General features: G+C 54.2%; 1 protein-coding gene across 1 annotated transcript; it reads left to right on the top strand.

Moving 5' to 3' along the window:
* Positions 1–24,801: 24,801 nt before the first annotated feature.
* On the top strand, positions 24,802–61,661 carry LOC140732638 (T-box-containing protein TBX6L-like). The gene is made up of 9 exons (XM_073055335.1): positions 24,802–24,820; positions 31,776–31,927; positions 36,935–36,995; positions 41,393–41,534; positions 42,039–42,141; positions 45,012–45,176; positions 46,026–46,172; positions 61,010–61,080; positions 61,487–61,661. The coding sequence occupies exons 1-9, from the start codon at positions 24,802–24,804 to the stop codon at positions 61,659–61,661; spliced, it is 1,035 nt and encodes a 344-aa protein (XP_072911436.1).
* The last annotated feature ends 9,885 nt before the right edge of the window (positions 61,662–71,546 follow it).

The raw sequence follows: 71,546 nt of genomic DNA, 5'->3' as shown, positions 1-71,546 counted from the left end.
GCACCTGTGCAATCACCACCAGCACCTGTGCAATCACCAGCACCGGCACCCGTGCAATCACCACTGGCACCTGTGCAATCACCACCGGCACCTGTGCAACCACCACCACCGGCACCTGTGCAATCACCACCACTGGCACCTGTGCAATCACCACCGGCACCTGTGCAATCACCACCACTGGCACCTGTGCAATCACCACCGGCACCTGTGCAATCACCACCAGCACCTGTGCAATCACCACCACCGGCACCTGTGCAATCACCACCACCGGCACCTGTGCAATCACCACCGGCACCTGTGCAACCACCAACACCGGCACCTGTGCAATCACCACCACTGGCACCTGTGCAATCACCACCGGCACCTGTGCAATCACCACCAGCACCTGTGCAATCACCAGCACCGGCACCTGTGCAATCACCAGCACCGGCACCTGTGCAATCACCACCACCGGCACCTGTGCAATCACCAGCACCGGCACCTGTGCAATCACCACCACCGCACCTGTGCAATCACCACCAGCACCTGTGCAATCACCACCGGCACCTGTGCAATTACCAGCACCGGCACCTGTGCAATCACCACCGGCACCTGTGTAATCACCACCACCGGCACCTGTGCAATCACCACCACCGGCACCTGTGCAATCACCAGCACCGGCACCTGTGCAATCACCAGCACCGGCACCTGTGCAATCACCACCTCCGGCACCTGTGCAATCACCACCACCGGCACCTGTGCAATCACCACCACCGGCACCTGTGCAATCACCAGCACCGGCACCTGTGCAATCACCACCACTGGCACCTGTGCAACCACCACCACCGGCACCTGTGCAATCACCAGCACCGGCACCTGTGCAATCACCAGCACCGGCACCTGTGCAATCACCACCGGCACCTGTGCAATCACCACCGGCACCTGTGCAATCACCACCACCGGCACCTGTGCAATCACCACCACTGGCACCTGTGCAATCACCAGCACCGGCACCTGTGCAATCACCAGCACCGGCACCTGTGCAATCACCACCACCGGCACCCGTGCAATCACCACTGGCACCTGTGCAATCACCACCGGCACCTGTGCAACCACCAACACCGGCACCTGTGCAATCACCAGCACCGGCACCTGTGCAATCACCACCACCGGCACCTGTGCAATCACCACCACTGGCACCTGTGCAATCACCACCGGCACCTGTGCAATCACCACCAGCACCTGTGCAATCACCAGCACCGGCACCTGTGCAATCACCACTGGCACCTGTGCAATCACCACCGGCACCTGTGCAACCACCACCACCGGCACCTGTGCAATCACCACCACTGGCACCTGTGCAATCACCACCGGCACCTGTGCAATCACCACCACTGGCACCTGTGCAATCACCACCGGCACCTGTGCAATCACCACCAGCACCTGTGCAATCACCACCACCGGCACCTGTGCAATCACCACCACCGGCACCTGTGCAATCACCACCGGCACCTGTGCAACCACCACCACTGGCACCTGTGCAATCACCAGCACCGGCACCTGTGCAATCACCACCAGCACCTGTGCAATCACCACCACCGGCACCTGTGCAATCACCAGCACCGGCACCTGTGCAATCACCAGCACCGGCACCTGTGCAATCACCACCACCGGCACCTGTGCAATCACCACCGGCACCTGTGCAACCACCACCACTGGCACCTGTGCAATCACCAGCACCGGCACCTGTGCAATCACCACCAGCACCTGTGCAATCACCACCACCGGCACCTGTGCAATCACCAGCACCGGCACCTGTGCAATCACCAGCACCGGCACCTGTGCAACCACCAACACCGGCACCTGTGCAATCACCAGCACCGGCACCTGTGCAATCACCACCACCGGCACCTGTGCAATCACCACCACTGGCACCTGTGCAATCACCACCGGCACCTGTGCAATCACCACCGGCACCTGTGCAACCACCACCACTGGCACCTGTGCAATCACCAGCACCGGCACCTGTGCAATCACCACCAGCACCTGTGCAATCACCACCACCGGCACCTGTGCAATTACCAGCACCGGCACCTGTGCAATCACCAGCACCGGCACCTGTGCAATCACCAGCACCGGCACCTGTGCAATCACCACCACCGGCACCTGTGCAATCACCACCACTGGCACCTGTGCAATCACCACCGGCACCTGTGCAATCACCACCAGCACCTGTGCAATCACCAGCACCGGCACCCGTGCAATCACCACTGGCACCTGTGCAATCACCACCGGCACCTGTGAAACCACCACCACCGGCACCTGTGCAATCACCACCACTGGCACCTGTGCAATCACCACCGGCACCTTTGCAATCACCACCACCGGCACCTGTGCAATCACCACCACTGGCACCTGTGCAATCACCAGCACCGGCACCTGTGCAATCACCAGCACCGGCACCTGTGCAATCACCAGCACCGGCACCTGTGCAATCACCACCACCGGCACCCGTGCAATCACCACTGGCACCTGTGCAATCACCACCGGCACCTGTGCAACCACCAACACCGGCACCTGTGCAATCACCAGCACCGGCACCTGTGCAATCACCACCACCGGCACCTGTGCAATCACCACCACTGGCACCTGTGCAATCACCACCGGCACCTGTGCAATCACCACCAGCACCTGTGCAATCACCAGCACCGGCACCTGTGCAATCACCACTGGCACCTGTGCAATCACCACCGGCACCTGTGCAACCACCACCACCGGCACCTGTGCAATCACCACCACTGGCACCTGTGCAATCACCACCGGCACCTGTGCAATCACCACCACTGGCACCTGTGCAATCACCACCGGCACCTGTGCAATCACCACCAGCACCTGTGCAATCACCACCACCGGCACCTGTGCAATCACCACCACCGGCACCTGTGCAATCACCACCGGCACCTGTGCAACCACCAACACCGGCACCTGTGCAATCACCACCACTGGCACCTGTGCAATCACCACCGGCACCTGTGCAATCACCACCGGCACCTGTGCAATCACCACCACTGGCACCTGTGCAATCACCACCGGCACCTGTGCAATCACCACCACTGGCACCTGTGCAATCACCACCGGCACCTGTGCAATCACCACCACTGGCACCTGTGCAATCACCACCGGCACCTGTGCAATCACCACCAGCACCTGTGCAATCACCAGCACCGGCACCCGTGCAATCACCACTGGCACCTGTGCAATCACCACCGGCACCTGTGCAACCACCACCACCGGCACCTGTGCAATCACCACCACCGGCACCTGTGCAATCACCACCAGCACCTGTGCAATCACCAGCACCGGCACCTGTGCAATCACCACTGGCACCTGTGCAATCACCACCGGCACCTGTGCAACCACCACCACTGGCACCTGTGCAATCACCACCACTGGCACCTGTGCAATCACCACCACTGGCACCTGTGCAATCACCACCGGCACCTGTGCAATCACCACCAGCACCTGTGCAATCACCACCACCGGCACCTGTGCAATCACCACTGGCACCTGTGCAATCACCACCACTGGCAGCTGTGCAATCACCACCGGCACCTGTGCAATCACCACCAGCACCTGTGCAATCACCACCACCGGCACCTGTGCAATCACCACCAGCACCTGTGCAATCACCAGCACTGGCACCTGTGCAATCACCACCGGCACCTGTGCAATCACCACCAGCACCTGTGCAATCACCACCACCGGCACCTGTGCAATCACCACCACTGGCACCTGTGCAATCACCACTGGCACCTGTGCAATCACCACCACTGGCACCTGTGCAATCACCACCGGCACCTGTGCAATCACCACCAGCACCTGTGCAATCACCACCACTGGCACCTGTGCAATCACCACCAGCACCTGTGCAATCACCAGCACCGGCACCTGTGCAATCACCACCACCGGCACCTGTGCAATCACCACCACCAGCACCTGTGCAATCACCACCACTGGCACCTGTGCAATCACCACCGGCACCTGTGCAATCACCACCATCGGCACCTGTGCAATCACCAGCACCGGCACCTGTGCAATCACCACCACTGGCACCTGTGCAATCACCACCACCGGCACCTGTGCAATCACCACCACCAGCACCTGTGCAATCACCACCACTGGCACCTGTGCAACCACCACCACCGGCACCTGTGCAATCACCACCACCGGCACCTGTGCAATCACCACCAGCACCTGTGCAATCACCACCACTGGCACCTGTGCAATCACCAGCACCGGCACCTGTGCAATCACCACCAGCACCTGTGCAATCACCACCACCGGCACCTGTGCAATCACCAGCACCGGCACCTGTGCAATCACCAGCACCGGCACCTGTGCAATCACCACCGGCACCTGTGCAATCACCACCGGCACCTGTGCAATCACCACCACCGGCACCTGTGCAATCACCACCAGCACCTGTGCAATCACCACCACCGGCACCTGTGCAATCACCACCACCGGCACCTGTGCAATCACCACCGGCACCTGTGCAACCACCAACACCGGCACCTGTGCAATCACCACCACTGGCACCTGTGCAATCACCACCGGCACCTGTGCAATCACCACCAGCACCTGTGCAATCACCAGCACCGGCACCTGTGCAATCACCAGCACCGGCACCTGTGCAATCACCACCACCGGCACCTGTGCAATCACCAGCACCGGCACCTGTGCAATCACCACCACCGCACCTGTGCAATCACCACCAGCACCTGTGCAATCACCACCGGCACCTGTGCAATTACCAGCACCGGCACCTGTGCAATCACCACCGGCACCTGTGTAATCACCACCACCGGCACCTGTGCAATCACCACCACCGGCACCTGTGCAATCACCAGCACCGGCACCTGTGCAATCACCAGCACCGGCACCTGTGCAATCACCACCTCCGGCACCTGTGCAATCACCACCACCGGCACCTGTGCAATCACCACCACCGGCACCTGTGCAATCACCAGCACCGGCACCTGTGCAATCACCACCACTGGCACCTGTGCAACCACCACCACCGGCACCTGTGCAATCACCAGCACCGGCACCTGTGCAATCACCACCGGCACCTGTGCAATCACCAGCACCGGCACCTGTGCAATCACCACCACTGGCACCTGTGCAACCACCACCACCGGCACCTGTGCAATCACCACCACTGGCACCTGTGCAATCACCACCGGCACCTGTGCAATCACCACCACTGGCACCTGTGCAATCACCACCGGCACCTGTGCAATCACCACCAGCACCTGTGCAATCACCAGCACCGGCACCTGTGCAATCACCACTGGCACCTGTGCAATCACCACCGGCACCTGTGCAACCACCACCACCGGCACCTGTGCAATCACCACCACTGGCACCTGTGCAATCACCACCGGCACCTGTGCAATCACCACCACTGGCACCTGTGCAATCACCACCGGCACCTGTGCAATCACCACCAGCACCTGTGCAATCACCACCACCGGCACCTGTGCAATCACCACCACCGGCACCTGTGCAATCACCACCGGCACCTGTGCAACCACCAACACCGGCACCTGTGCAATCACCACCACTGGCACCTGGGCAATCACCACCGGCACCTGTGCAATCACCACCACTGGCACCTGTGCAATCACCACCGGCACCTGTGCAATCACCACCAGCACCTGTGCAATCACCAGCACCGGCACCTGTGCAATTACCAGCACCGGCACCTGTGCAATCACCACCACCGGCACCTGTGCAATCACCAGCACCGGCACCTGTGCAATCACCACCACCGGCACCTGTGCAATCACCACCAGCACCTGTGCAATCACCACCGGCACCTGTGCAATCACCAGCACCGGCACCTGTGCAATCACCACCGGCACCTGTGCAATCACCACCACCGGCACCTGTGCAATCACCAGCACCGGCACCTGTGCAATCACCACCACCGGCACCTGTGCAATCACCACCACCGGCACCTGTGCAATCACCAGCACCGGCACCTGTGCAATCACCAGCACCGGCACCTGTGCAATCACCACCGGCACCTGTGCAATCACCACCGGCACCTGTGCAATCACCACCACCGGCACCTGTGCAATCACCAGCACCGGCACCTGTGCAATCACCACCGGCACCTGTGCAATCACCAGCACCGGCACCTGTGCAATCACCACCACCAGCACCTGTGCAATCACCACCGGCACCTATGCAATCACCACCACCGGCACCTGTGCAATCACCACCAGCACCTGTGCAATCACCACCACCGGCACCTGTGCAATCACCACCACCGGCACCTGTGCAATCACCACCGGCACCTGTGCAATCACCAGCACCGGCACCTGTGCAATCACCAGCACCGGCACCTGTGCAACCACCACCACCGGCACCTGTGCAATCACCACCACTGGCACCTGTGCAATCACCACCGGCACCTGTGCAATCACCACCACTGGCACCTGTGCAATCACCACCGGCACCTGTGCAATCACCACCAGCACCCGTGCAATCACCACCGGCACCTGTGCAATCACCACCGGCACCTGTGCAACCACCACCACCGGCACCTGTGCAATCACCACCACTGGCACCTGTGCAATCACCACCGGCACCTGTGCAATCACCACCACTGGCACCTGTGCAATCACCACCGGCACCTGTGCAATCACCACCAGCACCTGTGCAATCACCAGCACCGGCACCTGTGCAATCACCAGCACCGGCACCTGTGCAATCACCACCACCGGCACCTGTGCAATCAGCAGCACCGGCACCTGTGCAATCACCACCACCGGCACCTGTGCAATCACCACCACCGGCACCTGTGCAATCACCAGCACCGGCACCTGTGCAATCACCACCACCGGCACCTGTGCAATCAGCAGCACCGGCACCTGTGCAATCACCACCACCGGCACCTGTGCAATCACCAGCACCGGCACCTGTGCAATCACCACCGGCACCTGTGCAATCACCACCACTGGCACCTGTGCAATCACCACCGGCACCTGTGCAATCACCACCAGCACCTGTGCAATCACCACCACCGGCACCTGTGCAATCACCACCACCGGCACCTGTGCAATCACCACCGGCACCTGTGCAACCACCAACACCGGCACCTGTGCAATCACCACCACTGGCACCTGGGCAATCACCACCACCGGCACCTGTGCAATCACCACCACCGGCACCTGTGCAATCACCACCGGCACCTGTGCAATCACCACCAGCACCTGTGCAATCACCAGCACCGGCACCTGTGCAATCACCAGCACCGGCACCTGTGCAATCACCACCACCGGCACCTGTGCAATCACCAGCACCGGCACCTGTGCAATCACCACCGGCACCTGTGCAATCACCACCACCGGCACCTGTGCAATCACCAGCACCGGCACCTGTGCAATCACCACCACCGGCACCTGTGCAATCACCACCACCAGCACCTGTGCAATCACCACCGGCACCTGTGCAATCACCAGCACCGGCACCTGTGCAATCACCACCACCGGCACCTGTGCAATCACCACCACCGGCACCTGTGCAATCACCAGCACCGGCACCTGTGCAATCACCACCACCGGCACCTGTGCAATCACCACCACCGGCACCTGTGCAATCACCACCGGCACCTGTGCAACCACCACCACCGGCACCTGTGCAATCACCACCACTGGCACCTGTGCAATCACCACCGGCACCTGTGCAATCACCACCAGCACCTGTGCAATCACCACCGGCACCTGTGCAATCACCACCACCGGCACCTGTGCAATCACCACCACCGGCACCTGTGCAATCACCACCGGCACCTGTGCAATCACCACCACCGGCACCTGTGCAATCACCACCACCGGCACCTGTGCAATCACCACCGGCACCTGTGCAATCACCACCACCGGCACCTGTGCAATCACCAGCACCGGCACCTGTGCAATCACCACCGGCACCTGTGCAATCACCACCACCGGCACCTGTGCAATCACAGCCGGTGCTACGTAGATCGCAGCGACAGACTCGACTGCCTGATAGACTTAACCTGTAAATATACCTGTAAGAAACTTCGCCCCATGGGGACTCTCTTTTAAAACAAGGGGGGGGGGTGGTTAATGTGGTGAACTACATATACCTGTCTGGACACGCCCCCCCCCCCTCTGCTGACTGCTCCTGTGGCTCCTCCCACAGACCCCGGTATAAAGGCGATTGGAGGCACTGCTCCTCCCTCAGTCTCCAAGATGTCGTGGTCCCTTTTGTTGCTAATAAAAGCCTATCATTCACCTCCTGTCTCCGAGAGTTATTGATGGCACATCACCCACAGAAGAGTCATATTCTGCATGGAGATCGGAGACCAGTGGTGTGTATCAGGGATCTGTTCTGGCACCCCTACTCTTCGTGATTTTTATGTGACCTAAATGAGGAAGTGGAGGGATGGGTTAGTAAATTTGCTGATGACACAAAGGTTGGGGGTTGTAGATAGTATGGAGGGCTGTCAGAAGTTACACTGGGACATTGATAGGATGTGAAAGTGGGCAGAGAAGTGGCAGATGGAGTTCAACCCAGATAAGTGTGAAGTGGTTCATTTTGGTAGGTCAAATATGATGGCAGAATAATGGTAAGACTCTTGGCAGTGTGGAGGATCAGAGGGATCTTGGGGTCCATATTCTCAAAGCTGCTGTGCACATTGACTGTCTGGTTAAGAAGGCATACAGTGCATTGGCCTTCATTAACCGTGGGATTGAGTTTAGGAGCCGAGAGGCAATGTTACAGCTGTATAGAACCCTGGTCAGACCCCACTTGGAGTACTGTGCTCAGTTCTGGTCACCTCACTGCAGGAAGGATGTGGAAGCCATAGAAATGGTGCAGAGGAGATTTACAAGGATGTTGCCTGGATTGGGGAGCATGCCTTATGAGAATAGGTTGAGTGAACTCAGCCTTTTCTCCTTGGAGCGATGAATGATGAGAGGTGACCTGATACAGGTGTATAAGATGATGAGAAGCATTGATCATGTGGATAGTCAGAGGCTTTTTCCCAGAACTGAAATGGCTAACATGAGAGGACACAGTTTTAAGGTGCTGGGGAGTAGGTACAGAGGAGATGTCAGGGGTAAGTTTTTTTATGCAGAGAGTGGTGAGTGGATGGAATGGGCTGCCATTTAAGAGACTCCTGGATAGGTACATGGAGCTTTAAAAATAGAGGGCTATGGGTCACCCTAGGTAATTTCTAAAGTAAGTACATGTTTGGCACAGCATTGTGGGCCGAAGGGCCTGTGTTGCGCTGTAGGTTTTTCATGTTTCTATGTTTATTGAACTGTCTGAGGTGAAAGAGAGGCTGTTGTGCTTTTTTCACCACACAGCCATTACGTACAGGCCATATGAGATCCTCAGTGATGTGCAAGCCAAGGAGTTTAAAGCTTTTCACTCTCTCAACTCCAGATCCATTGATGTCAATGGGGTGAGCCTATCTCCATTCTTCCTGTAATCCACAACCATCTCCTTTGTATTTGCAACATTGAGGGAGGGATAGTTCCTTGACACCACTGTGTCAGGGTGATGACGTCTCTGTAGGCTGAGGAAGTAGATGGGTGGGTTAGTAAGTTTGCTGATGATACAGAAGTTGGGGCTGTTGTGGATAGTCTGGGGGGGTTGTCAGAGGTCACAGCAGGATCCAGAACTGGGCTGAGAAGTGAGAAAGTGGAGGAGGTATTTGGGAAATAATAATCTCACCGGGGCTCCAGGGAGTAAATTGTTAGAGCTGACAGGTCTGTGTGTCCTGATGGACTTAGTCCCCGGCTCTTTAGAAGAGCTAATGAGGCAGTGAATTTTAATTTTCCAAGTTTTCCTAGATTTGTGGAAGCTTTCATGAGATTGGAAAATGATAAATGTGACCCACTTATTCAAAAAGGGTGATAAGAGGCAGGAATACACAGACCATTGTTACTGGGAAATAGTAGAAGGTTATTAATTGCTTTATGACAGGGCACTTGGAGAAAATTAGAATAATCAAATTGACTCAACATTTCTGACCAAAAGGGAAATCTCGTTTGGCTGATTTATTGGAGTTCTTTGAAGATGTAACAGGGCTGTGGATCAAGGGGAACTGTGGATGCACTGTGCTTCGATTTCCAGAAGCCATTTGCTAACGTGGCACATCAAAGGATATTGTTCGAGGTAACATCTTGGTGTGGAGGGAAGTTCATCTGGCTGACAAGAAGCACAGAGACTGGCCATTTTCTGGCTGTCAAACTGTCATGTGTGGTGTGCCAGGAGCCACAGCTTTACACAATTGCTATCAATAACTTGGGTAAAGGCTCTCTGGGAAAGTACATGGGGAGAGTACAAAGGGATTGAGAAAGGTTAACTAGATTGAGCAAAGATGTTGCAACTGGAGTTACAAGGTGGGGGGAATATGAAGCATATTATTAGTGATGCATATTATTAGTGATTAGTGTGGTAAACATTTTTGTAAAGGTTTACCTAGCCAGCAAGGTGGTGGAGAAGCCAACAGACACTTATCGTTCAATGGGAGGGGAATCAAGGGGTTGTGCTTCACTGACAGATCTAGACTACGTGCCGTTGTCTCTCACTGCTGCACCTGCACAAATTATCTCCTCACATCACTCCCGAATAAATTCCTGCTACCTTTCTGCCCCACTGGCCAGACCGTTCATCTACCCAGTGGCCTGCCTGAAACTTGGTCTCCCAGAACATCAAGACGCCTGTGAGGGATGCTGCCAAAATGTCGACTCTTTGTTTCCCTCCACAGATGCTGCCTGACTGACCTGCTGAATCCTTCTAGCAATCTGTGTCTGTTCATCAAAGGGTAATCTTTCGTACCGTTGTTGTTTTTGTATGTATTCATTAAGAATAAAATGTACTTCTGAAATATGAAAAGGTGGCGGTGAGCGCACGTGTGTGATGGATTCTCACAAGTCGTTGCTGCTGCTTATCAGTGCAGCCATTACTCTGCTGTACTTGGAGTTCTGCACTGCTTATTTGAGAAAGAAGCACCAGCATTGAAGAGGATCTAGAGGCCTGTATTCACTGGAGTTTCGAAGAATGTGGGGAGATTTCATTGAAACCTATTGAATGTCGGATAGGTAAAGTGAACGTGGAGAGGATGTTTCTTATCATTCAAAGTCCAGTACCAGAGGCACTGTCTTCAAGGATGTCTCTTTACAAAAGAGATGTGAAGCGGTTTCTTCAGACAAGGTGTGGTGAATCTGTGGAATTCATTGCCACAGGCCGCTGAGGAACCCAAGTCATTGGGTTAATTGAAAGCAGAGGCTGAAAGGTTAGTGAGTGTGTCAAGGGTTTGGGGGAGAAGGCAGAAGAATAGGGTTGAGAGGGATATTAAATCAGTCATGATGGAATGTCTGAGCAGAACTGATGAGCTGAATAGCCTAATCCTGCTCCTGAGTCTTATGTCACCTGTGTATGTGCACCGCCGGCAGGATCGGACCTGCAGTTCCAGCAGTCACCACCTGGTGCCACTGCTGAGCTCCCCAAGATTTCCCCTCTCACTGTGCCACCTACTGGCGGGCCCTGGGAGAGCAGGCGGGAGAATTCACCCACGAACCTGCAAAGCTTTGGATGTATAATGTAACCGGGACACCCATAGAGCATAGAAACAGGCCCTTCAGCCCGCAATGTTGTGCTGAGCCAACTAAATTTGTACTCTAATGGCTGGCTAAATGAATCCCTTCTACCTATACAATGTCCATATCCTTCCATTTTCCTCACATTCATACAGCTATCTAAATGTCTCTTAAAGTTTCTAATGCCTCCACAATCACTCCAGGCAACACATTCCAGACACCCACCACACTGTGGTTAAAAAAAAATTGCCTCTCACATCTCATTTGAACTTACCCCCTGTCTCATGGCCTCTAGTGTTAGACAATTTCAATCCTGGGGAAAAGGTACCGGCTGTCTGCACTATCTATGCCGCTCATAATCTTATAAACCACTATTAGATCTCCCCTCAGCTTTTGCTGCTCCAGAGCAAACAGCCCAAGTTTGTCCAGCCTCTCATTACAGCTTTTCATACAGCTGCACAGCACATTCAAGATTAAGACAAACTTAAAGTAAATTTATATTCAAATTACATATATGTCTCCATGTGCAATCCTGAAATTACTTTTCGTGTGCACATACTCAATAAATCCGTAATAGAATAATAGCCATAATAAAGTCAATGAAAGACCGCACCAACTGGGTGTTATCCCTTATGCAAACAACAACAAGCTATGCAAATACAAAAATTGATGATGATAATAATAATAAATTAGTAACAAATATCAAGAACATCAAATGAAGAGTCTTTGAAAGACATTGAAGGTTGTACAAACCTTTCAGAGATGGAGCAAGTGAGGATATTGCCTTTGGTTCGAGATAATGATGGTTGAGTAGTTGTTTCTGAACCTGGTGGTGAGAGACCTGTAGCTCTTCCTGACAGCAGCAGCGAGAAGAGAGCAGAAAAGGACCTGGACCCACTGCAATTTGGCTATCGCCTCAATAGGTCTACGGCAGACATGATCTCAGCGTTTCTCAACACAGCCTTGGATCACCTGGACAATACGAACACTTATGTTAGGTTGCTGTTTATTGACTATCTCAGCATTTAACACCATCATTCCTACAATCCTGATCGAAAAGCTGCAGAACCTGGGCCTCTGTACCTCCCTCTGCAACTGGATCCCTGACTTCCCAACTATAAAACCACAATCTGTGTGGATTGGTAATAAAATCAACAATCATCATCCTCCAATCAGGGATGTGTGCTTAGCCCATTGCTCTACTCTTTCTACACCCATGACTGTAGGATTGGGAATGTGTTTATTGGATAGTTGGATTGGGACTGTATTTATTGGACAGTACGATTGTGACTGTGTTTATTGGATAGGAGTAGGAACTGTGTTCACTGGACAGTAGGATTGTAACCCTGTTTATTGCATAGTAAGATTGGGACAGTGTGTATTGGACGGGGATAGGAATTGTGTTTTCCATGGACAATAGGATTGGGACTGTGTTTATTGAATGAGAATAGGAACTATGCTTATTGGACAGAAGGATTGGGAATGTGCTTATGGGATAGGGATGGGAACTGTGTTTATGTGACAATAAGAATGGGACTGAGTTTATTGAACTCTAGGAGTGGGACCGTGTTTATTGTACCATGAGATTGGGACTTTGTTTATTGGACGATGGGATTGGAACAGTGTTTATTGGACAGGAATTAAGAAAAGAAATTATAGGACAATGGTATTGTGTTTATTGGAGTGTAGGGTTGGGACTGTGTTTATTTGACAAAATGGATTGGAAATGTGTTTATTGTTCGGAGATATGAACTGATTTATTAGACAGTAGGACTGGGACAGCTTTTACTCAGTAGGGAATGGGAATGACAATAAGAATGGGAATGTGTTTATTGGACTGTAGAATTAGGACTGTATTTATTGTACAATAGAACAGGAAATTTGTTTATTGGACAATAAGATTGAACTGTGTTTATTGGACATGAATAGGAACTGCGTTTATTTGAGAATAGGAATGGGACTGTGGTTATTGGACAATAGCATTGGTAATGTTTTTATTGGACAATAGGATTGGACTGTGTTAATTGGATGAGAATAGGAACTATGTTTATTGGACAAGAGGATTGAAACTGTTTTATTGGATAGTGATAAGAACTGTGTTTATTGTGCAGTACGATGGTGTTTATCAGACTGGTGATTGGAACTGTGTTTGTTTGACAATAGGAATAGGACTGTTTTTTTAGGACAGTAGGATTGAGAAAAAAATGTGGTTTTTTTTGGACAGGAGGATTGGGTCTGTGGTTACGGGAAATAGGATTGGTACTGTGTTTATTGGACTATTGGATTGGAACTGCGTTCATTGGACGGGAATAGCATCTGTGTTTACAAGCCAATATAATTTGGGCGGTGTTTATAGGACAGGGATTGGACCTGTGTTTATTGGAGAATACGAGTATGACTGTGTTTATTTCATGGGAATAGAAATGGTGTTTATTTGACAATAGGATTGGGACTGTGTTTATTGGACATTAGGGTTGGGACTGTCTTTATTAGACAATAGGATTGGGACTGTGTTTGTTGCACAGTAAGATTGGGACTGTGTTTATTTGATGGGGATAAGAACCATGTTTATTGGACAATAGGATTGGGGGGGTGTTTACTGGATGAGTGTGGGAACTGTGTTTATTGGACAGAAGGATTGGGACTGGATGAGTCTTACCTCAGTGGTTGGTAAGTTGATGGAAAAGATCCTGAGAGGCAGGATTTATGAACATTTGGAGAGGCATAATATGAATAGGAATAGTCAGCATGGCTTTGTCAAGGGCGAGTCGTTCCTTATGAGCCTGACTGAATTTTTTCAGGATGTGACTAAACACATTGATGAAGGAAGAGCAGTAGATGTAGTGTATATGGATTTCAGCAAGGCATTTGATAAGGTACCCCATGCAAGGCTTATTGAGAAAGTAAGGAGGCATAGGATCCAAGGGGATATTGCTTTGTGGATCCGGAACTGGCTTGCTCACAGAAGGCAAAGAGCAGTTGTAGAGGGGTCATATTCTGCATGGAGGCCGGTGACCAGTGGGGTGCCTCAGGGATCTGTTCTGGAACTCTTCTTTTTGTGATTTTTGTAAATGACTTGGATGAGGAAGTGGAGGGATGGGTTAGTAAATTTGCTGATGACACAAAGGTTGGGGCATGTTGTGGATAGTGTGGAGGGCTGTCAGAGATTACAGTGGGACATGGATAGGATGCAAAACTGGGCTGAGAAGTGGCAGGTGGAGTTTAACCCAGATAAGTGTGAAGTGGTTCATTTTGGTAGGTCAAATATGATGGCAGAATAATGGTAAGACTCTTGGCAGTGTGGAGGATCAGAGGGATCTTGGGGTCTGAGTCCATAGGACACTCAAAGCTGCTATGCAGTTTGACTCTGTGCTTAAGAATGCATACGGTGCATTGGTCTTCATCAGTCATGGGATTGAGTTTAGGAGCTGAAAGTTAATGTTGCAGCTATATAGGACCCTGGTCAGACCCCACTTGGAGTACTGTGCTCAGTTCTGGTAGCCTCACTACAGGAAGGATGTGGAAACCATAGAAAGGGTGCAGAGGAGATTTATAAGGATGTTGCCTGGATTGGGGAGCATGCTTTATGAGAATAGGTTGAGTGAACTCGGCCTTTTCTCCTTGGAGCAGCGGAGGATGAGAGGTGACCTGATAGAAATGTGTAAGTTGATGAGAGGCATTGATTGTGTGGATAGTCAGAGGCTTTTTCCCAGGGTGGAAATGGCTGACACAAGAGAGCACAGTTTTAAGGTGCTTGCAAGTGGGTGCAGAGGAGATGTCAGGGATAAGTTTTTTACGAAGAGAATGATGAGTGTGTGGAATGGCCTCCGGTGACGGTGGTGGAGACGGAAACGATAGGGTCCTTTAAGAGACTCCTGGTTGGATGCATAGAGCTTAGAAAAATGAGAGCTTTGGGTAAGCCTAGGTAGTTCTAAGGTTAAGGACATGTTTGGCACAGCTTTGTGGGCTGAAGGGCCGGTGTAGGTTTTCTATGTTTCTACTGTGTTAATTGGACAGTAGGATTGGGCCTGTTTATTGGATGGGAATTGGAACTGTGTTCATTGGCCCGTAGGATTTAAACTGTGTTTATTGGACTCTATGATTGGGACTATGTTTATTGGATGGTAGGATTAGCACTGTGTTTATTGGACAATAGAATTGGGACTGTGTTTATCAGATGGAAATAAGAACTGTGTTCATTGGACAATAGGAGTGGGATTGTGTTTATTGGACAACAGGATTGTGACTGCATTTATTGGACTGTAGGAGTGGGAATGTGTTTATTGGACAACAGGATTGTGATTATTGGACAATAGGATTGGGACTGTGTTTATTGGAGTGTAGGACTGGGACTGTGTTTATTGGATGGTGAGAGGAACTGTGTCTGTTGGACAGTAGGCTTGGGACTGTGGTTATTGGACAATAGGACAGGGACCCTGTTTATTGCACAGTGGGATGGGGACTATGTGTATATAGATTGGAAAAGGAACTGTGTTTACTGGACAATAGGATTGGGACTGTTTATTGGATGGGAATGGGAACTATGTTTATTTCTTTATGGGACTGTCGTTATTGGACAATAGGATTGGTATTGAACAGATTGAGAAGGGACGGTCATTTCTTCAGCAGTTTAAACAGGGCACGACTGCGCAAGCGCGTGAAGGTCGGCCTCTGAGATCAGCGGGAGAGTTTAAAAAGTATACGGATCAACAGGCGACGGAGTAGAGGGAGACAGAGTAGGAAGGCTTTGGCTTGAGAGGCTTTGGCGAGCAGAGGCTGAGGACGAGCTTCACTCCCATTCAGGTAAGGCCAGGTAAGCTCCTTTAATAACTCTAATTAACTTAGGAGTAGGTAATGGAGGCAGCAGTTAGGGCAGTTGAGTGCTCTGTTTGCAGTATGTGGGAAGTTAGGGTGAACACAGCTGTCCCTGATGATGACACCTGTAAAAGGTGCATCCAGCTGCAACTCCTGACAAACCATGTTAGGGAACTGGAGCTGGATGAACTTCGGATCATTCAGGAGGCAGAGGCAGAAATAGACAGGAGTTACAGGGAGATCGTCACCCCTAAGAGTCAGGAGACAGGTAGCTGGGTGACTGTCAGGAGAGGGAAGGGGAATGGACAGAATGAGCAGAGACCCCTGCGGCCATTCCTATCAATAATAAGTATACCATTTTGAATACTGTTGGTGGGGACGACCTACCAGGAACAAGTTGCTGTGGTTGCATCTCTGGCACTGAGACTGGACCCTCAGCTCAGGAGGGAAGCAGGGAAAAGAGGAGAGCTGTAGTGATAAGAGTTTCGATAGTTAGGGGGACAGATAAGAGGTTCTGTGGAAGAGATCGAGAATCCCGGACCCTGGTGCCAGGGTCCACAATATCTCAGACTGAGTTCTCAGTATTCTCAAGAGGAAGAGTGAGCAGCCAGATGTCGTGGTCCATGTAGGGACCAATGACGTGGATAGGAAGGAGGAGGAGGTCCTGCAAAGAGAATTTAGGGAGTTAGGTGCAAAGTTGAAGGACAGGACCTCCAGGGTTGCAATCTCAGGATCTCAACGTGCTGTTGAGGCTAGAAATAGGAAGATAATGCAGCTAAATATGTGGCTGAGGAGTTGGTGCAGGAGGGAGGGCTTCATGTTTCTGGACAATTGGGCCTTGTTCCAGGGAAGGTGGGACCTGTTCCCACGGGATGGGTTGCACCCGAACTGGAGGGGGACTAACATCCTTGCGGGAAGGTTTGCTAGTGCTGCTCCGGGGGGTTTAAACTAGATTTTCAGTGGGAGGGGAACCAGAGTGTTAGAGCAGATAGTGAGGTGGAGGAGGATAAAGGTCATGCGAGAACTGCAAGTATGGTACATGGAGTAAAGCCAGATCTAACATATAAAGAGGCTTTGAGGAAAGGGAAGCAGAATAAAGGGAGTAAAGGTAGTAAGGTAGAAGGGCTAAAGTGTGTGTACTTCAATGCAAGAAGCATCAGGAACAAAGGTGATGAACTGCGAGCTTGGATACATACATGGAATTATGATGTAGTGGCCATTACGGAGACTTGGCTGGCACCAGGGCAGGAATGGATTCTCAATATTCCTGGATTTCAGTGCTTTAGAAGGGATAGAGAGGGGGGGAAAGGGGAGGAAGGGTGGCATTACTGGTCAGGGATACTATTACAGCTGCAGAAAGGGTGGGTAATATAGCAGGATCCTCTTTTGAGTCAGTATGGATAGAAGTCAGGAACAGGAAGGGAGCAGTTACTCTACTGGGGGTATTCTATAGGCCCTCTGGTAGCAGCAGAGATACCGAGGAGCAGATTGTGAGGCAGATTTTGGAAAGGTGCAAAAATAACAGGGTTGTTATCATGGGTGACTTTAACTTCCCTAAAATTGATTGGCACCTGATTAGTTCCAATGGTTTAGACGGGGCAGAGTTTGTTAAGTGCGTCCAGGACGGATTCCTGTCACAGTATGTTGACAGGCCGACTAGGGGGAATGCCGTACTAGATCTAGTATTAGGTAATGAACCGGGTCAGGTCACAGATCTGTCAGTGGGTGAGCATCTGGGGGACAGTGACCACCACTCCCTGGCCTTTAACATTATCATGGAAAAGGACAGAATCAGAGAGGACAGGAAAATTTTTTATTAGGGAAGGGCAAAGGCTAGAACTTGCGGGTGTGAATTGGGATGATGTTTTTGCAGGGAAATGTACTATGGACCTGTGGTCGATGTTTAAGGATCTCTTGCAGGATGTTAGGGATAAATTTGTCCCAGTGAGGAAGATAAAGAATGGTAGGGTGAAGGAACCATGGGTGACAAGTGAAGTGGAAAATCTAGTCAGGTGGAAGAAGGCAGCATACACGAGGTTTAGGAAGTAAGGATCAGATGAGTCTATTGAGGAATATAGGGTAGCAAGAAAGGAGCTGAAGAGAGCAAGAAGGGGGCATGAGAAGGCCTTGGCGAGTAGGGTAAAGGAAAACCCCAAGGCATTCTTCAGTTATGTGAAGGACAAAAGGTTGACAGGAGTGAAGATTAGAGATAAAGGTGGGAAGATGTGCCTGGAGGCTGTGGAAGTGAGCGAGGTCCTCAATGAATACTTCTCTTCGGTATTCACCAATGAGAGGGAACTTGATGACGGTGAGGACAATACGAGTGAGGTTGATGTTCTGGAACATGTTGATATTAAGGGAAAAGAGGTGTTGGAGTTGTTAAAATACATTAGGATGGATAAGTCCCCAGGGCCTGATGGAATATTCCCCAGGCTGCTCCACAAGGCGAGGGAAGAGATTGCTGAACCTCTGGCTAGGATCTTTATGTCCTAGTTGTCCACAGGAATGGTACCGGAGGACTGGAGGGAGGCGAATGTTGTCCCCTTGTTCAAAAAAGGTAGTAGGGATAGTCCAGGTAATTATAGACCAGTGAACCTTACGTCTGTGGTGGGAAAGCTGTTGGAAAAGATTCTATGGGCATTTAGAGAATCATGGTCTGATCAGGCACAGTCAGCATGGCTTTGTGAAGGGCAGATCGTGTCCAACAAGCTTGATAGAGTTATTTGAGGAGGTGACCAGGCATATAGATGAGAGTAGTGCAGTGGATGTGATCTACATGGATTTTAGTAAGGCATTTGACAAGGTTCCACACGATAGGCTTATTCAGAAAGTCAGAAGGCATGGGATCCAGGGAAGTTTGGCCAGGTGGATTCAGAATTGGCTTGCCTGCAGAGAGCAGAGGGTCGTGGTGGAGGGAGTACATTCAGATTGGAGAGTTGTGAGTAGTGGTGTCCCACAAGGATCGATTCTGGAACCTCTGTTTTCATGATTTTTTATTAACGACATGGATGTTGGGGTAGAAGGGTGGGTTGGCAAGTTTGCAGATGACACAAAGGTTGGTGGTGTTGTAGATAGTGTAGAGGATTGTCAAAGATTGCAGAGAGACATTGATAGGATGCAGAAGTGGGCTGAGAAGTGGCAGATGGAGTTCAACCTGGAGAAGTGTGAGGTGGTACACTTTGGAAGGACAAACTCCAAGGCAGAGTACAAAGTAAATGGCAGGATACTTGGTAGTGTGGAGGAGCAGAGGGATCTGGGGGTACATGTCCACAGATCCCTGAAAGTTGCCTCACAGGTAGATAGGGTAGTTAAGAAAGCTTATGGAGTGTTAGTTTTCATAAGTTGAGGGATAGAGTTTAATAGTCACGGGGCAATGATGCAGATCTATAAAACTCTAGTTAGGCCACACTTGGAGTACTGTGTCCAGTTCTGGTCTCCTCACTATAGGAAGGATGTGGAAAGGGTACAAAGGAGATCTACCAGGATGCTGCCTGGTTTAGAGAGTATGCATTATGATCAGAGATTAAGGGAGCTCGGGCTTTACTCTTTGGAGAGAAGGAGGATGAGAGGAGACATGATAGAGGTGTACAAGATATTAAGAGGAATAGATATAGGTACTATCTACCTATTATAGAGGAATCGATTTAGGTATTAATATTGAAGTAGTAAAACAGATTCAACAGTGGCTGCATGGGAGATGTCAGAGAGTAGTGGTGGATAACTGTTTGTCAGGTGACTAGTGGTGTGCCTCAGGGATCTGTACTGGGTCGAGTGTTGTTTGTCATATACATTAATGATCTGGATGATGGGGTGGTAAATTGGATTAGTAAATATGCAGATGATACGAAGATAGGAGGCGTTGTGGATAATAAAGAAGGTTTTCAAAGTTTGCAGAGAGATTTAGGCCAGTTAGAAGAGTGGGCTGAACGATGGCAGATGGAGTTTAATGCTGATAAATGTGAGGTGCTACATTTTGGTAGGAATAATCCAAATAGGACATACATGGTAAATGGTAGGGCACTGAGAAATGCAGTAGAACAGAGTGATCTAGGAATAGATAAAAGAATAAATCAGAGCATTGAGTATTGGAGTTGGGATGTAATGTTAAAATTGTACAAGGCATTGGTAAGGCCGAATTTGGAGTATTGTGTACTGTTCTGGTCACCGAATTATAGGAAAGATATCAACAAAATAGAGTACAGAGGAGATTTACTGGAATGTTACCTGGGTTTCAGCACCTAAGTTACAGGGAAAGGTTGAACAAGTTAGGTCTTTATTCTTTGGAGCTTAGAAGGTTGAGAGGGCACTTGATAAAGGTATTTAAAATTATGGAGGCGGATAGATAGAGTTGACGTGGATATGCTTTTTCCATTGAGAGTAGGGGAGATTCAAACAAGAGGACATGAATTGAGAGTTAGGGGGCAAAAGTTTAAGGGTAACACGAGGGGGAATTTCTTTACTCAGAGAGTGGTAGTTGTGTGGAATGAGCTTCCAGTAGAAGTGGTAGAGGCAGGTTCGGTATTGTCATTTAAAGTAAAATTGGATTGGTATATGGACAGGAAAGGAATGGAGGGTTATGGGCTGAGTGTGGGTCAGTGGGACTAGATGAGTAAGCGTCAGCACGGACTAGAAGGGCCGAGATGGCCTGTTTCCGTGCTGTAATTGTTATATGGTTATAGATAGAGTGGACAGCCAGCACCACTTCCCCAGGGCACCACTGCTCAATACAAGAGGACATGGCTTTAAGGTAAGGGGTGGAAAGTTCAAGGGGGATATTAGAGGAGGGTTTTTTACTCAGAGAGTGGCTGGTGCGTGGAATGCACTGCCTGAGTCAGTGGTGGAGACAGATACACTAGTGAAGTTTAAGAAACTACTAGTTAGGTATATGGAGGAATTTAAGGTGGAGGGTTATATGGGGGGGCAGGGTTTAAGGGCACAACATTGTGGGCCGAAGGGCCAGTACTGTGCTGGATTGTTCTTTGTTCTTTTGTTTGTGTTGTTTTTATTGGGCAATAGGATTGGGACTGTGTTCATTACATGGGAATAGGAACTGTGTTTATTTGTTTATGGGACTGTTGCTATTGGACAATAGGATTGGTATTGTGTTTACTGGGCAGTAGGATTGAGACTGTGTTTATTGGACTGTAGGAGTGGGACTGTGTTCATTGCATGGGAATAGGAACTGTGTTTGTTGGACTATAGAATTGGGTCTGTGTTCATTGCATGGGAATAGGAACTGTGTTTATTGGACTATAGAACTGGGTCTGTGCTCATTGCATGGGAATAGGAACTGTGTTTATTGGACAATAGAATTGGGTCTGTTCATTGCAAGGGAATAGGAACTGTGTTTATTGGACTATAGAACTGGGTCTGTGTTCATTGCATGGGAATAGGAACTGTGTTTATTGGACTATAGAATTGGGTCTGTGTTTATTGGACTATAGAATTGGGTCTGTGTTCATTGCATGGGAATAAGAACTGTGTTTATTGGACTATAGAACTGGGTCTGTGTTCATTGCATGGGAATAGGAACTGTGTTTATTGGACTATAGAACTGGGTCTGTGTTCATTGCATGGGAATAGGAACTGTGTTTATTGGACTATAGAATTGGGTCTGTGTTTATTGGACTATAGAATTGGGTCTGTGTTTATTGCATGGGAATAGGAACTGTGTTTATTGGACTATAGAATTGGGTCTGTGTTCATTGCATGGGAATAGGAACTGTGTTTATTGGATTATAGAACTGGGTCTGTGTTCATTGCATGGGAATAGGAACTGTGTTTATTGGACTATAGAATTGGGTCTGTGTTTATTGCATGGGAATAGGAACTGTGTTTATTGGATTATAGAACTGGGTCTGTGTTCATTGCATGGGAATAGGAACTGTGTTTATTGGACTATAGAACTGGGTCTGTGTTCATTGCATGGGAATAGGAACTGTGTTTATTGGACTATAGAATTGGGTCTGTTCATTGCATGGGAATAGGAACTGTGTTTATTGGACTATTGAATTGGGTCTGTGTTTATTGCATGGGAATAGGAACTGTGTTTATTGGACTATAGAATTGGGTCTGTGTTTATTGCATGGGAATAGGAACTGTGTTTATTGGACTATAGAACTGGGTCTGTGTTCATTGCATGGGAATAGGAACTGTGTTTATTGGACTATAGAATTGGGTCTGTGTTTATTGCATGGGAATAGGAACTGTGTTTATTGGACTATTGAATTGGGTCTGTGTTTATTGCATGGGAATAGGAACTGTGTTTATTGGACTATTGAATTGGGTCTGTGTTTATTGCATGGGAATAGGAACTGTGTTTATTGGACTGCAAACTGCAGGCGGACTGTTTTCGACTGCATACATGGCCTCTTGCATCCAGGCCAAAAGGCCTCACAGGAACTGGTTGCACTAAAGTTTGTTTGGCACGGCCTCAGAAAGGAAGTGTGTGATTGGACTGCAGCCTGTGTGGAGTGCCAGCAGGCAAAAATTAACCGTCATATTCAGGTGCCACTGCCACCTTTTGAGGTCCCTGAGCGATGGTTTGACCATGTCAGTGTGGACCTTGTTGGTCCTCTTCCCCCCACCTCCCATGGTTTCACACACTTTCTTACCATGGTGGACCATACCACCAGTTGGCCAGAGGTCGTCTGCCTAGCACCAACAATGGCCGCAGACATGGCTTTGGCGATCATCAGCATTTGGGTGCTCATTTTGGCACCTCATCTGTTATTTCCTCTGACCGTGTCCCCCAATTCATATCAGACCTCTGGGCAGCGATGACCCAGAACCTCGGTGATAAGCTACATCACACCATGTTGTATCACCCCCAGTCCAATGGTCTATGTGAGCAGTTCCATCACTCCTTAAAGGCTGCTCTGAGAGCTTCCCAGACAGACAAGTGGTGGCTTGATCATCTCCCAAGGGTCCTGCTGGGGCTCAGAACAACCCCAAAAGAGGACCTGCAGTCAGCCACAGCTGAGCTGATATATGAACAGCCGTTATGAGTGCCAGGTGATTTCACTGCTGATGCCACGACTACCTGCTTGGCCTCTCAACAGCAGTCCACTCTCTTCAGTAAATTCAATTCCTTTTCACTCATCCCTATCTCACATCAGGGCATAAAGGACTCTTGGGTTCTTGTTGACCTACATTCAATTCACCTCATTTGTTTTCATCCGCCATGATGTACACCAACATCCTCTTAGACCTCCTCACTTTCCATGTTTTGGACCATTCTGTGTTTTGGATATAATAGAGAAGAGGGGTAAACCTGAACGTATTTTGGTAGATCACCTTAAACCAGCCCACCAAGATTTAGGGTATTCTGCTGCCATGCATCTGGTGTCACGACACGACCATAAGCGTGGAAAGGCATCTCAGGACGTGCCAGAAGCACCTGCTGTTCCTTCACCCATGTAGCACAGGAGGCTCATCCAAGGTTACAATGCCCATTTTAGTGAATTCTGGGGAGTCAATGTAGGGTAATTCACAACCACCGACACTGAAGGGGTTTCACCCATGTAGCACAGGAGGCTCATCCAAGCTCCAGACAGGGTTACAGTCAGGAGAAAATCTGCAGAAGCTGGAAATCCGAGCAACACACACAAAATGCTGGAGGAACTCAGCAGGCCGGGTAGCATCTGTGGAAAAAAAGTACCATTGACGTTTCAGGCTGAAAGGTCAACTATACCCTTTTCCATAGATGCTGCCTGGCCTGCTGAGTTCCTCCAGCATCTTGTGTGTGAGGCTCACACTGTTGGCTTTAGTGAACTCGGGGGGTAGGGTAACATAATTGGTGGAAACAACCACACCACCAACAATGAATGGTGGTTTCACTCTCAGGGGCTGGTCAGATGTGATAATATAATGACATTATTAAATAGTTTTTAGCTCGCTTGGAATTCAGTTTTTTGGAATTCAATAAATAAGTTGCTATGGCTTTTCTGAAACATAACAATACCCCGGCAATTTATTTGTGAAAAGCTACATTAGGAGGGAGGGAAGGGAGAGGTGGTGGGGATGGGGTGCAAGTGAGAGAGGACAGCAGGATTGGAAAGAATTTGAGGGATAGACATGGGATGAGGATGAAGCGGATAGTGTGGGATAATGGAGAAAGGAGACTGGGGATGGGTGAGGGAATTTCAGGAGGGGAGAGGGTGGGGAGGGAAAGCCAAGGAGGAGTTGGAGATGAGAGGGACAGGTTGGGGTCCAGCACGCTCGTTTCTCGTTCAGGTATGATCCACTGATAAATTTAGAATTACCTTCTTTCCCTCCACCATCACATTGTAATTTATAGTAATGGGAGGGGGTGAGGATATGAGGGGAGGGATTGGCGAGTAATGCGGGAGGGTAGAAAGCGATGGAGGTGGAGATGAGAGGTGAGGGGAGTGGGGTTCAGAGGAGAGGGTGGAGATGGGGCGGTTTGGTGGAGGGATGCATGGGAGAGGAGGGAACTGTAGGGAGTGTTTTGGGCAAGGGGATGAGGGAGAGGAGGGGAGGGTTGGGTTGAGAGGAGTGGGGTGTGGTTTGGGGAGTGGGGTGGGAGAGGAGGGGATGGTATAGAGAGGAGGGGAAGGTGGCGTTGAGAGGAGAGGGTGGAGTGGGGTTTGGTTTGGGGAAGGGGAGGGTGGGGTTGAGAGGAGAGGGTAGAGGGGTGTGGTTTAGGGGAAGGGAAGGTGGGAGAGGGGGAGGGTGGGGTTGGGTGGAGAGGGGAGTAGTTTGGGGAGGGGAGGTGGGAGAGGAGGGAGGGTAGTGTTTTGGGAGGGGGAGGGTGGGGTTGGGTGGGGAGGGGAGGTGGGAGAGGAGGGGAGGGTGGGGTTGGGAGGAGAGAGTGGAGAGGGGAGTGGTTTGGGGAGGGGAGGTGGGAGAGGAGGGGAGGGTGGGGTTGGGAGGAGAGGGGAGTGGTTTGGGGAGGGGAGGTGGGAGAGGAGGGGAGGGAGGGTGGGGCTATGTAGAACTGGAATGTGACCCAGGAGCCCAGACCGACTGAGGTGCCTCTGGCTGACACCAGGATATCATGAATACAGTGTTTTGAATTTAAAAGAGCTTCCTTGATGAATCTCAGCCAGGCTTTGAGCCAGGACTTCACTTCCTCCTCAAGTAAATGTATGAATATTTTGCTGCTGACAATGCTTGCTGCTGTCTAGACACTGGAATACACAAGGGGGTGGGTGTGGGAGAGAGATGGGGTCGGAATGAACCTCTCTGCAGGTCGAACAGCCTCAACCCCGGCCAGCTTTGAAAGCTACCCCCATCCCTGCAGACAGTCCTCAGCCAGGACTGCAGAAGGCTGCAGGGTTAGGACAAGCCTGTGACCAGCCACATTTCTATTAGTGTGATGGCATTGAAAGGACTGGCCTCTGTTCCCATAAGACCATAAGACAAAAGAGCAGAAGTCAGCTATTCGGCCCATCAAGTCTGCTCTGCCATTTTATCATGAGCTGATCCATTCTCCCATTCAGTCCCACTCCCCCGTCTTCTCACCATAACCTTTGATGCCCTGGCTACTCAGATACCTATCAACCTCTGCCTTAAATACACCCAATGACTTGACCTCCACTGCCGCCCGTGGCAACAACTTCCACAGATTGACCACCCTCTGACTAAAACAATTTCTTCGCATCTGTTCTGAATGGGTGCCCTTCAATCCTTAAGTCATATCCTCTCATACTAGACTCCCCCACCATGGGAGACAACTTTGCTACATCCACTCTGTCCATGCCTTTCAACATTTGAAATGTTTCTGTGAGGTTCCCCCTCATTCTTCTAAACTCCAAGGAGTACAGTCCAAGAGCGATCAAACATTCCTCATATGTTAACCCTCTCATTTCTGGAATAATTCTAGTGAATCTTCTGAATCCTCTCCAACGTCAGCACATCCTTACTTAAATAAGGAGCCCAAAACTGCACACAGTACTCCAAGTGAGGTCTTATAGAGTCTCAACATCACATCCCTGCTCCTATTCGCCTTCTTCACCACCGACTCAACCTGGAGGTTAACCTTAAGGGTATCCTGCACGAGGACTCCCAAGTCCCGTTGCATCTCAGAACTTTGAATTCTCTCCCCATTTAAATAATAGTCTGCTCATTTATTTCTTCTACCAAAGTGCATGACCGTATCCTTTCCGACATTATAATTCATTTGCCACTTCTTTGCCCATTCCCCCAATCTATCCAAGTCTCTCTGTTTTTTTGGAACTATGAACCCGTTCCCTGGTTCTGAAGCACTTGCTGGGGGATGGGTGCGGGAAGGCAGACAGGGTAGTTTGGGTGCAGACAGAGCAGGCCGTGTGCGGAGAGGACAGGTTGTGTGCGGAGAGGACAGGCTGTGTGCGGAGAGGACAGGTTGTGTGCGGAGTGGACAGGCCGTGTGCGGAGAGGACAGGTTGTGTGCGGAGAGGACAGGCCGTGTGCGGAGAGGACAGGTTGTGTGCGGAGTGGACAGGCCGTGTGCGGAGAGGACAGGTTGTGTGCGGAGAGGACAGGTTGTGTGCGGAGAGGACAGGCCGTGTGCGGAGAGGACAGGTTGTGTGCGGAGAGGACAGGCTGTGTGCGGAGAGGACAGGTTGTGTGCGGAGAGGACAGGCCGTGTGCGGAGAGGACAGGTTGTGTGCGGAGTGGACAGGCCGTGTGCGGAGAGGACAGGTTGTGTGCGGAGAGGACAGGTTGTGTGCGGAGAGGACAGGCCGTGTGCGGAGAGGACAGGTTGTGTGCGGAGAGGACAGGTTGTGTGCGGAGAGGACAGGCCGTGTGCGGAGAGGACAGGTTGTGTGCGGACAGGACAGGCTGTGTGCGGAGAGGACAGGCCGTGTGCGGAGAGGACAGGTTGTGTGCGGAGAGGACAGGTTGTGTGCGGAGAGGACAGGTTGTGTGCGGAGAGGACAGGTTGTGTGCGGAGAGGACAGGTTGTGTGCGGAGAGGACAGGCCGTGTGCGGAGAGGACAGGCCGTGTGCGGAGAGGACAGGTTGTGTGCGGAGAGGACAGGTTGTGTGCGGAGAGGACAGGCCGTGTGCGGAGAGGACAGGTTGTGTGCGGAGAGGACAGGTTGTGTGCGGAGAGGACAGGCCGTGTGCGGAGAGGACAGGTTGTGTGCGGACAGGACAGGCTGTGTGCGGAGAGGACAGGTTGTGTGCGGACAGGACAGGCTGTGTGCGGACAGGACAGGCTGTGTGCGGACAGGACAGGTTGTGTGCGGAGAGGACAGGTTGTGTGCGGACAGGACAGGCTGTGTGCGGAGAGGACAGGTTGTGTGCGGAGAGGACAGGCTGTGTGCGGACAGGACAGGCTGTGTGCGGACAGGACAGGTTGTGTGCGGAGAGGACAGGCCGTGTGCGGACAGGACAGGTTGTGTGCGGAGAGGACAGGCTGTGTGCGGAGAGGACAGGTTGTGTGCGGAGAGGACAGGTTGTGTGCGGAGAGGACAGGCTGTGTGCGGAGTGGACAGGCCGTGTGCGGAGAGGACAGGCTGTGTGCGGAGAGGACAGGCCGTGTGCGGACAGGACAGGTTGTGTGCGGAGTGGACAGGCCGTGTGCGGAGAGGACAGGTTGTGTGCGGAGAGGACAGGTTGTGTGCGGAGAGGACAGGCCGTGTGCGGAGAGGACAGGTTGTGTGCGGAGAGGACAGGCTGTGTGCGGAGAGGACAGGTTGTGTGCGGACAGGACAGGCTGTGTGCGGACAGGACAGGTTGTGTGCGGAGAGGACAGGCCGTGTGCGGAGAGGACAGGTTGTGTGCGGAGTGGACAGGCCGTGTGCGGAGAGGACAGGTTGTGTGCGGAGAGGACAGGTTGTGTGCGGAGAGGACAGGCCGTGTGCGGAGAGGACAGGTTGTGTGCGGAGAGGACAGGCTGTGTGCGGAGAGGACAGGTTGTGTGCGGAGAGGACAGGCTGTGTGCGGAGAGGACAGGCCGTGTGCGGAGAGGACAGGCTGTGTGCGGACAGGACAGGCTGTGTGCGGACAGGACAGGTTGTGTGCGGAGAGGACAGGCCGTGTGCGGAGAGGACAGGTTGTGTGCGGAGTGGACAGGCCGTGTGCGGAGAGGACAGGTTGTGTGCGGAGAGGACAGGTTGTGTGCGGAGAGGACAGGCTGTGTGCGGAGAGGACAGGTTGTGTGCGGAGAGGACAGGCCGTGTGCGGAGAGGACAGGTTGTGTGCGGAGAGGACAGGCCGTGTGCGGAGAGGACAGGTTGTGTGCGGAGAGGACAGGTTGTGTGCGGAGAGGACAGGCCGTGTGCGGAGAGGACAGGTTGTGTGCGGAGAGGACAGGCCGTGTGCGGAGAGGACAGGTTGTGTGCGGAGAGGACAGGTTGTGTGCGGAGAGGACAGGCCGTGTGCGGAGAGGACAGGTTGTGTGCGGAGAGGACAGGTTGTGTGCGGAGAGGACAGGTTGTGTGCGGAGAGGACAGGCCGTGTGCGGAGAGGACAGGCCGTGTGCGGAGAGGACAGGTTGTGTGCGGACAGGACAGGTTGTGTGCGGAGAGGACAGGCCGTGTGCGGAGAGGACAGGCTGTGTGCGGACAGGACAGGTTGTGTGCGGAGAGGACAGGCCGTGTGCGGAGAGGACAGGTTGTGTGCGGAGAGGACAGGTTGTGTGCGGAGAGGACAGGCCGTGTGCGGAGAGGACAGGTTGTGTGCGGAGAGGACAGGCCGTGTGCGGACAGGACAGGTTGTGTGCGGAGAGGACAGGTTGTGTGCGGAGAGGACAGGCCGTGTGCGGAGAGGACAGGTTGTGTGCGGAGAGGACAGGCCGTGTGCGGAGAGGATAGGTTGTGTGCGGAGAGGACAGGCCGTGTGCGGAGAGGACAGGTTGTGTGCGGAGAGGACAGGCCGTGTGCGGAGAGGATAGGTTGTGTGCGGAGAGGACAGGCCGTGTGCGGAGAGGATAGGTTGTGTGCGGAGAGGACAGGTTGTGTGCGGAGAGGACAGGCCGTGTGCGGAGAGGACAGGTTGTGTGCGGAGAGGACAGGTTGTGTGCGGAGAGGACAGGTTGTGTGCGGAGAGGACAGGCCGTGTGCGGAGAGGACAGGCCGTGTGCGGAGAGGACAGGTTGTGTGCGGAAATGCAGACAGCACGGGTTAGGTGTTACTGAGCTGATTTTTTTTTAGATGCCCAGTTTGTTGAACCACTTCTTTATTTTAAACATAACTTTTATTCACAATAAGAATATATATACTGAAGAATAAACGCAGAGCAGAGCATTTGTCACTCATGGTTATGACATTCCGTAGAATTAATTTTTTTAACCCATAGCCCCATTGCCCCTCCCAAGGCTCTCTGAGATGATGTTCAAGGGTTTTCGGCCACACATCTCTGCCCCTCCATGTATGGTCGTGGAAAGAGCCCAGACTGTAGACCCTTTCCGATGGCTGCACGGAACTTCAGTGTGTCCCTCAGCACATCCTCCTGCGGCCTGGACTGTGCCACTGGCAGCGTTCCCTCTGGGACGTCTCACTGTGCTGGGAGACCAACACTGGCAGCGTTCCCTCTGGGACGTCTCACTGTGCTGGGAGACCAACACTGGCAGCGTTCCATCTCCAACGTCTCACTGTGCTGGGAGACCAACACTGGCAGCGTTCCATCTCCAACGTCTCACTGTGCTGGGAGACCAACACTGGCAGCGTTCCATCTCCAACGTCTCACTGTGCTGGGAGACCAACACTGGCAGCGTTCCATCTCCAACGTCTCACTGTGCTGGGAGACCAACACTGGCAGCGTTCCCTCTGGGACGTCTCACTGTGCTGGGAGACCAACACTGGCAGCGTTCCCTCTGGGACGTCTCACTGTGCTGGGAGACCAACACTGGCAGCGTTCCCTCTCCGACGTCTCACTGTGCTGGGAGACCAACACTGGCAGCGTTCCCTCTGGGACGTCTCACTGTGCTGGGAGACCAACACTGGCAGCGTTCCCTCTCCAACGTCTCACTGTGCTGGGAGACCAACACTGGCAGCGTTCCCTCTCCAACGTCTCACTGTGCTGGGAGACCAACACTGGCAGCGTTCCCTCTGGGACGTCTCACTGTGCTGGGAGACCAACACTGGCAGCGTTCCCTCTCCAACGTCTCACTGTGCTGGGAGACCAACACTGGCAGCGTTCCCTCTGGGACGTCTCACTGTGCTGGGAGACCAACACTGGCAGCGTTCCCTCTGGGACGTCTCACTGTGCTGGGAGACCAACACTGGCAGCGTTCCCTCTGGGACGTCTCACTGTGCTGGGAGACCAACACTGGCAGCGTTCCCTCTGGGACGTCTCACTGTGCTGGGAGACCAACACTGGCAGCGTTCCCTCTCCGACGTCTCACTGTGCTGGGAGACCAACACTGGCAGCGTTCCCTCTGGGACGTCTCACTGTGCTGGGAGACCAACACTGGCAGCGTTCCCTCTGGGACGTCTCACTGTGCTGGGAGACCAACACTGGCAGCGTTCCCTCTCCGACGTCTCACTGTGCTGGGAGACCAACACTGGCAGCGTTCCCTCTCCGACGTCTCACTGTGCTGGGAGACCAACACTGGCAGCGTTCCCTCTGGGACGTCTCACTGTGCTGGGAGACCAACACTGGCAGCGTTCCCTCTCCGACGTCTCACTGTGCTGGGAGACCAACACTGGCAGCGTTCCCTCTCCAACGTCTCACTGTGCTGGGAGACCAACACTGGCAGCGTTCCCTCTCCGACGTCTCACTGTGCTGGGAGACCAACACTGGCAGTGTTCCCTCTCCAACGTCTCACTGTGCTGGGAGACCAACACTGGCAGCGTTCCCTCTGGGACGTCTCACTGTGCTGGGAAACCAACACTGGCAGCGATCCCTCTGGGATGTCTCACTGTGCTGGGAGACCAACACTGGCAGCGTTCCCTCTGGGACGTCTCACTGTGCTGGGAGACCAACACTGGCAGCGATCCCTCTGGGATGTCTCACTGTGCTGGGAGACCAACACTGGCAGCGTTCCCTCTGGGACGTCTCACTGTGCTGGGAGTCCAACACTGGTAGCGTTCCCTCTGGGACGTCTCACTGTGCTGGGAGACCAACACTGGCAGCGTTCCCTCTGGGACGTCTCACTGTGCTGGGAGACCAACACTGGTAGCGTTCCCTCTCGAACGTCTCACTGTGCTGGGAGACCAACACTGGCAGCGTTCCCTCTGGGACGTCTCACTGTGCTGGGAGACCAACACTGGCAGTGTTCCCTCTCCAACGTCTCACTGTGCTGGGAGACTAACACTGGCAGCGTTCCCTCTGGGACGTCTCACTGTGCTGGGAGACCAAGGGGATACAGGCTGACCAAAGGAAGGTTTTCTCTGAGCAGGTGACCATACCTGATGTATGTGTTGGTGTGTCCTCCTGCAGACTCCTGTAGAGCAGAGAGTCTCTGTTACACAGCGGCTGGGTCTGCACGCAATCCGGGCAAACCCACAGTCTGTAAAGTGCTGGTGACCGTCTCCATCCAGAAGGCATTTTGTGTGATGTGTCATCTGTACAAGAAGGCTCAGATTGGAAGGGTGAGGGACACCTATACGGGGCCGGGGATGAGAGACCCGGGTGGAAGACCCAGGTTGAGAGACATGGTTACAAGACATGGGCACAGAACCCAGGGTGATGGACATGGACACAGGACCCAGGGTGAGAGATCTGGGACAGGACTCGGGGTGAGAGATCGGGGACAGGACTCAGGGTGAGAGATCCGGGACAGGACTCAGGGTGAGAGATCCGGGACAGGACTCCGGGTGAGAGATCCGGGACAGGACTCAGGGTGAGGGAGCTAGGTTCAGGACTCAGGGTGAGAGATCAGGGACAGGACTCAGGGTGAGAGATCCGGGACAGGACTCCGGGTGAGAGATCCGGGACAGGACTCAGGGTGAGAGATCCGGGACAGGACTCAGGGTGAGAGATCCGGGACAGGACTCCGGGTGAGAGATCCGGGACAGGACTCAGGGTGAGGGAGCTAGGTTCAGGACTCAGGGTGAGAGATCAGGGACAGGACTCAGGGTGAGAGATCCGGGACAGGACTCCGGGTGAGAGATCCGGGACAGGACTCAGGGTGAGGGAGCTAGGTTCAGGACTCAGGGTGAGAGATCAGGGACAGGACTCAGGGTGAGAGATCCGGGACAGGACTCGGGGTGAGAGATCCGGGACAGGACTCGGGGTGAGAGATCTGGGACAGGACTCGGGGTGAGAGATCCGGGACAGGACTCAGGGTGAGGGAGCTAGGTTCAGGACTCAGGCTGATGGTACAGGATCCAGTTTGAGAGATTGGGTTTACGTAAGGCCTTCAAATCGTTGGCTTTATTGTTAGGGACTATGTGAGGTTTGAGCTGTTTTCGAGATGCCCCCGTTGCTGTTGAATAGGGCTCTTGCCAGCAGGCTCTCTGGGTAGAACTCCGTACCCAGCTGTTGATCTGTGTCCTCGCCAGAGGGCCGCTAAGTGGTATAGGGTAGCGACACTCCTCCTCCAGACCTGCACAGGTAAGTTAGGGGCTCAGTTGTGCCCTGGCCTCTATTGTTGAGTCAGAACCTGCACTCATTGCTTCCAATATACATCGGGCTGAAGATCTCCCTCCCTGGTGCGTTCCTACTTCCTGTAGAGCCTGTCTTGGTCATGGTAATTCCCTTTGATACCACCCCCCCCAGCTCCTGAGAGCATGTGCCCTCCCATTGTCTGAGGAGGCAGTTTCACTTCAAAGGGAATCACAGACACCTAGGGACAGAGCTCCTGCAGCTGCCTTTCCCCAGGATATTGTCAATAAATGACGCTTGCTACCTTGTCCCTCCCCTCTCTCTGACACAGCATTAGCACCTCACTCCTGTGGGACGCGCTCCCTGGACTGAAGGCACTCAGCTCTCCCCTCGCCGGCTGGTGCTGCTGTTTAGCTCAGAGAGGATGGAGCAGACATCAGAGGGTAAGTTCACACTGTCAGGGTATAACTTCTGTTGTGTTGTAGGGAGTTTTTCTCGTCTCTGCTCCTGCACCTGTCTCTCTGTCACATTACCCGAACCGCGTCCGTGCTGTCCGTACCTTTCCCTGCTGCCTGCCGCTGATGGGATCTCAGCGTGTACTCAGCTCAGAGTTGGGGAGGGAAGGAGGGAAGTGGAAGGGATGTGGCTGGGACTTAATGAAGTGTGATGGATTGGTGGCAAGACAGTCTAAACCAAAGGAGCCGGGGTGACTGAGGATTGAGGACGTTGAAGAACCAGAATTGGAATCAGGTTTGTTATCGCTGACATACGTTGTGAAACGTGTTGTTTTGTGACGGCTGTACGGTGCAAGACAGGAAATGTAGTGTGTAAATTACGGTGAATAAATAAATAGGGAGTGCAAAAATAGTGAGGTAGTCTCCATGGGTTCATTGTTCAGCAATCTGATGCAGAGGCTGTTTTTAAACCATTGAGTGTGTGTGTCTCTCTCGTAATGAGGAGAGGGCTTGTCCTGGGTGGTGAGGGTCCTTAATGATGGTGGTTGACTTTTTGAGGAACTGCCTCTTGAAGCTGTCCTCGAAAGGAAATGCCTCAAAGGAGACTGAACGCCAATGCTTGGCTTTGCAGTCAGTGACACTGGCTTGCTCTGTCGATCAGGCAGAGGGATTCACTGGGATAATTCCCTGTATGGATGAAGCCGGGCTGGTGGGGGCTCTTTTCTCATCGGGTCAATGGGACATTGTAAAGGGAGAGACTGAAGGAGGAACTGTGTGAGGGAGACTAACCAGTGGAGAGTGTTCATGAAAGAACCAGTGAAGAGAAAGCTGTATGGTGCAGAACGAGGTGTGATTGGACAGGGGTGGCTCAGTATAAACTTGCAGGAGGAATTTAAAAGCAATGGGATGGGTGTGGGCCAAATGCTCTCACCATTCAGTATGGGAGTTATGATGTGGGTATTGACACCTCCTGCAGCTTTCCAAGGCTGCGCTCGATGAAAATGACATACTCTTCCTCGGCTGGGAAAAGCTCAGGAAAAGTGGGATCATTATTCTCAGCAACAGACTCCAGCCTGGCTCGCAGACACCAGGTTGTTCGCACTAGTGTGAAAATATCCTTGCCTTTTATTAAGTGATAAGTTCGCATTACGTCTCACAGCCCTGTAAACTCCGAGATATCTGGACTGCTAACCCTGACCCTCAACGTCCCTCTCCCCGTTGGTTTAGTGAGTGTTTCAGCAGGTAAATTCCTGAACTCTGGAATTCTCTCCCAAGACCTCTCCCCTCTCTCCTTCAAGGAAGAGCTCCCTTGAAACCTCTCCAAATAAGAGAGTTTCTAGTCACTTATTGTGATCTCTCCCTGTGGCTCAGCATCAGACTCTGTAAAGGCAGCGTCTGGAGACGATTTCCACTTTGGAGGTGCTGTATAAACACAAGATGCTGCTGCTATTGTTGTGTACTTACAGGAGAGTGTTTGAAGGTGTAAAAATCTGCAGTGATGGATTGCATCTTTCTGCCTCTTGTATCTCTCCGACAGATCCACACTTGTCTTGTTCCTCTCTAAACCCGAAACACTGCCTCATTTCGGCAGGTTTTCCCGAATTTTGGAGACATAAAACTTTCTGATAATTCCAGAACAAAACTATTAACCCCACTTTGCGCAGTTGTCCCTTCTCCACGGGTGGATTGGCGAGCTCTCCAACACAGCCCTGATCTGCAGAATAGTCTGCTACCGGGAGAGAGTCAGCTTGCTCCTCAGAAACTTGTGTTCCATCTCCGCCTATTTATGCCAAATTAATACCAGTTGAAGATGTCTAGTTTCTCAAAGAGACCGTGTTAGTTAGCCCTGTGGGGATTGGGTTCTCATTGCTCCAGCCTGTTTTGCGGGGAGAAGCAGAGACCGAGTTCTTCTCATCTGAAGAGGCCGCTGATGTTAGCTCAATGAACTGGCTCTGAGCAGCTGCCCCAGCTGGAATGCAGGCACTAGGCTAGAGCTGGGCTGGCCCCTAACGGCCCTGAGAAATAGGAGCTGAATTAGGCCATTTGGCACAGCCATTCCATCATGGCTGATTTATTATCCCTCTCAACCTCATTCTCCTGCCTTCTCCCCGTTGCCTTGGACACCTTGGCTAATGAAGGACTTGGCTAATGAACATCCACTTTAAATATACCCGATCACTTGGCCTCCACAGCTGTCTGTTGCAATGAATTCCACAGATTCACCACCATCTGGCTAAAGAAATTCCTTCTCATCTCTGTTGTAAACAGACATCCATCTACTGTGAGACTGTGCCCTCTGGTCCTAGACTCTCCGTCGAAAGAAGACATCCCCTCCATCTCCACTCTAGATCTTCCAGTATTCCGTTGGTTTCAATGAGAACACCATTCATCCTTCTAAACTCCAGCGGATACAGGTCTAGATCCATCAAGCGTTCCTCATACATTAACCTTTTCACTCCTGGAATCATTCCAATGAGCCTCCTCTCAACTTTCTCCAATGACAGCACATCCTTTCTTACATAAGGGGCCCAGAACTGCTCACAATATTCCAAGTGCGGTCTGAACAATGCTTAGTAAAGGCTAATCATTACATCCTTGTTTTTATATTCTAGTCCTCTTGAAATGAATGCTAACGTTGCATTTGCCTTCCTCACCACAGACTCAACCTGCAAATTAACCTTCAGGGAATCCTGCACGAGGACTCCTAACTCCCTTTGCACCTTGAAATTCTGAATTTTCTTCTTGTTTAGAAAATAATCTACGTCTTTATTTCTTCTACCAAAGTGCATGACCATACACTTCCTGACACTGTATTCCATCTGCCACTTCTTTGCCCATTCTCCTAATCCAAGCCCCTGCTTCCTCAACACTACCTGCCCTTCTACCTATCTTTGTATCATCCACATACTTGGCCACAAAACCATCAATACCATCATCCAAATCATTGGCATATAATATAAAAAGAAGTGGTCCCACAGCAACCCCGGTGGAACACCACTAGTCACCTCAACTAACCAGAAAAGGCCCCGTTTATTCCCGCTCTTTGCCTCCTGTCTCTCAGCCAATCTTCTATCCATGCAAGTACCTTTCCTGTAGTACCATGGACTTTAGTTATTATTCTTCTCAAAACCATTCTCCTGCCTCTTCCCATAATCTTTTACACCCTTACTACTCAAGAACTTATTAAGCTCCGCTTTAAATATACCCAAAGACATGAACTTCACAACCGTCTGTGGCGATGAATTCCACACATTCACCACCCTCTGGCGAAAGAAATTTCTCTTCATCTCTGTTCTAAAGGGGGAAATCCTTCAACTCGGAGGCTGCACCCCTTAGTCTTAGACTCTCCCATTACAGGAAACATCCTCTCCACATCTGCTTCAAAGTTCAAAGTAAATTTATATTAAAGTACATAAATGTCACCATATACACCCCTGAGATTCATTTCCTTGCAGGCATACTCAATAAATCCAACAACCATAATCGAATTAGTGAAAGGCCTCGTCAACAGGCTGGGCATCCAAAGTGCAAAAGACAACAAACTGTGCAAATACAAAAAGAACAATCCACAATAACTGTCTGTTTATGATATTACAGGATAAACAAGCAGGAACAATTCGTTTCATAGATATCGCCATTTCACAACTGACAGAAATCAGTAAGTGAAATACACCAGAAATATGCTGAATTAAAAGAGGAAATTCAAAGACTGTGAAACATGATAGGTGGTGTTGTGGATAATGAAGTAGGTTTTCAAAGCTTGCAGAGAGATTTAGGCCAGTTAGAAGAGTGGGCTGAACGATGGCAGATGGAGTTTAATGCTGATAAGTGTGAGGTGCTACATTTTGGTAAGAATAATCCAAATAGGACATACATGGTAAATGGTAGGGCGTTGAAGAATGCATAGAACAGAGTGATCTAGGAATAATGGTGCATAGTTCCCTGAAGGTGGAATCTCATGTGGATAGGGTGGTGAAGAAAGCTTTTGGTATGCTGGCCTTTATAAATTAGAGCATTGAGTATAGGAGTTGGGATGTAATGTTAAAATTGTACAAGGCATTGGTAAGGTCGAATTTGGAGTATTGTGTACAGTTCTGGTCACCGAATTATAGGAAAGATGTCAACAAAATAGAGACTACAGAGGAGATTTACTGGAATGTTACCTGGGTTTCAGCACCTAAGTTACAGGGAAAGGTTGAACAAGTTAGGTCTTTATTCTTTGGTGCATAGAAGGTTGAGAGAAGACTTGATAGAGGTATTTAAAATTATGAGGAGGATAAATAGAGTTGACGTGGATAGGCTTTTTCCATTGAGAGTAGGGGAGATTCAAACAAGAGGACATGAATTGAGAGTTAGGGGGCAAAAGTTTAAGAGTAGCACGAGGGGAAATTTCCTTACTCAGAGAGTGCTAGCTGTGTGGAATGAGCTTCCAGTAGAAGTGGTAGAGGCAGGTTCGGTATTGTCATTTAAAGTAAAATTGGACAGGTATATGGACAGGAAAGGAATGGAGGGTTATGGGCTGACTGCAGGCCAGTGGGACTAGCTGTAATTGTTATATGGTTATATGAACAGGGCATTTATTGTCTGGAGAATAATATCCACAACGGTTGTCATCCCAAAGTCACTACACAATAGCACTAAGTAATTCAGCCTACACAGCAATATCTATGTAAATCTTCAGAAAACCACCACACTAAACACCATTATAACAGTCCGAAAGTTCCCAGCGATTGAGAAATGAGTGTGCTTCGCTATGCCCACCCTGGATGTCAGGGATTACAACCTTGAGCTGAAAAATGAATCCAGTGGCTCTGGGCCCTGTGTTCACTGGAATTCAGAAGAATGAGGGGGTGGCCTGATTGAAACCTGTAGAATGGTGTAAGGCCTTGATTGAGTGAATGTGGAGAGGATGTCTCCTATGATGGGAGTGTCAAAATAGAGGGGTGTCCTTTTAGAATGAAGATGAGAAAGAATTTCTTTAGCCAGAGTGTGGTAAATCTGTAGAATTCTTAGCCACAGACAGCTGTGGAGGTAAAGTATTTATGTATATTTAAGGCAGGGGTTGAAAGATTCTTGATTGGTCGGGGCATGAAGGGATATGGGGAGAAAACAGGAGATTAGGGTTGAGAGGAAAATTGGATCACCATGGTGGAGCAGACTTGGTGGGACAAATGGCCTAATTCTGCTCCTATGTTGTATGAGATAAGGATTCCTTGAAATTGAGTCCATAGATTGAGGGAACAGTTCAATGATAGAAAAACATATAGAAACATAGAAGACCTACAGCACAATACAGGCCCTTCAGCCCACGATGCTGTGCCGAACATGTACTTATTTTAGAAATTACCTAGGTTTACCCATACTCCTCTATTTTTCTAAGCTTCATGTACCTGTCCAGGAATCTCTTAAAAGACCCTATTGTATTCGCCTCCACCACCGTTGCCAGCAGCCCATTCCACACACTCACCACTCTGGGTAAAAAAACTTACCTCTGACATCTTCTCTGTACCTACTTCCAAGCACCTTAAAACTGTCCCTCATGTTAGCTATTTCAGCCCTGGGAAAAAGCCTCTGACTATCCACATGATCAATGCCTCTCATCATCTTGTACACCTCTATTAGATCACCTCTCATCCTCTGTCGCTCCAAGGAAAAAAGGCCAAGTTCACTCAATCTATTCTCATAAGGCATGCTCCCCAATCCAGGCAACATACTTGTAAATCTTCTCTGCACCCTTTCTATGGCTTCCACATCCTTCCTGTAGTGAAGTGATCAGAGCTGAGCACAGTACTTCAAGTGGGGTCTGACCAGGGTCCTATAAAACTGTAACATTAAGCTCTCTGCTCCTAAACTCAATCCCATGGTTGATGAAGGCCAATGTATCGTATGCCTTCTGTGCAGGTTGAGTCAAGTTATCTATCCCCTTTTGTTCAAGAGCCTAATGGTTGAGGGGTAATATCAGTCCCCGATGAGGACTGGTTCATGGACCTCATCATGTTCCTGAATGTCGTGTGAGTCCTAAGGCTCCTGTACCTTCTTCCTGATGGCAGCAGCGAGAAGAGAGCATGACCTGGATGGTGGGGGGATCCCTGATGATGGATGCTGTTTTCCCGCAATAGCATTTCATGTAGCTGTGCTCAGTGCTGAGGAGAGCCTTACCCGTGATGGACTGGGCCGTTCAAAGGTGTCCCCATACCGGGCTGTGATGCAGCCAGTCAATATACTCTCCACTACACATCTGTAAAAGTTTGTCAAAGTTTTAGGTGACATGCTGAACCTTCACAAACTCCTAAGGAAGTAGAGGCACTGCTCGGATTTCTTCCTATTTGCACTTATGTGCTGGGCCCAGGAAGGCCCTCTGAAATTATAACACTGAGGAACTTGAAGTTGCTGACCCTCTCCACCTCTGATCCCTCAATGACAACTAGTTCATGGACCTCTTGTTTCCTCCTCCTGAAGTCAACAACCAGCTCCTTGCTCTTGCTGACATTGAGTGAGAGGTTGTTCCGGCACCACTCAGCCAGACTTTCAATCTCCCTCCGGAATGCTGATTCGTCACTAACTTTGACTTGGTCTACTACAGAGGTATCATCAGCAAACTTGAATATAGCATTGGAGCTGTGTTTAGCCACACAATCATAAGTATAAAGCGATAGAGCACACAGCCTTGTGGTGTACCTGTGCTGATGGAGATTGTGGAGATGTTACTGCCAGTTCAAACTGTCTGGGGCCTGCAAATGAAACGAGGATCCAATTGCACAAGGAGGTATTGAGGCCAAAGAGTATTGATTAGTTTTGAGGGGAGGATAGGCCTCTCATCTAGTACTTTCAATGTTCAATGAGAACCTCTTCCCCACCCCCATTCTTCTCAATTTCAGCAAGTACTGGCCTAGAGCCGTCAAATGCTCCTCATATGTTAACCCTTCCATTGTCAGGATCATTGTATTAAACCTCTCCAAAGTACTTCTTTCATTTGAGGCCCAGTAGTGCTCACAATACTCCAAATGCAGTCTGACTCAGCATTACATCATTTCTTTTATGTTATAGTTCTCTCAAAATGAATGCTAACATTGACTGAACTTGCAAGGTAATCTTTAGGAAATCAGTAGTTCTCTCCTTTATCCCCTCGACCAAAGTGCATGACCGTACACTGTACTCCAACTGCCACATCTTTGCCAATTCTCCCAATCCTTCTGCAGGCTGTCTGTTTCCTCAGCAATGTCTGCCTCTCCACCTATCTTTGTATTGTCTGAAAATTGCCCACAGAGCCATCAATACCATTATCAAGATCATTAACAAACTGTTTAACACTGATCCCTGAAGAACGCTAATAGTCACCAGCAGCAAACCAGAAAAGGTTCCCTTTATTCCCACGCGCTGCCTTCTGCCAGTCAGCCAATCTTCTACCCGTCTGTGATACTCTGGCTTTTATCTTCTTTAGCAGCCTCGTGTGTAGAACCTTCTAAAAAATCCAAATCAAAAGCATCCTCTTTGTCTATCCTGTCTATTCATTCCTCAAACAATTTCAACAGATTTGACAGAAAAGATTTACCTTTAAGGAAACCATGCCATCTTCAGCCTATTCTTCCAAGTACCCCAAAACTTCATCCTTAATAATGGAGTGTAATATCTTGTCAATCTCTGAAGTCAGGCTAACTGGCCTATAATTCAATTTCTTTTCCATCCCTCCCTGAAAGAGTGGAGTGATATTTAAGTTTCCCAATCCACTAACTTTTGTAATATTGTAATTTGCTTTGGCTTCCCTTGTCAGCCACAGTTTCCTCATCCTCATTTCCTCTGCTTTGGGATGAACCAATCCAATTCCTTCTGAAATACTAGCAGAAACTCCAGCCATTATTGCTCTCCCATCATCCCCCTCCCCTTCGCACACCACACTTATTGTTGGGATCTTACTGGGTCTAGCACTGAGGAACCGTGCCCCTCATTCTTGCCTGAGGGCAGGGTCTTGTCGTGAGGCGCCGTGGTTGGCTCAAAGCCCATGCCTCAGGCTGGAGCTCTGGCCATTTCCAGTCACTCCCCCATTTCTTTCACCAGTGTCCAAGGTGCATCAGGACCCCAGGGGGTTGGGCACGCAGGCCGAGTCCTGGAACGGCGTTCGGGTGACCCTGGAGGACCAGGCGCTGTGGCAGAAGTTTCACCAGATCGGCACTGAGATGATCATCACCAAAGCGGGCAGGCAGGTTTCCTTGGCAACCGTGGTCTCGCTGGGGTGGGGAGAGGGAGGGGCTGGGCAGGACCAGGGAAAGGAAGGAGGTGGGCGAGCCAGAGGAGTGATTACCAGTAGAGTGGGTGGAGAGCGAGGCAGTCAGTGAGGTTTTGGGGGATTCTCTCTCATGGAGATGTGTGGACCATGTCCCATGGGGGTCGGAGGTGAGCTGCTACCCTCCCAGGGCAGACTGGGGCCCCCATATGGAGCAAAGGCTATGGGTACTGGGCCCTGAGCCCCTACAAGGGTCAATCGCTCTCAGAAGCCAGCAGGGTTGTAAGACCATGATTTCCGATCACAATGCAGGGCCGCAGTCACCACTGAAACCCCTCACACACATGGCGGGACCCCATCACCCACAGACAGGAGCCCTAGCTGCTTGGCTAAGACCAGAGAGGAGGGAACACTGAGTGAGGGGAGGCAGATGTGTTGGGCCGTGACGTGTCTGATGTGCTTGGCGGTGTTTTCCTTCAGGAGAATGTTCCCTCAGTGCAAGATCAGTGTGGCAGGCTTGCTGCCTTTCTCCAGGTACATGATCATGGTGGACCTCGTGCCTGCTGATGGGATGCGCTACAAGGTGAGTGGACGGGAGTCGCCAATCCGAATGTCAAGTTTCACTATACAACATCAACTGTCCATTTCCCAAAAAGGATGCTGCCCATCCCTCCTGAGTTCCCGTGTAACTCCATGTTCCGGGGTACTCCCTGCCTATTCCCCACAGCCTCATTGGTGGGCCCTAGCCTGACAGTGGGAGGGGTAGTGGATTGCCTTCGGTGAAGTGCTCTGATGCTCCCAGAGACCCTTCTCCTGAGCCCAGAGGGATTTCCAGGTCACGAGGCAATGTGCCTGGGGCAGGCGAGAGCCTATGTTGGGTCAAGGGACACCTTGTACGAGATGATGGACTCTTGACCTCATAATCTATCTCATTACGGCCCTGCTCCTGCACAGCGCCTTCTCTGTAAGACCATAAGACACAGGAGCATAATTAGGCCATCTGGACCTCCCTTTGGCTGAAGAAATTTCTCCACATCTCTGTTTTGAAAGGGCGCCCCTCTATCCTGAGGCTGTGCCCTCTTGTCCTAGACTCTCCACCATGGGAAACATCCTTTCCACATCTACTCTGTCTAGGCTTTTCAACATTCGAAAGGTTTCAATGAAATCACCCCTCATCCTTCTGAATTCCAATGAGTACAGACCTAGAGCCATCAAACGTTCCTCGCATGATAACCCTTTCATTCCTGGAATCATCCTTGTGAATCTCCTCTGGACCCTCTCCAATGCCAGCACGTCTCTTCTATGATGAGGGGCCCAAAACTATTCACAATACTCAAGGTGAGGCCTCACCAGTGCCTTATAAAGCCTCAGCATCACATCCCTGCTCTTATATTCTAGACCTCTTGAAATGTATGCTAATATTACTAGTGAAATTTAAGAGACTACTAGAGAGGTAAATGGAGAAATTTAAGGTGGAGGGTTATATGGGAGGCAGGGTTTAAGGGTTGGCACAACATTGTGGGCCGAATGATCTGTACTGAGCTGTATTGTTCTTTGTTCTTATTACATTTGCCTTCCTCACCACTAAATCTGCCTGCAAGTTAAACTTTAGGTTGTTCTGCACAAGGACTCCCAAGTCCCTTTGCATCTCAGATTTTTGGATTTTTTCCCCATTTAGAAAATAGTTTACACATTTATTTCTACTACCAATGTGCATGACCATACATTTTCCATTTTCCAACATTGTATTTCATTTGCCACTTCCTTGCCCATTCTCCTAATCTGTCTAAGTCCTTCTGCAGCCTACCTGTTTCTTCAACACTACCTGCCCCTCCACCAAACTTCAAATCATCTGTAAACTTGGCAACAAAGCCATCTATTCCATCATCTAAACCATTGATATACAGCATAAAAAGAAGTGGTCCCAACACCGATCCCTGTGGAACACCACTAGTCACTGGCAGCCAACCAGAAAAGGATTCTTTTATTCCCACTTGCTGCCTCCTACCAATCAGCCAATACTCTAACCATGTTAGTAACATTCCTGTAATATCATGGCTCTTAACTTAGTAAGCAGCCTCATGTGTGGCACGTTGTCAAAGGTGTCCTGGAAGTCCAAATATACAACATCTACTACATCCCCTTTATCTATCCTACTTGTAATCTCCTCAAAGAATTCCAACAGGTTTGTCAAGCAAGATCTTCCCTTAAGGAAACCATGCTGGCTTTGTCCTATCTTGTCCTGTGTCACCAAGTAATCCCTAACCTCATCCTTAACAATTGACTCCAACATCTTCCCAACCACTGAGGTCAGGCTAACTGATCTATAATTTCCTTTCTGCTGCCTCCCTCCTTTCTTAAAGAGTGGAGTAACATTTGCAAATTTCCAGTCGTCTGGCACCATGCCAGAGTCCAATGATTTTTGAAAAGTCATTTCTAATGCCACCACAATCTCTACCTCAGAACCCCCTACCTCACAATCAGAACCCTGGGGTGCAGTTCATCCCTGGGGTGATTTGTGTACTTTTAGGTCTTTCAGCTTTTTGAGCACCTTCTCTCTTGTAACAGTAACTGCACTCACTTCTCTTCCCTCACACACTACAACATCCGACACACTGCTAGTGTCTTCCACAGTGAAGACTGATGCAAAGTACTCATTTAGTTCATCGGCCTTCTCCTTGTCCCCCGTTATTATTCCTCCTGCCTCATTTTCTGGTGGTCCTATATCCACTCTCATCTCTCTTTTTTTTTAACATGCATGAAAAAAAAATTCCTATTCACTTTGATATTGTTTCCTAACTTGCTTTCATATTTCATCTATTCCCTTTGCTCTCTGTAGGTTTTTAAAATCTTTTCAATCCTCTGCTTCCCACTAATTTTTGCTTTGTTGTTTGCCCTTTCTTTTGCTTTTACAATAGCTTTGACTTCCCTTGTCAGCCCCAGTTGTATTATTTTACCATTTGAGTATGTCTTCATTTTTGGAATACACATGTCCTGCACCTTCCTCATTTTTCCCAGAAACGCACACCATTGCTGCTTTGCTGACATCCCTGTCATCGGCTCCTTCCAGTTTACTTTGGCCAACTCCTCTCTCATACCACTGTAATTTCCCTCACTCCATCCACTGAAATACTGCTATGTCGGACTTTACTTTCAAGTTTCAAATTTCAGATTTGAACACAGGCATATTGTGATCACTGGTTCCTACGGGTTCTTTTACTTTCAACTCCCTAATCGCCTGTGGTTCATTACATAACACCCAATCCAGTATAGCTGATCCCCTAGTAATCGTTATAGATTGTTATTATCTCACCTTGTTCTACCTCAAAGCACTGTGTAGTGATTGATCTGCATGAACAGTATGCAAGACTGTACCTCCGTAGATGTGACAGTAATAAGTCAGTTCCAGTACCGATACTTTGCTCTCTCTCTCTCTCTCTCCCCCTTGCACAGTGGTACAAGGATCAGTGGGGTGTAGCCGGTAAGTCGGAACCGCAGCCGCCCTGCGTCACCTACATCCACCCCGATTCTCCGGCCCTGGGTAGCCACTGGATGAAACAGCCCGTTCACTTCCGCAAGCTGAAGCTCACTAACAACACGCTCGATCAGTCTGGACATGTATGTGGTGCTCTCTGCTTTCCAGGTCTCTCCTCCAGCTTCTCCCAGTCTTCCAGCATTCCCAAGGCATGGAGCAGGAATGTGCAAGACGCAGTTCGACTTGGGACACGTTGCCCGTTGTCCCACTCCTGCCTTGTGCCGCCAGGATCCAAGGCACAGTCCGTCCCTCCAGCACAATCACAGTTCCGAAATGAGACCACTCCACTCCAGTAACTCTCCTGAAACAAGACCCAATTGCTCCCAGTCCTCGTCTCTGCTGCTTCTGGCTCCCAGCCTCTCTCTCTCTCCCTCTGATTCCCAACCCCTCCCTCTCTGATTTCCAGCCACTATCTCCCTTTCTGATTCCCACACTCTCTCTCTCCCAGTCTGATTCCCAGTCTCACTCTGTTGCTCTCATTCCCAGTCACTCTCCCTCCCTCCCTCTGATTATCAACGCCCCTCTCTCCCTCCTGCTGATTCCCAGTGTCTCTGTCTCTCTCCCTCTGCTTCCCAACCCTTCTCTCCTGCCGGAGTCAGTTGCCATGGTGAAGGAGGTTTGGGACAGAGACTGATGTCTCTGTGTGGTCCCAGTAGTGTGATGTCCGTTCCAACTGCCCGGCACTCTATACACAGACCATGTTCATGTTTGTGCTGTGTTTCACATTATGCTGCCCTCTATACACAGACCCTGACTGTGCTTGTGCTGTGTTTCACATTATGCTGCCCTCTATACACAGACCCTGACTGTGCTTGTGCTGTGTTTCACATTATGCTGCCCTCTATACACAGACCCTGACTGTGCTTGTGCTGTGTATCACATTATGCTGCCCTCTATACACAGACCCTGACTGTGCTTGTGCTGTGTTTCAGATTATGTTGCACTCTATGCATCGTTACCAGCCCCGCTTCCACATCGTACAGGAGGAGAATCCCTTCGGGGTTCGATGGAGCATCTCTCAAACCTTCACCTTCCCGGAGACTGTCTTCATGGCAGTGACAGCATACCAGAACGAGAAGGTGAGGCTGCTGACTGAGTGGGAGGTCCGAGGGTCAGAGGTAGACCGGAGAGGGTGTGTCAGGACTGGTGCCCAAATCCGGCTGAGGCCAGAGGGTCAGAGCTCAGGAACGATGTGGTGTGGCGTGGTGCAGAAGGGTGTTTGGAACTCACTACTGCAGCTAAGTAAGGAGCTTACATACTGTAAGGAGAGCTCTTGCCACATTGGCCTATTGATGCACCATCAATAACTCTGAGACGTGGGTTAAGGTAGGCTTTTATTGGCTGGAAGAAAGCCCACACAAGAAATGACCATCACACAACATCCTGGCGACTGAGGACGGCTCTGTGTCTCCAATCGCCTTTATACCGGGGTCTGTGGGAGGAGCCAGAGGAGCAGACAGCGGGGGGGGAGCGTGTCCAGACAGGTATATGTAGTTCACCACACCTACATCAGTCAAAGTGCTGAGTACAGGTGTTGGGGTGTTACGTTGACATTGCTGAGGCCTAATTTGGACTAATGAGTGCAGCTACCAAAAGGAAAGATATCAACAAAATTGAATTGAATTGACTTTATTACTTACATGGTTCATTTACATGAGGAGCAAAAATCTTTATATTACGTCTCTGTCTAAATGTGCAATGTACAATTTATAGTAATTTATAATAATTAGTATGTACAACAGGACAGTCAATATAACATGGAAATACAGTTGTGTCAACATGTTAATCAGTCTGATGGCCTGGTGGAAGAAGCTGTCCCGGAGCCTGCTGGTCCTGGCTTTTATACTGCGGTACTGTTTCCCAGATGGTAGCAGTTTGTGGTTGGGGTGACTCGGGTCCCCAATGATCTTTCGGGCCCTTTTTTCACACCTGCCTTTGTAAATGTCTTGAATAGTGGGAAGTTCACATCCACAGATGCGCTGGGCTGTCCACACTACTCTCTGCAGAATCCTGCTATTAAAGGAGGTACAGATGCAGCCAGTCAGGATGCTCTCAATCATGCCCCTGTAAAAAGTTCTTAGGATCTGGGGGCCCATACCAAACTTGTCCAACCATCAGAGGTGAAAGAGGCACTGTTGTGCTTTTTTGAAAGAGCACAGAGAAAATTTATAAGGATGTTGCTGGGGGATGAGAAGCTGAACTACAGGGGAGGTTGCATAGGTTAGGTCTTTGTTCTATGGGGCATAGGAGAATAAAGGGACATTTGATAAAGGAATACAAAACTATGAGGGGTATAGATAGGGTAAACACAAGCAGGCTTTTTCCACTGAGTTTGGGTGAAGTTGAGGGAACACGCGGTGAGGGTCAGTGGTGGAAACGGTGACAATTTCAAGTTCTTGGCTGTTAACATCTCTGAGGATCGATCCTGGACCCAACATATTGATGCAATTACAAAGAAGGCACGACACTGGCTATATTTCATTAGGAGTTTGGGGAGAATTAGTGTGTCACCAAAGACACAAGTAAATTTCTACATATGTACCATGTTCTAACTGGTTGCATCACTGTCTGGTATGGAGGGCCACTGCACGGGATCGGATAAAGCTGTAGAAAGCTAGCTCCCTCATAAGCACTAGCCTCCCCAGCATCTAGGACACCTTCAAAAGGAAATGACCCAAAAAGGCGGATTCCTTAATTAAGGACCCCCATCACCCGGGACATGCCCTCTTCAAGGAGGGGTCCTGGAGCCTGAAGACAATCAACATTTCAGGAACAGCTTCTTCCTCTCAGCCATCAGCTTTCTCATTGACTTATTGAACCTACGTACACTACCTCAGTATTTCCCCTCTGTTTTTGCACTACTTATTTTTTATTTATACTACTTATTGCAACTTATAGTTTTTATTATAGTGTATTGCAATGTTGCTGCAAAACGGCAAATTTCACGACATACGCCGGCTAGATTAAACCTGATTTTGAGCAGAACGTAGGACATAGGTTAAGGGTGAAAGGTGAAATATTGAAGGGAACCCTGAGAGGGAACTTCTTCACTCAGAGAGTGGTGAGTGTGGGGGGTTTGGGTTTAACTTCAATGCGAGAGAATTTTGCATAAGCACAGAGATGGGAAGGCTATGGCTGAGGTACAAGTCAACGGGACCAGGCAGAATAATGGTTCAGCACGGACCAGGTGGACCGAACTGGCAGCTGCTGTGTGACTCAGTGATTGTCTGACTGCACTGGGGCTTTCTGGGTGAGGAGCTGCTGTGTGACTCGGTGATTGTCTGACTGCACTGGGGCTGTCTGGGTGAGGAGCTGCTGTGTGACTCGGTGATTGTCTGACTGCACTGGGGCTGTCTGGGTGAGGAGCTGCTGTGTGACTCGGTGATTGTCTGACTGCACTGGGGCTGTCTGGGTGAGGAGCTGCTGTGTGACTCGGTGATTGTCTGACTGCACTGGGGCTGTCTGGGTGAGGAGCTGCTGTGTGACTCGGTGATTGTCTGACTGCACTGGGGCTGTCTGGGTGAGGAGCTGCTGTGTGACTCGGTGATTGTCTGACTGCACTGGGGCTGTCTGGGTGAGGAGCTGCTGTGTGACTCGGTGATTGTCTGACTGCACTGGGGCTGTCTGGGTGAGGAGCTGCTGTGTGACTCGGTGATTGTCTGACTGCACTGGGGCTGTCTGGGTGAGGAGCTGCTGTGTGACTCGGTGATTGTCTGACTGCACTGGGGCTGTCTGGGTGAGGAGCTGCTGTGTGACTCGGTGATTGTCTGACTGCACTGGGGCTGTCTGGGTGAGGAGCTGCTGTGTGACTCGGTGATTGTCTGACTGCACTGGGGCTGTCTGGGTGAGGAGCTGCTGTGTGACTCGGTGATTGTCTGACTGCACTGGGGCTGTCTGGGTGAGGAGCTGCTGTGTGACTCGGTGATTGTCTGACTGCACTGGGGCTGTCTGGGTGAGGAGCTGCTGTGTGACTCGGTGATTGTCTGACTGCACTGGGGCTGTCTGGGTGAGGAGCTGCTGTGTGACTCGGTGATTGTCTGACTGCACTGGGGCTGTCTGGGTGAGGAGCTGCTGTGTGACTCGGTGATTGTCTGACTGCACTGGGGCTGTCTGGGTGAGGAGCTGCTGTGTGACTCGGTGATTGTCTGACTGCACTGGGGCTGTCTGGGTGAGGAGCTGCTGTGTGACTCGGTGATTGTCTGACTGCACTGGGGCTGTCTGGGTGAGGAGCTGCTGTGTGACTCGGTGATTGTCTGACTGCACTGGGGCTGTCTGGGTGAGGAGCTGCTGTGTGACTCGGTGATTGTCTGACTGCACTGGGGCTGTCTGGGTGAGGAGCTGCTGTGTGACTCGGTGATTGTCTGACTGCACTGGGGCTGTCTGGGTGAGGAGCTGCTGTGTGACTCGGTGATTGTCTGACTGCACTGGGGCTGTCTGGGTGAGGAGCTGCTGTGTGACTCGGTGATTGTCTGACTGCACTGGGGCTGTCTGGGTGAGGAGCTGCTGTGTGACTCGGTGATTGTCTGACTGCACTGGGGCTGTCTGGGTGAGGAGCTGCTGTGTGACTCGGTGATTGTCTGACTGCACTGGGGCTGTCTGGGTGAGGAGCTGCTGTGTGACTCGGTGATTGTCTGACTGCACTGGGGCTGTCTGGGTGAGGAGCTGCTGTGTGACTCGGTGATTGTCTGACTGCACTGGGGCTGTCTGGGTGAGGAGCTGCTGTGTGACTCGGTGATTGTCTGACTGCACTGGGGCTGTCTGGGTGAGGAGCTGCTGTGTGACTCGGTGATTGTCTGACTGCACTGGGGCTGTCTGGGTGAGGAGCTGCTGTGTGACTCGGTGATTGTCTGACTGCAATGGGGCTGTCTGGGTGAGGAGCTGCTGTGTGACTCGGTGATTGTCTGACTGCACTGGGGCTGCCTGGGTGAGGAGCTGCTTCCTCACAACAACTCAGCACCCGAGCTCTGTACGTGTGCTCTCACTGTGACTATACGTGCTGGCCCTGGTTTCCTCCCACATCCCAAAGGCCTGTGGGGTAACTGCCCAAGTAGTTTGCTCCTATTGTGAGGGAATGTGAGGGATAAAACTGATTGGAGGGATGTAATAGGACAGGACTGATGGGATTGCACTGACTGTGAAGAGGTAGGGTGCTCTGACCCGGGATGGACACTGAGGGTGAAGAGGTAGGGTGCTCTGACCCGGGATGGACACTGAGGGTGAGGAGGTAGGGTGCTGTGACCCGGGATGGACACTGAGGGTGAGGAGGTAGGGTGCAGTGACCCGGGATGGAGACTGAGGGTGTAGAGGTAGGGTGGTGTGACCCGGGATGGACACTGAGGGTGTAGAGGTAGGGTGGTGTGAGCCGGAATGGACACTGAGGGTGAAGAGGTAGGGTGCTGTGACCCGGGATGGACACTGAGGGTGAAGAGGTAGGGTGGTGTGACCCGGGATGGACACTGAGGTTGGAGGTAGGGTGCTCTGACCCGGGATGGACACTGAGGGTGAAGAGGTAGGGTGCTGTGACCCGGGATGGACACTGAGGGTGAAGAGGTAGGGTGGTGTGACCCGGGATGGACACTGAGGGTGAAGAGGTAGGGTGGTGTGACCCGGGATGGACACTGAGGGTGAGGAGGTAGGGTGGTGTGACCCGGGATGGACACTGAGGGTGAGGAGGTAGGGTGGTGTGACCCGGGATGGACACTGAGGGTGAAGAGGTAGGGTGGTGTGACCCGGGATGGACACTGAGGGTGAGGAGGTAGGGTGGTGTGACCCGGGATGGACACTGAGGGTGAAGAGGTAGGGTGGTGTGACCCGGGATGGACACTGAGGGTGAGGAGGTAGGGTGGTGTGACCCGGGATGGACACTGAGGGTGAGGAGGTAGGGTGGTGTGACCCGGGATGGACACTGAGGGTGAAGAGGTAGGGTGGTGTGACCCGGGATGGACACTGAGGGTGAAGAGGTAGGGTGGTGTGACCCGGGATGGACATTGAGGGTGAAGAGGTAGGGTGGTGTGACCCGGGATGGACACTGAGGGTGAGGAGGTAGGGTGGTGTGACCCGGGATGGACACTGAGGGTGAAGAGGTAGGGTGGTGTGACCCGGGATGGACACTGAGGGTGAGGAGGTAGGGTGGTGTGACCCGGGATGGACACTGAGGGTGAAGAGGTAGGGTGATGTGACCCGGGATGGACACTGAGGGTGAGGAGGTAGGGTGCTGTGACCCGGGGTGGACACTGAGGGTGAAGAGGTAGGGTGCTGTGACCCGGGATGGACACTGAGGGTGAGGAGGTAGGGTGGTGTGACCCGGGGTGGACACTGAGGGTGAAGAGGTAGGGTGCTGTGACCCGGGATGGACACTGAGGGTGAAGAGGTAGGGTGGTGAGACCCGGGATGGACACTGAGGGTGAATAGGTAGGGTGGTGTGACCCGGGATGGACACTGAGGGTGAAGAGGTAGGGTGGTGTGACCCAAGATGGACACTGAGGGTGAAGAGGTAGGGTGGTGTGACCCGGAATGGACACTGAGGGTGAGGAGGTAGGGTGGTGTGACCCGGGATGGACACTGAGGGTGAAGAGGTAGGGTGCTGTGACCCGGGGTGGACACTGAGGGTGAAGAGGTAGGGTGGTGTGACCCGGGATGGACACTGAGGGTGAAGAGGTAGGGTGGTGGGACCCGGGATGGACAATGAGGGTGAAGAGGTAGGGTGGTGTGACCCGGGATGGACACTGAGGGTGAAGAGGTAGGGTGGTGTGACCCGGGATGGACAATGAGGGTGAAGAGGTAGGGTGGTGTGACCCGGGATGGACACTGAGGGTGAAGAGGTAGGGTGGTGTGACCCGGGATGGACACTGAGGGTGAAGAGGTAGGGTGGTGTGACCCGGGATGGACACTGAGGGTGAAGAGGTAGGGTGGTGTGACCCGGGATGGACACTGAGGGTGAAGAGGTAGGGTGGTGTGACCCGGGATGGACACTGAGGGTGAAGAGGTAGGGTGGTGTGACCCGGGATGGACAATGAGGGTGAAGAGGTAGGGTGGTGTGACCCGGGATGGACACTGAGGGTGAAGAGGTAGGGTGCTGTGACCCGGGATGGACACTGAGGGTGAGGAGGTAGGGTGCTGTGACCGGGGATGGACACTGAGGGTGAAGAGCTAGGGTGGTGTGACCCGGGATGGACACTGAGGGTGAGGAGGTAGGGTGCTGTGACCCGGGATGGACACTGAGGGTGAAGAGGTAGGGTGGTGTGACCCAGGATGGACACTGAGGGTGAAGAGGTAGGGTGGTGTGACCCGGGGTGGACACTGAGGGTGAAGAGGTAGGGTGCTGTGACCCGGGATGGACACTGAGGGTGAAGAGGTAGGGTGGTGAGACCCGGGATGGACACTGAGGGTGAATAGGTAGGGTGGTGTGACCCGGGATGGACACTGAGGGTGAAGAGGTAGGGTGGTGTGACCCAAGATGGACACTGAGGGTGAAGAGGTAGGGTGGTGTGACCCGGGATGGACACTGAGGGTGAAGAGGTAGGGTGGTGTGACCCGGGATGGACACTGAGGGTGAAGAGGTAGGGTGGTGGGACCCGGGATGGACAATGAGGGTGAAGAGGTAGGGTGGTGTGACCCGGGATGGACACTGAGGGTGAAGAGGTAGGGTGGTGTGACCCGGGATGGACACTGAGGGTGAAGAGGTAGGGTGGTGTGACCCGGGATGGACAATGAGGGTGAAGAGGTAGGGTGGTGTGACCCGGGATGGACACTGAGGGTGAAGAGGTAGGGTGCTGTGACCCGGGATGGACACTGAGGGTGAAGAGGTAGGGTGCTGTGACCGGGGATGGACACTGAGGGTGAAGAGCTAGGGTGGTGTGACCTGGGATGGACACTGAGGGTGAGGAGGTAGGGTGCTGTGACCCGGGATGGACACTGAGGGTGAAGAGGTAGGGTGCTGTGACCCGGGATGGACACTGAGGGTGAAGAGGTAGGGTGCTGTGACCCGGGATGGACACTGAGGGTGAAGAGGTAGGGTGGTGTGACCCGGGGTGGACACTGAGGGTGAAGAGGTAGGGTGGTGTGACCCGGGGTGGACACTGAGGGTGAAGAGGTAGGGTGCTGTGACCCGGGATGGACACTGAGGGTGAAGAGGTAGAGTGGTGAGACCCGGGATGGACACTGAGGGTGAAGAGGTAGGGTGGTGTGACCCGGGATGGACAATGACGGTGAAGAGGTAGGGTGCTGTGACCCGGGGTGGACACTGAGGGTGAAGAGGTAGGGTGGTGTGACCCGGGGTGGACACTGAGGGTGAAGAGGTAGGGTGCTGTGACCCGGGATGGACACTGAGGGTGAAGAGGTAGAGTGGTGAGACCCGGGATGGACACTGAGGGTGAAGAGGTAGGGTGGTGTGACCCGGGATGGACACTGAGGGTGAAGAGGTAGGGTGGTGTGACCCAGGATGGACACTGAGGGTGAAGAGGTAGGGTGGTGTGACCCGGGGTGGACACTGAGGGTGAGGAGTTAGGGTGCTGTGACCCGGGATGGACACTGAGGGTGAGGAGTTAGGGTGCTGTGACCCGGGATGGACACTGACGGTGAAGAGGTAGGGTGGTGTGACCCGGGATGGACACTGAGGGTGAGGAGGTAGGGTGGTGTGACCCAAGATGGACACTGAGGGTGAAGAGGTAGGGTGCTGAGACCCGGGATGGACACTGAGGGTGAAGAGGTAGGGTGGTGTGACCCGGGATGGACACTGAGGGTGAAGAGGTAGGGTGGTGTGACCCGGGATGGACACTGAGGGTGAAGAGGTAGGGTGGTGTGACCCGGGATGGACACTGAGGGTGAAGAGGTAGGGTGCTGTGACCCGGGATGGACACTGAGGGTGAAGAGGTAGGGTGCTGTGACCCGGGATGGACACTGAGGGTGAAGAGGTAGGGTGGTGTGACCCGGGATGGACACTGAGGGTGAAGAGGTAGGGTGCTGTGACCCGGGATGGACACTGAGGGTGAAGAGGTAGGGTGGTGTGACCCGGGATGGACACTGAGGGTGAAGAGGTAGGGTGGTGTGACCCGGGATGGACACTGAGGGTGAAGAGGTAGGGTGGTGTGACCCGGGATGGACACTGAGGGTGAAGAGGTAGGGTGCTGTGACCCGGGATGGACACTGAGGGTGAAGAGGTAGGGTGGTGTGACCCGGGATGGACACTGAGGGTGAAGAGGTAGGGTGGTGTGACCCGGGATGGACACTGAGGGTGAAGAGGTAGGGTGCTGTGACCCGGGATGGACACTGAGGGTGAAGAGGTAGGGTGCTGTGACCCGGGATGGACACTGAGGGTGAAGAGGTAGGGTGGTGTGACCCGGGATGGACACTGAGGGTGAAGAGGTAGGGTGATGTGACCCGGGATGGACACTGAGGGTGAAGAGGTAGGGTGCTGTGACCCGGGATGGACACTGACGGTGAAGAGGTAGGGTGCTGTGACCCGGGATGGACACTGAGGGTGAAGAGGTAGGGTGGTGTGACCCGGGATGGACAATGAGGGTGAAGAGGTAGGGTGGTGTGACCCGGGGTGGACACTGAGGGTGAAGAGGTAGGGTGGTGTGACCCGGGATGGACAATGAGGGTGAAGAGGTAGGGTGGTGTGACCCGGGGTGGACACTGAGAGTGAGGAGGTAGGGTGCTGTGACCCGGGGTGGACACTGAGGGTGAGGAGGTAGGGTGGTGTGACCCGGGATGGACACTGAGGTGAAGAGGTAGGGTGGTGTGACCCGGGATGGACACTGAGGGTGAAGAGGTAGGGTGCTGTGACCCGGGATGGACACTGAGGGTGAAGAGGTAGGGTGCTGTGACCCGGGGTGGACACTGAGGGTGAAGAGGTAGGGTGGTGTGACCCGGGATGGACACTGAGAGTGAAGAGGTAGGGTGCTGTGACCCGGGGTGGACACTGAGGGTGAGGAGGTAGGGTGGTGTGACCCGGGATGGACACTGAGGGTGAAGAGGTAGGGTGCTGTGACCCGGGGTGGACACTGAGGGTGAAGAGGTAGGGTGGTGTGACCCGGGATGGACACTGAGGGTGAAGAGGTAGGGTGGTGTGACCCGGGGTGGACACTGAGGGTGAAGAGGTAGGGTACTGTGACCCGGGATGGACACTGAGGGTGAAGAGGTAGGGTGGTGTGACCCGGGGTGGACACTGAGGGTGAGGAGGTAGGGTGCTGTGACCCGGGGTGGACACTGAGGGTGAAGAGGTAGGGTGCTGTGACCCGGGGTGGACACTGAGGGTGAAGAGGTAGGGTGCTGTGACCCGGGGTGGACACTGAGGGTGAAGAGGTAGGGTGGTGTGACCCGGGATGGACACTGAGGGTGAAGAGGTAGGGTGGTGTGACCCGGGGTGGACACTGAGGGTGAAGAGGTAGGGTACTGTGACCCGGGATGGACACTGAGGGTGAAGAGGTAGGGTGGTGTGACCCGGGGTGGACACTGAGGGTGAGGAGGTAGGGTGCTGTGACCCGGGATGGACACTGAGGGTGAAGAGGTAGGGTGGTGTGACCCGGGATGGACACTGAGGGTGAAGAGGTAGGGTGGTGTGACCCGGGATGGACACTGAGGGTGAATAGGTAGGGTGGTGTGACCCGGGATGGACACTGAGGGTGAAGAGGTAGGGTGGTGTGACCCGGGATGGACACTGAGGGTGAAGAGGTAGGGTGGTGTGACCCGGGATGGACACTGAGGGTGAAGAGGTAGGGTGCTGTGACCCGGGGTGGACAATGACGGTGAAGAGGTAGGGTGCTGTGACCCGGGATGGACACTGAGGGTGAAGAGGTAGGGTGCTGTGACCCGGGATGGACACTGAGGGTGAAGAGGTAGGGTGGTGTGACCCGGGATGGACACTGACGGTGAAGAGGTAGGGTGCTGTGACCCGGGATGGACACTGAGGGTGAAGAGGTAGGGTGCTGTGACCCGGGATGGAGACTGACGGTGAAGAGGTAGGGTGGTGTGACCCGGGATGGACACTGAGGGTGAAGAGGTAGGGTGGTGTGACCCGGGATGGACACTGAGGGTGAAGAGGTAGGGTGGTGAGACCCGGGATGGACACTGAGGGTGAAGAGGTAGGGTGCTGTGACCCGGGATGGACACTGAGGGTGAAGAGGGAGGGTGCTGTGACCCGGGATGGACACTCAGGGTGAAGAGGTAGGGTGCTGTGACCCGGGATGGACACTGAGGGTGAAGAGGTAGGGTGCTGTGACGGGGATGGACACTGAGGGTGAAGAGGTAGGGTGATGTGACCCGGGATGGACACTGAGGGAGAGGAGGTAGGGTGCTGTGACCCGGGATGGACACTGAGGGTGAAGAGGTAGGGTGGTGTGACCCGGGATGGACACTGAGGGTGAAGAAGTAGGGTGGTGTGACCCGGGATGGACACAGAGGGTGAAGAGGTAGGGTGGTGTGACCCGGGATGGACACTGAGGGTGAAGAGGTAGGGTGGTGTGACCCGGGATGGACACTGAGGGTGAAGAGGTAGGGTGCTGTGACCCGGGATGGACACTGAGGGTGAAGAGGTAGGGTGCTGTGACCCGGGGTGGACACTGAGGGTGAAGAGGTAGGGTGGTGTGACCCGGGATGGACACAGAGGGTGAAGAGGTAGGGTGGTGTGACCCGGGATGGACACTGAGGGTGAAGAGGTAGGGTGGTGTGACCCGGGATGGACACAGAGGGTGAAGAGGTAGGGTGGTGTGACCCGGGATGGACACTGACGGTGAAGAGTTAGGGTGGTGTGACCCGGGATGGACACTGAGGGTGAAGAGGTAGGGTGGTGAGACCCGGGATGGACACTGAGGGTGAAGAGGTAGGGTGGTGTGACCCGGGATGGACACTGAGGGTGAAGAGGTAGGGTGGTGAGACCCGGGATGGACACTGAGGGTGAAGAGGTAGGGTGCTGTGACCCGGGATGGACACTGAGGGTGAAGAGGTAGGGTGCTGTGACCCGGGGTGGACACTGAGGGTGAAGAGGTAGGGTGGTGTGACCCGGGATGGACACTGAGGGTGAAGAGGTAGGGTGCTGTGACCCGGGATGGACACTGAGGTTGGAGGTAGGGTGCTGTGACGCGGGGTGGACACTGACGGTGAAGAGGTAGGGTGCTGTGACCCGGGATGGACACTGAGGGTGAAGAGGTAGGGTGGTGAGACCCGGGATGGACACTGAGGGTGAAGAGGTAGGGTGCTGTGACCCGGGGTGGACACTGAGGGTGAGGAGGTAGGGTGGTGTGACCCGGGATGGACACTGAGGTTGGAGGTAGGGTGCTGTGACCCGGGATGGACACTGAGGGTGAGGAGGTAGGGTGCTGTGACCCGGGATGGACACTGAGGGTGAAGAGGTAGGGTGCTGTGACCCGGGATGGACACTGAGGGTGAAGAGGTAGGGTGCTGTGACCCGGGGTGGACACTGAGGGTGAAGAGGTAGGGTGGTGTGACCCGGGATGGACACTGAGAGTGAAGAGGTAGGGTGCTGTGACCCGGGGTGGACACTGAGGGTGAGGAGGTAGGGTGGTGTGACCCGGGATGGACACTGAGGGTGAAGAGGTAGGGTGCTGTGACCCGGGGTGGACACTGAGGGTGAAGAGGTAGGGTGGTGTGACCCGGGATGGACACTGAGGGTGAAGAGGTAGGGTGGTGTGACCCGGGATGGACACTGAGGGTGAAGAGGTAGGGTGGTGTGACCCGGGGTGGACACTGAGGGTGAAGAGGTAGGGTACTGTGACCCGGGATGGACACTGAGGGTGAAGAGGTAGGGTGGTGTGACCCGGGGTGGACACTGAGGGTGAGGAGGTAGGGTGCTGTGACCCGGGATGGACACTGAGGGTGAAGAGGTAGGGTGGTGTGACCCGGGATGGACACTGAGGGTGAAGAGGTAGGATGGTGTGACCCGGGATGGACACTGAGGGTGAATAGGTAGGGTGGTGTGACCCGGGATGGACACTGAGGGTGAAGAGGTAGGGTGGTGTGACCCGGGATGGACACTGAGGGTGAAGAGGTAGGGTGGTGTGACCCGGGATGGACACTGAGGGTGAAGAGGTAGGGTGCTGTGACCCGGGGTGGACAATGACGGTGAAGAGGTAGGGTGCTGTGACCCGGGATGGACACTGAGGGTGAAGAGGTAGGGTGCTGTGACCCGGGATGGACACTGAGGGTGAAGAGGTAGGGTGGTGTGACCCGGGATGGACACTGACGGTGAAGAGGTAGGGTGCTGTGACCCGGGATGGACACTGAGGGTGAAGAGGTAGGGTGCTGTGACCCGGGATGGACACTGAGGGTGAAGAGGTAGGGTGGTGTGACCCGGGATGGACACTGACGGTGAAGAGGTAGGGTGCTGTGACCCGGGATGGACACTGAGGGTGAAGAGGTAGGGTGCTGTGACCCGGGATGGACACTGAGGGTGAAGAGGTAGGGTGGTGTGACCCGGGATGGACACTGACGGTGAAGAGGTAGGGTGCTGTGACCCGGGATGGACACTGAGGGTGAAGAGGTAGGGTGCTGTGACCCGGGATGGAGACTGACGGTGAAGAGGTAGGGTGGTGAGACCCGGGATGGACACTGAGGGTGAAGAGGTAGGGTGCTGTGACCCGGGATGGAGACTGACGGTGAAGAGGTAGGGTGCTGTGACCCGGGATGGACACTGAGGGTGAAGAGGTAGGGTGGTGTGACCCGGGATGGACACTGAGGGTGAAGAGGTAGGGTGGTGAGACCCGGGATGGACACTGAGGGTGAAGAGGTAGGGTGCTGTGACCCGGGATGGACACTGAGGGTGAAGAGGGAGGGTGCTGTGACCCGGGATGGACACTCAGGGTGAAGAGGTAGGGTGCTGTGACCCGGGATGGACACTGAGGGTGAAGAGGTAGGGTGCTGTGACGGGGATGGACACTGAGGGTGAAGAGGTAGGGTGATGTGACCCGGGATGGACACTGAGGGAGAGGAGGTAGGGTGCTGTGACCCGGGATGGACACTGAGGGTGAAGAGGTAGGGTGGTGTGACCCGGGATGGACACTGAGGGTGAAGAGGTAGGGTGGTGTGACCCGGGATGGACACAGAGGGTGAAGAGGTAGGGTGGTGTGACCCGGGATGGACACTGAGGGTGAAGAGGTAGGGTGGTGTGACCCGGGATGGACACTGAGGGTGAAGAGGTAGGGTGCTGTGACCCGGGGTGGACACTGAGGGTGAAGAGGTAGGGTGCTGTGACCCGGGATGGACACTGAGGGTGAAGAGGTAGGGTGCTGTGACCCGGGATGGACACTGAGGGTGAGGAGGTAGGGTGGTGTGACCCGGGATGGACACTGAGGGTGAAGAGGTAGGGTGGTGTGACCCGGGATGGACACTGAGGGTGAAGAGGTAGGGTGGTGTGACCCGGGATGGACACAGAGGGTGAAGAGGTAGGGTGGTGTGACCCGGGATGGACACTGAGGGTGAAGAGGTAGGGTGGTGTGACCCGGGGTGGACACTGAGGGTGAAGAGGTAGGGTGGTGTGACCCGGGATGGACACAGAGGGTGAAGAGGTAGGGTGGTGTGACCCGGGATGGACACTGACGGTGAAGAGGTAGGGTGGTGTGACCCGGGATGGACACTGAGGGTGAAGAGGTAGGGTGGTGAGACCCGGGATGGACACTGAGGGTGAAGAGGTAGGGTGGTGTGACCCGGGATGGACACTGAGGGTGAAGAGGTAGGGTGGTGAGACCCGGGATGGACACTGAGGGTGAAGAGGTAGGGTGCTGTGACCCGGGATGGACACTGAGGGTGAAGAGGTAGGGTGCTGTGACCCGGGGTGGACACTGAGGGTGAAGAGGTAGGGTGGTGTGACCCGGGATGGACACTGAGGGTGAAGAGGTAGGGTGCTGTGACCCGGGATGGACACTGAGGTTGGAGGTAGGGTGCTGTGACGCGGGGTGGACACTGACGGTGAAGAGGTAGGGTGCTGTGACCCGGGATGGACACTGACGGTGAAGAGGTAGGGTGGTGAGACCCGGGATGGACACTGAGGGTGAAGAGGTAGGGTGCTGTGACCCGGGGTGGACACTGAGGGTGAGGAGGTAGGGTGGTGTGACCCGGGATGGACACTGAGGTTGGAGGTAGGGTGCTGTGACCCGGGATGGACACTGAGGGTGAGGAGGTAGGGTGCTGTGACCCGGGATGGACACTGAGGGTGAAGAGGTAGGGTGCTGTGACCCGGGATGGACACTGAGGTTGGAGGTAGGGTGCTGTGACGCGGGGTGGACACTGACGGTGAAGAGGTAGGGTGGTGAGACCCGGGATGGACACTGAGGTTGGAGGTAGGGTGCTGTGACCCGGGATGGACACTGAGGGTGAAGAGGTAGGGTGGTGTGACCCGGGATGGACACTGACGGTGAAGAGGTAGGGTGGTGAGACCCGGGATGGACACTGAGGGTGAAGAGGTAGGGTGCTGTGACCCGGGATGGACACTGACGGTGAAGAGGTAGGGTGGTGAGACCCGGGATGGACACTGAGGGTGAAGAGGTAGGGTGCTGTGACCCGGGATGGACACTGAGGGTGAAGAGGTAGGGTGCTGTGACCCGGGATGGACACTGAGGGTGAAGAGGTAGGGTGGTGTGACCCGGGATGGACACTGAGGTTGGAGGTAGGGTGCTGTGACGCGGGGTGGACACTGACGGTGAAGAGGTAGGGTGCTGTGACCCGGGATGGACACTGAGGGTGAGGAGGTAGGGTGGTGTGACCCAAGATGGACACTGAGGGTGAAGAGGTAGGGTGCTGAGACCCGGGATGGACACTGAGGGTGAAGAGGTAGGGTGGTGTGACCCGGGATGGACACTGAGGGTGAAGAGGTAGGGTGATGTGACCCGGGGTGGATACTGAGGGTGAAGAGGTAGGGTGCTGTGATCCGGGATGGACACTGATAAAGCGCCCTTCGTTCCAGATTACCAAATTGAAGATTGACCACAATCCGTTTGCCAAAGGATTCAGAGAGGCTGGATTTAACAACAAAAGGTAAATTCTGACTTTTCACTCTGCGCGTTACATAAGATGTGGGCCCTGTGAGCTGCCTTGTACACACAATGACTTTGATTTCCGAAATGTGGCAGACAGGGGGCAGAGCCTCTGCTCTGCAGCTCCAGACTGGAGTGCAAACCTCACTTCAGGCGCTGTCTGTGTGGAGTCTGCAGGTTTTCCCTGTGACCGCCTCAGTTTCCTTGGAGGAAGTTTGGTAGCTGTAAATTGGTGTGGAGTGGAGTTGTTGGGAATTGAAGAAAATGTGGACTGATGGGTTTGCTCTGAGAGACTGTACAGATTCAATGGGCCAAATGGTCTCCTCCTAAGCTCCAAGGGAAGGGTAGGTGGGTGGGATACATCATTGGGCAGGTCCCACGACTCACCAGATCTACCGTCTCCACAGGCAGCGGGCAGCCAGGAGCCAGTCCAGCCAGAGCAGCAGCAGCAAGCGGCCGAGGACGGAGGCTGGCAGCCCCGAGCCCGGGCTGGGAGAGCTCGAGCAGGGCAGTGCTGGTGAGACGTGTGGGGGGTCATGGGGAGTGTGGAGTGTCAGGCACACAAAGAAGGAGAATTGGTGACAGGGGTTCAGTCCCAACCTCTGGTGCTATGTTTGTGTAGTCATGTAGATTTCCCCGAATGCTCCACTTTTCTCCAACAACTTAACGACATGCAGGTTGGTGGCTTATCACCCTAGATTGCCCCCAGTGTGTGGGTGACGGGTGGGGAGCTGGTGGGTGCGTGTGGGTGACGGGTGGGGAACTGGTGGGGGTGTGAGTGAGGAGCTGGTGGGTGTGTGTGGGTGACGGGTGGGGAACTGGTGGGGGTGTGAGTGAGGAGCTGGTGGGTGTGTGTGGGTGACGGGTGGGGAACTGGTGGGGGTGTGAGTGAGGAGCTGGTGAGGTGTGTGTGGGTGACGGGTGGGGAACTGGTGGGGGTGTGTGGGTGACGGGTTGGGAACTGGTGGGGGTGTGAGTGAGGAGCTGGTGGGTGTGTGTGGGTGACGGGTGGGGAACTGGTGGGGGTGTGAGTGAGGAGCTGGTGGCTGTGTGTGGGTGACGGGTGGGGAACTGGTGGGGGTGTGAGTGAGGAGCTGGTGGGTGTGTGTGGGTGACGGGTGGGGAACTGGTGGGGGTGTGAGTGAGGAGCTAGTGGGTGTGTGAGGGTGACGGGTGGGGAACTGGTGGGGGTGTGAGTGAGGAGCTAGTGGGTGTGTGTGGGTGACGGGTGGGGAACTGGTGGGGTCTGTGTGGGTGACGGGTGGGGAACTGGTGGGGGTGTGACTGAGGAGCTGGTGGGGTGTGTGTGGGTGACGGGTGGGGAACTGGTGGGGGTGTGTGGGTGAAGGGGGGGGAACTGGTGGGGGTGTGAGTGAGGAGCTGGTGGGTGTGTGTGGGTGACGGGAGGGAAACTGGTGGGGGTGTGAGTGAGGAGCTGGTGGCTGTGTGTGGGTGACGGGGGGGAAACTGGTGGGGGTGTGAGTGAGGAGCTGGTGGGGTGTGTGTGGGTGATGGGTGGGGAACTGGTGGGGGTGTGAGTGAGGAGCTGGTGGGGGTGTGTGGGTGACGGGTTGGGAACTGGTGGGGTGTGAGTGGGGAACTGGTGTGTGTGTGTGGGTGACGGGTGGGGAAACTGGTGGGGGTGTGAGTGAGGAGCTGGTGGGTGTGTGTGGGTGACGGGGGGGAAACTGGTGGGGGTGTGAGTAAGGAGCTCGTGGGGTGTGTGTGGGTGACAGGTGGGGAACTGGTGGGGGTGTGAGTGAGGAGCTGGTGGGGTGTGTGTGGGTGACGGGTGGGGAACTGGTGGGGGTGTGAGTGAGGAGCTGGTGGGGGTGTGTGGGTGACGGGTGGGGAACTGGTGGGGGTGACGGGTGGGGAGCTGGTGGGGGGTGTGTGGGTGACGGGTGGGGAACTGGTGGGGGTGTGAGTGAGGAGCTGGTGGGGGGTGTGTGGGTGACGGGTGGGGAACTGGTGGGGGTGTGAGTGAGGAGCTGGTGGGGGTGTGTGGGTGACGGGTGGGGAACTGGTGGGGGTGACGGGTGGGGAACTGGTGGGGGGTGTGTGGGTGACGGGTGGGGAACTGGTGGGGGTGTGAGTGGGTGACGGGTGGGGAACTGGTGGGGGGGTGTGGGTGACGGGTGGGGAACTGGTGGGGGGTGTGTGGGTGACCGGTGGGGAACTGGTGGGGGTGTGAGTGGGTGAAGGGTGGGGAACTGGAGGGGGTGACGGGTGGGGAACTGGTGGGGGGTGTGTGGGTGACGGGTGGGGAACTGGTGGGGGTGTGTGGGTGACGGTTGGGGAACTAGTGGGGGTGTGAGTGAGGAGCTGGTGGGGGTGTGTGGTTGACGGGTGGGGAACTGGTGGGGGTGAAGGGTGGGGAACTGGTGGGGGTGTGAGTGAGGAGCTGGTGGGGTGTGTGTGGGTGACGGGTGGGGAACTGGTGGGGTTGTGAGTGAGGAGCTGGTGGTGTGTGTGGGTGACGGGTGGGGAACTGGTGGGGGTGTGAGTGAGGAGCTGGTGGGGGTGTGTGGGTGACGGGTGGGGAACTGGTGGGGGTGTGTGTGAGGAACTGGTGTGGGTGTGAGTGAGGAACTGGTGGGGGTGTGAGTGAGGAGCTGGTGGGGGTGTGTGGTTGACGGGTGGGGAACTGGTGGGGGTGAAGGGTGGGGAACTGGTGGGGGTGTGAGTGAGGAGCTGGTGGGGTGTGTGTGGGTGACGGGTGGGGAACTGGTGGGGTTGTGAGTGAGGAGCTGGTGGTGTGTGTGGGTGACGGGTGGGGAACTGGTGGGGGTGTGTGGGTGACGGGTGATGTGGGGGTGGGTGTGTGTGGGTGACGGGTGGGGAACTGGTGGGGGTGTGAGTGAGGAGCTGGTGGGGGTGTGTGGGTGACGGGTGGGGAACTGGTGGGGGTGTGTGTGAGGAACTGGTGTGGGTGTGAGTGAGGAACTGGTGGGGGGTGTGAGTGAGGAGCTGGTGGGTGTGTGTGGGTGACGGGTGGGGAACTGGTGGGTGTGTGAGTGAGGAGCTGGTGGGTGTGTGTGGGTGACAGGTGGGGAACTGGTGGGGGTGTGTGTGAGGAACTGGTGGGGGTGTGAGTGAGGAGCTGGTGGGGTGTGTGGGTGACGGGTGGGGAACTGGTGGGGGTGTGAGTGAGGAACTGGTGGGTGTGTGTGGGTGACGGGTGGGGAACTGGTGGGGGTGTGAGTGAGGAACTGGTGGGGTGTGGGTGACGGGTGAGGTGGGGGTGGGTGTGTGTGGGTGACGGGTGGGGAACTGGTGGGGTGTGTGTGGGTGACGGGTGGGGAACTGGTGGGGGTGTGAGTGAGGAACTGGTGGGTGTGTGTGGGTGACGGGTGGGGAACTGGTGGGTGTGTGTGGGTGACGGGTGGGGAACTGGTGGGGGTGTGAGTGAGGAGCTGGTGGGGTGTGTGTGGGTGATGGGTGGGGAACTGGTGGGGGTGTGAGTGAGGAGCTGGTGTGTGTGTGTGGGTGACAGGTGGGGAACTGGTGGGGGTGTGAGTGAGGAGCTGGTGGGGTGTGTGTGGGTGACGGGTGGGAAACTGGTGGGGGTGTGAGTGAGGAGCTGGTGGGTGTGTGTGGGTGACGGGTGGGGAACTGGTGGGGGTGTGAGTGAGGAACTGGTGGGTGTGTGTGGGTGACGGGTGGGGAACTGGTGGGGGTGTGAGTGAGGAACTGGTGGGGGTGTGAGTGAGGAACTGGTGGGGTGTGGGTGACGGGTGAGGTGGGGGTGGGTGTGTGTGGGTGACGGGTGGGGAACTGGTGGGGGTGTGTGGGTGACGGGTGGGGAACTGGTGGGGGTGTGAGTGAGGAACTGGTGGGGTGTGTGTGGGTGACGGGTGAGGAGCTGGTGGGTGTGTGTGGGTGACGGGTGGGGAACTGGTGGGGTGTGTGTGGGTGACGGGTGGGGAACTGGTGTGGGTGTGAGTGAGGAACTGGTGGGGGTGTGAGTGAGGAGCTGGTGGGGTGTGTGAGTGAGGAGCTGGTGGTGTCTGTGGGTGACGGGTGGGGAACTGGTGGGGGTGTGAGTGAGGAGCTGGTGGGTGTGTGTGGGTGACGGGTGGGGAACTGGTGGGGTGTGAGTGAGGAGCTGTTGGGGGTGTGTGGGTCACGGGTGGGGAACTGGTGGGGTGTGAGTGAGGAGCTGGTGGGGTGTGTGTGGGTGACGGGTGGGGAACTGGTGGGGGTGTGTGGGTGACGGGTGGGGAACTGGTGGGGGTGTGAGTGAGGAACTGGTGGGGTGTGTGTGGGTGACGGGTGAGGAGCTGGTGGGTGTGTGAGTCAGGAGCTGGTGGGGTGTGTGTGGGTGACGGGTGGGGAACTGGTGGGGGTGTGAGTGAGGAGCTGGTGTGTGTGTGTGGGTGACAGGTGGGGAACTGGTGGGGGTGTGAGTGAGGAGCTGGTGGGGTGTGAGTGAGGAGCTGGTGGGGTGTGTGTGGGTGACGGGTGGGGAACTGGTGGGGGTGTGAGTGAGGAACTGGTGGGGTGTGTGTGGGTGACGGGTGGGGAACTGGTGGGGGTGTGAGTGAGGAGCTGGTGGGGTGTGTGTGGGTGACGGGTGGGGAACTGGTGGGGTGTGAGTGAGGAGCTGGTGGGGTGTGTGTGGGTGACGGGTGGGGAACTGGTGGGGGTGTGTGGGTGACGGGTGGGGAACTGGTGGGGGTGTGAGTGAGGAACTGGTGGGGTGTGTGTGGGTGACGGGTGAGGAGCTGGTGGGTGTGTGAGTCAGGAGCTGGTGGGGTGTGTGTGGGTGACGGGTGGGGAACTGGTGGGGGTGTGAGTGAGGAGCTGGTGTGTGTGTGTGGGTGACAGGTGGGGAACTGGTGGGGGTGTGAGTGAGGAGCTGGTGGGGTGTGAGTGAGGAGCTGGTGGGGTGTGTGTGGGTGACGGGTGGGGAACTGGTGGGGGTGTGAGTCAGGAGCTGGTGGGGTGTGTGTGGGTGACGGGTGGGGAACTGGTGGGGGTGTGAGTGAGGAGCTGGTGTGTGTGTGTGGGTGACAGGTGGGGAACTGGTGGGGGTGTGAGTGAGGAGCTGGTGGGGTGTGAGTGAGGAGCTGGTGAGGTGTGTGTGGGTGACGGGTGGGGAACTGGTGGGGGTGTGTGGGTGACGGGTGTGGAACTGGTGGGGGTGTGAGTGAGGAACTGGTGGGGGTGTGTGTGGGTGACGGGTGGGGAACTGGTGTGGGTGTGAGTGAGGAACTGGTGGGGTGTGTGTGGGTGAACGGGTGGGGAACTGGTGTGGGTGTGAGTGAGGAACTGGTGGGGTGTGTGTGGGTGACGGGTGGGGAACTGGTGGGGGTGTGAGTGAGGAGCTGGTGGGTGTGTGTTTGGTGATGGGTGAGGAACTGGTGGGGGTGTGAGTGAGGAGCTGGTGGGGTGTGTGAGTGAGGAGCTGGTGATGTGTTTGGGTGACGGGTGGGGAACTGGTGGGGGTGTGAGTGAGGAGCTGGTGGGTGTGTGTGGGTGACGGGGTGGGGAACTGGTGGGGTGTGAGTGAGGGAGCTGTTTGGGGTGTGTGTGGGTGACGGTGGGGAAACTGGTGGGGTGTGAGTGAGGAGCTGGTGGGGTGTGTGTGGGTGACGGGTGGGGAACTGGTGGGGGTGTGAGTGAGGAGCTGGTGGGTGTGTGTGGGTGACGGGTGGGGAACTGGTGGGGGTGTGAGTGAGGAGCTGGTGGGTGTGTGTGGGGTGACGTGGTGGGGAACTGGTGGGGTGTGAGTGAGGAGCTGGTGGGGTGTGTGTGGGTGAGCGGTGGGGAACTGGTGGGGGTGTGAGTGAGGAGCTGGTGGTGTGTGTGGGTGACGGGTGGGAACTGGTGGGGTGTGAGTGAGGAGCTGTTGGGGGTGTGTGGGTGACGGTGGGGGAACTGGTGGGGGTGTGAGTGAGGAGCTGGTGGGGTGTGTGTGGGTGACGGGTGGGGAACTGGTGGGGGTGTGAGTGAGGAGCTGGTGGGTGTGTGTGGGTGACGGGTGGGGAACTGGTGGGGTTTGAGTGAGGAGCTGTTGGGGGTGTGTGGGTGACGGGTGGGGAAACTGGTGGGGGTGTGAGTGAGGAGCTGGTGGGGGTGTGTGTGGGTGACAGGTGGGGAACTGGTGGGGGGTGTGAGTGAGGAGCAGGTGGGTGTGTGTGGGTGACGGGTGGGGGAACTGGTGGGGTGTGAGTGAGGAGCTGGTGGTGTGTGTGGGTGACGGGTGGGGAACTGGTGGGGGTGTGTGGGTGACGGGTGAGGTGGGGGGTGGGTGTGTGTGGGTGACGGGTGGGGAACTGGTCGGGGGTGTGAGTCAGGAGCTGGTGGGGTGTGTGTGGGTGACGGGTGGGGAAACTGGTGGGGGTGTGAGTGAGGAGCTGGTGTGTGTGTGTGGGTGACAGGTGGGGAACTGGTGGGGGGTGTGAGTGAGGAGCTGGTGGGGTGTGTGTGGGTGACGGGTGGGGAACTGATGTGGGGTGTGAGTGAGGAACTGGTGGGGGTTAGAGTGAGGAGCTGGTGAGGTGTGTGTGTGGGTGACGGGTGGGGAACTGGTGGGGGTGTGAGTGAGGAGCTGGCTGGGGGTGTGTGGGTGACGGGTGTGGAACTGGTGGGGGTGTGAGTGAGGAACTGGTGGGGTGTGTGTGGGTGACGGGTGGGGAACTGGTGTGGGTGTGAGTGAGGAACTGGTGGGGGTGTGAGTGAAGAGCTGGTGGGGTGTGTGAGTGAGGAGCTGGTGATGTGTTTGGGTGACGGGTGGTGGGAACTGGTGGGGGTGTGAGTGAGGAGCTGGTGGGTGTGTGTGGGTGACAGGTGGGGAACTGGTGCGGTGTGAGTGAGCAGCTGTTGGGGGTGAGTGGGTGACGGGTGGGGAACTGGTGGGTGTGAGTGAGGAGCTGGTGGGGTGTGTGTGGGTGACGGGTGGGGAACTGGTGGGGGGTGTGAGTGAGGAGCTGGTGGGTGTGTGTGGGTGACGGGTGGGGAACTGGTGGGGTGGTGAGTGAGGAGCTGTTGGGGGTGTGTGGGTGACGGGTGGGGAACTGGTGGGGGTGTGAGTGAGGAGCTGGTGGGGTGTGTGTGGGTGACAGGTGGGGAACTGGTGGGGGTGTGAGTGAGGAGCAGGTGGGTGTGTGTGGGTGACGGGTGGGGAACTGGTGGGGTGTGAGTGAGGAGCTGGTGGTGTGTGTGGGTGACGGGTGGGGAACTGGTGGGGGTGTGTGGGTGACGGGTGAAGTGGGGGTGGGTGTGTGTGGGTGACGGGTGGGGAACTGGTGGGGGTGGTGAGTGAGGAGCTGGTGGGGGTGTGTGGGTGACAGGTGGGGAACTGGTGGGGGTGTGAGTGAGGAGCTGGTGGGTGTGTGTGGGTGACAGGTGGGGAACTGGTGGGGGTGTGTGTGAGGAACTGGTGTGGGTGTGAGTGAGGAACTGGTGGGGGGTGTGAGTGAGGAGCTGGTGGGTGTGTGTGGGTGACAGGTGGGGAACTGGTGGGGGTGTGTGTGAGGAACTGGTGGGGGAGGTGTGAGTGAGGAGCTGGTGGGGTGTGTGTGGGTGACGGGTGGGGAACTGGTGGGGGTGTGAGTGAGGAGCTGGTGGGGGTGTGTGGGGTGGCAGGTGGGGAACTGGTGGGGGTGTGAGTGAGGAGCTGGTGGGTGGGTGTGGGGTGACGGGTGGGGAACTGGTGGGGGTGTGTGTGAGGAACTGGTGTGGGTGTGAGTGAGGAACTGGGGGGGGTGTGAGTGAGGAACTGGTGGGTGTGTGAGTGAGGAGCTGGTGGGTGTGTGAGTGAGGAGCTGGTGGGTGTGTGTGGGTGACAGGGTGGGGACGAACTGGTGGGTGTGTGTGGGTGACGGGTGGGGGAACTGGTGGGGGTGTGAGTGAGGAGCTGGTGGGGTGTGTGTGGGTGACGGGGTGGGGAACTGGTGGGGGTGTGAGTGAGGAACTGGTGGGTGTGTGTGGGGTGACGGGTGGGGGAACTGGTGGGGGGTGTGAGTGAGGAACTGGTGGGGTGTGGGTGACGGGTGAGGTGGGGGTGTGAGTGAGGAGCTGGTGGGGTGTGTGTGGGTGACGGGTGGGGAACTGGTGGGGCTGTGAGTGAGGAGCTCTGGTGGGTGTGTGTGGGTGACGGGTGGGGAACTGGTGGGGGTGTGAGTGAGGAGCTGGTGGTGTGTGTGGGTGACGGTGGGGAACTGGTTGGGGTGTGTGGGGTGACGGGTGGGGAACTGGTGGGGGTGTGAGTGAGGAACTGGTGGGGGTGTGAGTGAGGAGCTGGTGGGGTGTGTGTGGGTGACGGGTGGGGAACTGGTGGGGTGTGTGGGTGACGGGTGGGGAACTGGTGGGGGTGTGTGTGGGTGACGGGTGGGGAACTGGTGGAGGTGTGAGTGAGGAGCTGTTGGGTGTGTGTGGGTGACGAGTGGGGAACTGGTGGGGGTGTGAGTGAGGAGCTGTGGGGTGTGTGTGGGTGACGGGGCGGGAGCTGGTGAGGGTGTGAGTGAGGAGCTGGTGGGGTGTGTGTGGGTGACGGGCGGGGAACTGGTGGGGGTGTGAGTGAGGAGCTGGTGGGGTGTGTGTGGGTGACGGGCGGGGAACTGGTGGGGGTGTGAGTGAGGAGCTGGTGGGGTGTGAATGGGTGACAGGTGGGGGAACTGGTGGGGGTGTGAGTGAGGAGCTGGTGGGGTGTGAGTGGGTGAAGGGTGGGGAACTGGTGGGAGGTGTGAGTGAGGAGCTGGTGGGGGTGTGAGTGAGGAGCTGGTGGGTGTGTGTGGTGACGGGTGGAACGGGTGGGGTGGTGGGGGTGTGAGTGAGGAGCTGGTGGGGTGTGAGTGGGTGACGGGTGGGGAACTGGTGGGGGTGTGAGTGAGGAGCTGGTGGGGGTGTGAGTGGGGAGCTGGTGGGTGTGTGTGGGTGACGGGTGGGGAACTGGTGGGGGGTGTGTGGGTGACGGGTGCGGAACTGGTGGGGGTGTGAGTGAGGAACTGGTGGGGTGTGTGTGGGTGACGGGTTGAGTAGCTGGTGGTTGTGTGTGGGTGACGGGTGGGGAACTGGTGGGTGTGTGTGGGTGACGGGTGGGGAACTGGTGGGGGTTGTGAGTGAGGAGCTGGTGGGGTGTGTGTGGGTGACTGGTGGGGAACTGGTGGGGGTGTGAGTGAGGAGCTGGTGGGGTGTGTGTGGGTGGACGGGTGGGGAACTGGTGGGGGTGTGAGTGAGGAGCTGGTGGGGTGTGTGTGGGTGACGGGTGGGGAACTGGTGGGGGTGTGAGTGAGGAGCTGGTGGGGGTGTGTGGGTGACGGGTGGGGAACTGGTGGGTGTGTGTGGGTGACGGGTGGGGAACTGGTGTGTGTGTGTGGGTGACAAGTGGGGAACTGATGGGGGTGTGAGTGAGGAGCTGGTGGGGTGTGTGTGGGTGACGGGTGGGGAACTAGGTGGGGGGTGTGAGTGAGGAGCTGGTGAGGTGTGTGTGGGTGACGGGTGGGGAACTGGTGGGGGTGTGTGGGTGACGGGGTGGGGAACTGGTGGGGTGTGAGTGAGGAGCTGGTGGTGTGTGTGGGTGACGGGTGGGGAACTGGTGGGGGTGTGAGTGAGGAGCTGGTGGGGGTGTGTGGGTGACAGGTGGGGAACTGGTGGGGGTGTGAGTGAGGAGCTGGTGGGTGTGTGTGGGTGACGGGTGGGGAACTGGTGGGGGTGTGTGTGAGGAACTGGTGTGGGTGTGAGTGAGGAACTGGTGGGGGTGTGAGTGAGGAGCTGGTGGGTGTGTGTGGGTGACGGGTGGGGAACTGGTGGGGTTGTGAGTGAGGAGCTGGTGGGGGTGTGTGGGTGACGGGTGGGGAACTGGTGGGGGTGTGTGGGTGACGGGTGGGGAGCTGGTGGGGGTGTGAGTGAGGAGCTGGTGGGGTGTGTGTAGGTGACAGGTGGGGAACTGGTGGGGGTGTGTGTGAGGAACTGGTGGGGGTGTGAGTGAGGAGCTGGTGGGGTGTGTGTGGGTGACGGGCGGGGAACTGGTGAGGGTGTGAGTGAGGAGCTGGTGGGGTGTGTGTGGGTGACGGGCGGGGAACTGGTGGGGGTGTGAGTGAGGAGCTGGTGGGGTGTGAATGGGTGACAGGTGGGGAACTGGTGGGGGTGTGAGTGAGGAGCTGGTGGGGTGTGAGTGGGTGAAGGGTGGGGAACTGGTGGGGGTGTGAGTGAGGAGCTGGTGGGGGTGTGAGTGAGGAGCTGGTGGGTGTGCGGGGGTGACGGGTGGGGAACTGGTGGGGGTGTGAGTGAGGAGCTGGTGGGGTGTGAGTGGGTGACGGGTGGGGAACTGGTGGGGGTGTGAGTGAGGAGCTGGTGGGGGTGTGAGTGGGGAGCTGGTGGGTGTGTGTGGGTGACGGGTGGGGAACTGGTGGGGGTGTGAGTGAGGAGCTGGTGGGGTGTGAGTGGGTGACGGGTGGGGAACTGGTGGGGGTGTGAGTGAGGAGCTGGTGGGGGTGTGAGTGGGGAGCTGGTGGGTGT

This window comes from Hemitrygon akajei, chromosome 9, assembly GCF_048418815.1.
Source record: "Hemitrygon akajei chromosome 9, sHemAka1.3, whole genome shotgun sequence".
Taxonomy (NCBI): Eukaryota; Metazoa; Chordata; class Chondrichthyes; order Myliobatiformes; family Dasyatidae; genus Hemitrygon; species Hemitrygon akajei.
This window is presented reverse-complemented; position numbering and strand designations above follow the sequence as displayed.

Excerpts from the sequence above, each read along its gene's own strand:
- LOC140732638 (XM_073055335.1), top strand. Across the intron at positions 42,142-45,011 it reads CTGATGGGATGCGCTACAAG|TGGTACAAGGATCAGTGGGG; the intron begins GTGAGTGGACGG and ends CCCCTTGCACAG. Across the intron at positions 45,177-46,025 it reads CGCTCGATCAGTCTGGACAT|ATTATGTTGCACTCTATGCA; the intron begins GTATGTGGTGCT and ends GCTGTGTTTCAG.